General features: G+C 56.5%; 3 protein-coding genes across 4 annotated transcripts; all 3 read right to left on the bottom strand.

Annotated features, from left to right (window-relative positions):
* Nucleotides 1–44,075: 44,075 nt before the first annotated feature.
* Nucleotides 44,076–45,431, bottom strand: ADRA2B (adrenoceptor alpha 2B; the record flags this gene model as incomplete). Its single annotated transcript, XM_079792608.1, has 1 exon — nucleotides 44,076–45,431. The coding sequence occupies one exon, from the start codon at nucleotides 45,429–45,431 to the stop codon at nucleotides 44,076–44,078; it is 1,356 nt and encodes a 451-aa protein (XP_079648734.1).
* Nucleotides 45,432–45,802: 371 nt separating this feature from the next.
* ASTL (astacin like metalloendopeptidase) lies at nucleotides 45,803–61,807 on the bottom strand (the record flags this gene model as incomplete). The annotated part of the gene is made up of 10 exons (XM_079792232.1): nucleotides 45,803–45,869; nucleotides 52,372–52,555; nucleotides 52,935–53,089; nucleotides 53,176–53,257; nucleotides 55,323–55,504; nucleotides 56,221–56,338; nucleotides 57,065–57,155; nucleotides 58,431–58,492; nucleotides 61,002–61,127; nucleotides 61,762–61,807. 10 exons carry the CDS (start codon nucleotides 61,805–61,807, stop codon nucleotides 45,803–45,805), a joined length of 1,113 nt encoding a protein of 370 aa, XP_079648358.1.
* Nucleotides 61,808–66,730: 4,923 nt separating this feature from the next.
* On the bottom strand, nucleotides 66,731–68,114 carry DUSP2 (dual specificity phosphatase 2; the record flags this gene model as incomplete). 2 transcript variants are annotated; one of them, XM_079792575.1, is made up of 4 exons in its annotated part: nucleotides 66,731–66,945; nucleotides 67,054–67,273; nucleotides 67,515–67,636; nucleotides 67,727–68,114. In XM_079792575.1, the coding sequence occupies 4 exons, from the start codon at nucleotides 68,112–68,114 to the stop codon at nucleotides 66,731–66,733; spliced, it is 945 nt and encodes a 314-aa protein (XP_079648701.1). The 2 variants fall into 2 exon arrangements, with proteins under 2 accessions (XP_079648701.1, XP_079648700.1); XM_079792574.1 differs by having other exon boundaries at nucleotides 67,515–68,114.
* Nucleotides 68,115–69,728: the final 1,614 nt, after the last annotated feature.

The raw sequence follows: 69,728 nt of genomic DNA, 5'->3' as shown, positions 1-69,728 counted from the left end.
AAAGAGGGATCTCTTACCCTTTGGGATAGCATGGATAGACCTAGAAAATATTATGCTAAGTGAAATAAATCAAACTGGGAGAGACAAATATCACATGCTATCACTTATTTGTGGAATTTAATGAACAAAATGAATTGACCAACAAAATAGGACCCAAGGCAGGGACACATGGAACAGACTGACATACCTCGATGCGGGGTGGGGGTACAAGAAGAGATAAACCAAAGAACTTATATGCATAGCCCAGGGGTCCTCAAACTATGGCCCGCGGGCCACATGCGGCCCGCCGAGGACATTTATCCGGCCCGCCGGGTGTTTTTGCAGCCGCTGCCTGTCCTGCTTAGCAGCCAACTTAGCAGTGTGCATAGGAATTTGTTCATAGTTGTTTTTTTTTAAAACTATAGTCCGGCCCTCCAATGGTCTGAGGGACAGTGAACTGGCCCCCTGTTTAAAAAGTTTGAGGACCCCTGGCATAGCCCATGGACATGGGCAATAGGGTAGTGAAGACCTGGGGGGATGGGTAGAGGCTGGGAGGAGGGGGGAAAGGGAGAGGAAATGTAATACTATCAATAATAAAAATATATTTAAAAATGAAAAAATATGCAAGACATTTAAAAAAAAAGAGACAAAGTGCAGCAAAGCAAGAAAAAACTCATTGGCCCTAGCTGGTGTTGCTCAGTGGTTAGAGTGCTGCCCCATGCATCATAGGGCTGCATTTTCAATCCCTGGCCCTGTTCCAGGAGGCAGCCAACAGATGTCTCTCTCACATTGATGTTTATCTATCTGTCTACCTATCTATCTATCTACCTATCTATCTAGCTATCTAGCTCCCCTTCTCCCCCTCCCTTCAACTCTCTCTAAAAATCAATGGAATAAATAAATTCCGGTGAGGATTAAAAAAAAATAATTTATTGGTCACAGCAAAAACACACTTAGGATAATGAAACAGGAAGGGCGTAGAAGAAGCAACAGGGGAGCCCCGGCCGGCTGCTTTGGCTCACTGGGAAGTCAGAGAAAAGAGGGCCTTGGAGACAGGGCCAGGGGGTGAGCCCTGGATGAGCGGCCACTGCTCCCCTGGGTGTAACTCTCCTGGGGTCCCTTAGGGATGCATGCCTGTGGGGGAAGGAGGAGGAGGGAATGGCACAGGCTTGCTCCCCTGCAGGTGGGAATCTTCGGGGAGATCTCAGGGTGAGGGTCTCAGCAGAATATTCATTAGCTTTCCAGGTGTGCTCTTTTGGGTCATGGTCTGTACTGATTGGGCCCCAGCAGGACAGGGGGTCACTAGTCAATACTGCAGGTCCTGAAGCAGGCCTGATGTCACTTGTCTGATTTTGCTGCTTTTCTGGGCCTGGAGCTGAAATACAACTGAAGCCTAGATGCTGTTTTTAGGAGGAAAAGCCAGGGGGTCTAAACTGCATGACCAGCGATATGAAAAGTCAGGGGTCCAAACCACATGACCAGCGAGATGCTAGGGGAGGAAAGGTTACCCTGGGGGCAAGGTGCTTGTTTTCCCAGGGCTGCCCCTCGCCAGGCACCCAAGGCTTTCCACCCTGCTGACCTTCTGCACCTGGCTCCTCGTCCTTGCTCTGCTCATCTAAGTGCCTATAACAGTCAGAATACACTTAAGATGTGTCCCATGGTGGCCTGGGAGGTAAGGGGGTCGGAGGAAGGGGTGGAAATGTAATCTGAAGGTGGGCTGGTCCCAGTCCTGCAGGCTCCGTGAGGCTCACTCCGGGCAGAAGTAGAGCCCTGGAGCTGGGAGCGGGGGCACTCAGATCCCCAGGAACTGAGGCCTTCCACTTTCCCAGAGCCCAGAGGGGGCTCCCTGGTGCAGGGGGAGCCAAGGCAGAAATTACAGGGGGTTCCTCCCAGGTCCAGGGTCCGGGTGGAGCCACTGGCTCTGGCCAGGGCTGAGAGCAGGGATGCTCGCTCTGCTGCAGCTGCCCCGCCCAAGCAGGAGCTGACAGACAGCCCTGCGCCTGTGGGAGGCACCAGGCAAACAGAGGAGTCGCAAGCTAAACATGCTATTAGCAGCGACGGAGAAGCCGATTATCTGCACAGCTGTCAGCAGCTCTCAGCCCCTCACACCCACGCCAGGGAGGGGCCGCTCATCTGCCTTCCGTCTCTGCCTTCCTAGAGACCTCCAACGGGAGAGAAAGGCGGGCAGGACCGACATTTCGGGCCACCCCTACCTTTCGCTGCCAATCTGGCCTTATGTCTGGTGACAGGGGACCCAGACACCAGGTCCCGCCCCCCCCCCCCCCCCCCCGCGCCTGGTCCCCGACAACTGGGCCCTTGTTTCTCAAACTGTAAGCTGGGGGTGAAAGTGACTCCAACCTCACAGGATCACTGGGAGGGTCAGGTGAGACATTTTGTGTGAAAGCACCTTGCAAATGGTGAAGGGCCATGACATCATTACTGTGACGATTCTTCATCGAAATCCTCATCTCCAAGGACTCACTATTGGTTCCCTTCTCACTGAATGAAATTAAGGCTTAGGGAGGTCAAGCAATTTGACCAAAGTCACCCTGTAAACAGAGGTAGGTGTCAGTTTCTGATGTTGGAGCCAGGACACCCCACACACATGTTGTACATGGGGACCCGAGGTCCAGAAAGGTGGCCACAGAGAGGATGGAGGGCAGACAGACTCCCCAGCCACTGCCCAGAGTCCTTGTTCTCAGCTGGGGACAGCTGACCAGAGGGAGCAGCTGAGGAATGACCTCAGGCAGAGAATTGAAGATGAACCCCAGCAGCCTTCCTGGGTTTCCTCAGCTCAGGGGGGTCTCTAGGACCAGATCCTAGAGCAGGCCTCCTCATCGGGGGGTAGGAGGTTACTGTGGATGCTTAACAAGGGGACAGATCTCAAGCCTGACAAGTCTCACCTGACAGGAGAGCCTGGGCCTGGGGAGGAGAGGCAGAGTGAGGGCACTGCCAGCCTGGCCGTCCCTGCCTCGTGCCAGCAGTTTGAAAGCATGGTGCTCGGTGCTCACAGGCAAAGGGGCTGGGGAGGCAGGAGGATGATCCATCGCACCGTGTGGGAGGGGCGCTGAGGGTGGGAGGTGACTCACAGGACAGGGGGGACAGGAAGCTTCTCAGGAACCAAGTGGAAGGGAAGGGTGCTGGTGAGTCAGGGACAATGGGGAGAGGGTGCGTGGGGAGAGCTGGTCCTGTGAGCGCTGCGGTTTGCACCCAGCACTGTGCACAGGGGATCTGACTTTTCATGGTCCCTGCTGCTGCCTGGCTCTGGTGCAGAGACCTCGGCTCATCACCGGCTGCCCATCCTGCAGCACAGTGCCCAGCAGGCCCTCACTCAGACCTGCTGGGAGGACTAAAGGGCTGCTGCAGGCCCAATCCACTGACACCCCCTCTGAGGCCATCATCCCCCACAAACAGCAAATGCCTCACCCTAGGCCTTCTTGCTCCCTGGTCCTCGTCACCCATATCCTGGCTGGGCTCCATCACTGTGGTTGCCTGATTCATGGCACTTGGCCCTGGCGGAACACAGGGGAATAGCACAGCTCAGACTGTGGTATCTCATGCCCCAGGGAGAGGCTCCCATCTGGGCAAAGGCAGGAGAGAAACAGTCTGATGCAGTCAAACTTCGGCCTCAGTCTGTGCCCTTCCTACCCCTTTCCCCAGCCCTGTCCTCCACACCCTCCTCTCAAGCCACCTTCCCGAAGTCCAGCCCATTACCAGATCTCCCCAGCCTACTACCGATCCCCACCCTGCCCTGCCTTGGTCCAGGCCACTGTCCCCTTCACACTTCATCTGGGAGCCAGCCAGGCAGCTCCACTGAAATGGAAATCCATTCACAGGGAGTAGAGCAAGGATTCATGCTTCTTTCTCTCTCACACCATCCATCCATCCATCCATCTATCCATCCATCCATCCATCCATCCATCCTCCCATCCATCCATCTCTCCTTCCAATTCTACAACCATCCATCCATCCATCCATCCATCCATCCATCCATCCATCCATCCATCCCATCCATACATCCATCCATCCTCCCATCCATCCATCTCTCCTTCCAATTCTACAACCATCCATCCATCTCTCCTTCCAATTCTACAACCATCCATCCATCTCTCCTTCCAATTCTACAACCATCCATCCATCCATCCATCCATCCATCCATCCATCCATCCGTCCATCCATCTATCCTCTCATTCATCCATCTCTCCTTCCAATTCTACAACCATCCATCCATCCATCCATCCATCCATCCATCCATCCATCCACCCACCCATCCATCCTCCCATGCATCCTTACTTCCTTCCTCCCATCCAGTAGAATTTCAGAATGCTTGGTGATGCCACCAGTGCATGTGGGTCTCCGGGAACATCACCTCCCCAAGGGGCAGGGATTGCTGTCTGGTTTGTTCTCTGTGGTGTCCCCAGTGCCTAGGAGTTGGCACAAAGTCAGTGTATAATACATATTTGCTGAGTGTCACACGAGTAAAAGAGTGAATGGATAGATTCTTTTCCTGGAGAATGGGATTAGGGCCCACCAGCCTCACCTGACTCTGGATGATCCAGGTCAACTCCCTGACCATGCAGAGGTGGTGCTCAGGCCCAGGGAAGGGTGTCACTGATCTGCCTGAGGCTGTCTGTTGAGGTCAGGACAGTTCCGGGTTGTCCAGACCTGTGCCCAACCCTGTGTTCAAGATCTGCACAGCCAGAGCAGTGCTCTGGGAGTGAGCCAGAGATCAGAGTCAGGGCAGAAGCTTGGGGGCCTGGCTGGGTGCCCACAGAAAAGAGATACAGCCAGCACGCACTAGGCGGATGCTGCAGGAGCCTGCTCTGTGGCTGGGCCTGCCTGGGCTGGGTTTGGATACCCCCGGCAATGGGGAACACGTGCATTGGGTGGCAAAGCTGTCCCAGCTTCTCGTGGGGGTGTCAAATCCCCAGCTGGCATTACAACCTGGCCACAAAGAGGATGGGCAGGCTCGGGCTTCTCTTTCCCTCTCTGATCTCTGGGCTTGATCTGCTCTTCAGAATCACCAGGAAATGCTGAAATGCATGTTTAGGTTTGTCAGGACAGATTCTGGCCCAATACATCTGTGGATGGCTCAGGACCATTTACAAACTCTGCTGCTCACTTAATTGGGGAATGACCACAAAGGGCCCTTGGCTGGTGCCACCTGGGAGGTCTGCCTCTGGGCCACCTCACCACCCTGGGCCTCAGGCTTCTCACCCGCCGAATGATAGGGCTTCGAGCATCCCACAGGGCTTGGCAGGTCTCATGGGAGGTGACGTAGTGACAGCACTTAGCCACTTAGCAGGACTCATTGGAATTTACTTCTGCTGCAACAGCACCTGACAAGATGAGAGTTTGTTTCTCTCTCACATCTGTCTGTGGGGAGCCTGGAGCCAACTCAGTGGCTCTGCTCTGGAGAAGGTGTCTCAGAGGTCCAGGGCGCCCCACTCCCACCACAGCCCCATCATAGCCCAGGCAGCTCAGGGTGAGAGGAGGCCCCTGCAGAGCTCCTGCCTCCCTCCCCTCTGCTGGCACTTCAGTGCACGCCCAGCTTCTCTGGGCCCCCATGCCTTGTCTGTAAAGGGGACAGATGACAGTGCTCATGCAATCAGGGTCTAGGGCCCTCCTCGGGGGGCTCAGGAAGGCTGGTGACCATGTGCCTCTCCCTCTGGCCCCACGGCTGCCCTGACTGACTCGTCCTCAGCCTGGGCCTCTGAGGCTGCAACCATGAGAGTGGCTTGCTGCTTCTTCCTCAGTGCGAGGGGAAGACTCTCAGGGCAGGGGTAGGGGTGCTGAGACATCCAGGGACATCAGCAGAGGTCAGCTTGGGAGCTCCCTTGCTCATCTCAGAGCCTCCTCCCACCCAGATGCCCAGGGCCTTGGCCCTTTCTGGCTGGTGATGGTTCTGTCAGCTGACTTCCCCTGTGGCCTGGGCATCTTCGCCCTGCTGTCGGTGTTTGTGTTGTAAAACAGAGGGCAGTGCTGAACCCAAGGGAACAAAGCTTTAGTGGTGGGTTGTAGGCACTGGTGAGGCGGTTCGGCATAGTGCCCCTGCCCACCATGTGTTCTGAGCCTGTCTTGGGCTCTGAGCCCCTTCCTTCACATTGCCGTCTGCAGATGCCCACATGGACCCCTGCCTTCAGGAGACCTCTGAGCAAGCTGGGTCACTGCTCTTCCAGAACAGGGTGACCCCTGCCAAGTACCCTTCCTTCCTCCCTCTACAGGATAATGTGAGAACTGCTGTGTGTGTGTGTGTGTGTGTGTGTGTGTGTGTGTGTGTGTGTGTCCGCGGCCTAGCACTCAGGCTGTACCACCACTACCCTGGCCGCGGGCTTCTGACAGCTGCCCCATTGCTTCATGATGGTCTTTACTCGTAAGCTTGGCACTCAAGACCCTGGCAGACACAGCTGGTTGTCTAACAGTGGCCACTCCCAGGACCTCTACTTCCACCCTTCTTCCTAGGGCACACGTAGCCTTCCATTAGAACGATAAAATGCCAGGTGCTTGCTTTTCCAGCCTCCCTTTATAGGGAAAGCCCTGTCGTGTGATCCAGCCCTAGACAAGAGGGCCTGGCGGTAAGGAGGCGTCTGCTGAGGCTTCTGAGGAAATGGCCCCTTTGCTGTCTTTGGATGTGAGGGCTGCGGCAGCTGCCTAGTCACCATGAGGAGACAAGCCCAACGTGGAAAAATGGTTCTTAACCATAACATTGAGCTGCTAAATTAGCCAGCCTGGCAATGCCCTGATTCCACTCGTTATGTGACAAAATAAAACATTGTGTGTTTATACACCTTAGCTGGTCAATTCTTTTACTTGTAGCCAAAAGCGCCCTAACTGATATGAAGACTCAACACTGTCCAGTGCCCACCTACCTGTCTCTCCAGCCTCATCTTCACCATCTGATGCATCTGTAGGTGGCGCCTGTTTTGCTTTCTCTTTGTATTGCCAGTTGCCTACCAGGCCTCTCTGGTCTCTTCTAATAGGTGAACTCCTATCCATCCCTCCAAGCCCAGATCAAATGCCCCCTCTTTTACAAAGCTCCTGAGCTCCCCCAGGCATAACTTGAGGCCCTGCTTGTTACTTCGAATGCCATCACTGTGGGATTTCCACACAAGTCTCCGTCTGCTTGTTGGCTGGCCACGGCCCTGCACTGTGAGCTCCTTGCTGGTAAAGACGCTTTCTCCTTTATCTGGGTGTGCCCTAGTGCTGCACCCGTGTGCTGCAGGTGCTGAGCAAATGCTGAACGCCGGATGGGCATAAACACTGCCTCCTCCACCCCTCAGCTCTCCTGTTCTTGCCCAGCTGGGCAGGAGATGGCATCTCTGACTCCCAGAGAAAAGCATGCCTATGGTCACCAGACTGGTTGGAGCAGACCGAGGACTTCAGGCTGGGTTTCCTGGCTTCTGCCCAGGGCTCTTTCCAGAACCGGGTAGGAAAACTGGGTGTGTTTCAGGGCTGACTTGACAGCTGTCCAAATTGACATGACAATGGAGAAGGCAGGAGCTGAGGGAGCAGAGGGAACTGACAGGTGCTGCACAATGCTTCCTGCCAGCCACTGTGGAGCAGGGCAGGGCGGTGGAGGGGAGGGAGGAGGATGGGAGCTTGGTGCTGGACAGGGGCCTGGGATCTCTCCTCAAGCACACACCCCTCCTTCAGCCCATGTTCCGTAGCCTCGGTAACAGGAGAAGCTATGAGTGAGGGGAAAGGAGCCAGTGAAGTGGGTCAAACATTACACTGGGCAAAGGTGTGGACCCTTGGCTGGTGGGCTCAGGGTGCATGAGGATCCCTTTGGGCATGCAACCAGAGGGCCTTGGAGGACTTTGAACTTGGAATGGTGCCTTGCCTATTGGGAATTGGGCAGGGATTAGAGCACCCTCCCTCTCTGGGGAGCTGAGCTGGGCTCCTGGGCTGCAGCCCTGCCCCTCTGAGCTGACAGGAGGACTGGGTAAACATGGCAGCCTCCTGTGGAGCTGGGGGCCTGAGTGCTGAGCTGCCTTGGCTGCAGCGCTCAGCCTCTCTGGGCCTGGACTCTGCAGGCCTTCCTCTGGCTGCAGACAGGTTTGCTTCCTCAGAGCTGAGCCTCCCAGGCACGGTGGAGGTGGAGAAGGGATGAGGGGAAAGTGGGAGGGCTCAGAAGCTGCAGCCAGGAGTTTTATTTTTTATTTATTCACTAGGTTTTTTAAATGCTTTAAAAATTGCTCAAGAGTGTCTCTTTAAAAAGAAACAAACCACTTAACTGTTCCAGACAATGCTGAAGTGTCTCTTAACTACCTCCTCCTCCCCCAAACAAGTTTCTGTCCCCAGAGGTAATGACGTCAGCTCCTGTTACTTTTTAAATAAAAATAATATATGCAGCCCTGGCCGGTGTGGCTCAGTTGGTTGGAGCATTATCCTGTGTTCCAGACGGTCTCGGGTTTGATTTCTGGTCAGGGTACATATCCAGGTTGTGGGTTCGATCCCAGCTCAGGATGTGCACTGGAGACAACCATTTGAACTCTCTCTCCCTCCCTCTCCCTCTCCTTCTCTCCCTTTCCCTCTCCCTCTCCCTCTCTCCCTCCCTCCCTTCTTTCCTCCATCTCTAAACTCAATTTAAAAATTAGAAAAAAATAATGCATGCAAAAATGTATACATGTTCATAACAACTCAAGCAAAACCAAATATCTAAGATAAACTCTCTCCCCCAAATCATCCTTAGTAACAATTTTGGGGCGACTCCTGTGGGTCTTTTTAAATTAGTGTACAGACATAAGATATTAGCTGTTTCCTTATAAAATACTCATTCTTCTTCTACACAAATGGGGTCCTACTGTGCATGTGTCCTACCTCTTGGTGTTGTTCCCAGTGCTCTCAGAAGTTTCTCCTTGCACACCCGAGCCACCCGCACCCCTGCGTCTGTTTATCTCTCCCAGAGTGCACTGGGTGTCCTTACCCCTGAACTTGTGTACCAGCTCCCTGAGGTGGGGCACTGGGTGATTCCCTTTTCCTGGATGCCCAGGAGGAGCTCGGGGCCCCTAGTTCCGCACTGTGGGCAGGTGCAGTCAGCCCTCCTGGTTCCAGTCTGCGACGGGCACTCCCAGGCGCCTGGGTGGCTAAGCAGCCAGGTGGCGTTCCTGGGAACCTGGGGCAGCCCTGGGTTCCAACTGCCACCTCCTTGCTGTTGGTGACCTCAGGCTGGTCCCTGGTGGAGGCTGAGTGTAGGATGGAGTCCATCCAGTCCCTTCCAGCCTCTGAAGATGGGCAGGGGCTGGCATTCGCTTCACTGCCTTTCCTAGCAGATGGTAACCCTTCACCTCTACCCACCCCATGTGGTCCAGAAAACTCCCGGGCAGAATCCAGGCAGGGCACCACTTCCCCCTGTGCACGCCCCCTCACTTCACTTCTCCATCCATTCTCATACCACAGGCCCCCAAGCAATGTGATGTACACGAGTCTGTGTGGCCAGCAAGGCCCAGCGAAGGGGGCCAAGACCTAAGAACCTTTTGAGCCACCTTTGGGGATGCCCTATTTCTCCCTCCAGTGCTGCTACTGGTTCAAAAATATAACACCCATTCCACCAAAAAATATGAATAGCTCTAGCTGTTTGCTCAGTCTGCGGACTGAAAGGTCTCAGGTTTGATTCCGGTCAAGGGCACGTACCTAGGTTTCAGGTTGTGCAGGAGGTAACCAATCAATGTGTCTCTCTCACATCGATGCTTCTCTCTCTGTCTCTCCCCCTCCCTTTCACACTCTAAAAATCAATGGGGAAAATCCTCCTGTGAGGATTAACAAAAATCCTACCTTATAATAGAGAAACATGCAAATTGACCGCACCTCCGCTACGCCCACAATTGGGCCGGTGGGAGGCTGGGGGGCGGGACTCCGTGTGGCCTATCCGGCCGTTGAGAAGATCAAGATGGCGGCGCCCAGTCCTCTTAGTTCCGGGGGTCGCTGGGAAGATCGCCGCCCCGGGGAGGCGAGGCCGGGCTGCCCAGCCACTCCCGGGGGTCCCTGGGGAGATGTCAACCTGGGGGGGCATGGCCAGGCCCGCCAGCCGCTCCCCAGGGTCCCTGGGGAGATCATCAACCTGGGGGGCGTGGCTGGGCTCATCCAGCCTCTCCTGGGGGTCCCTGGGGAGATCGTCAACCTGGGGGTGAGGCCGGGCCCATCCAGCTGCTCCCAGGGGTCCCTGGGAAGATCGCCGCCCAGGGAGGCGAGGCCGGACCCGCCTAGCCGCTCCCATGGGTTCCTGGGAAGATCGCCGCCCTGGGGAGGTGAAGCCAGACCCGCCTAGCTGCTCCCCGGGGGTCCCTGGGAAGATCGCCACCCTGGGGAGGTGAAGCCGGACCCGCCTAGCCACTCCCCGGGGGTCCCTGGGAAGATCGCCACCCTGGGGAGGTGAAGCCGGACCCGCCTAGCCGCTCCCCGGGGGTCCCTGGGAAGATCGCCGCCCAGGGGAGGTGAAGCCAGACCCGCCTAGCCGCTCCCCGGGGGTCCCTGGGAAGATCGCCACCCTGGGGAGGTGAGGCCGGACCCGCCTAGCCACTCCCCGGGGGTCCCTGGGAAGATCGCCACCCTGGGGAGGTGAAGCCGGACCCGCCTAGCCGCTCCCCGGGGTCCCTGGGAAGATCGCCGCCCAGGGGAGGTGAAGCCGGACCCGCCTAGCCACTCCCCGGGGGTCCCTGGGAAGATCGCCGCCCAGGGGAGGTGAAGCCAGACCCGCCTAGCCACTCCCCGGGGGTCCCTGGGCACATTGCAGGCATGGGGTTGCTGAGATTCATAGCTTCATGGAGACCGAGGGCAGGGATCTGCCTCATCTGCAGAGAGACAGAGGTTCTGCAGTGGCCCCAAGACGTGGGTGGGCCCAGCCAGGGATCAAGGGGCATGGAAAGACTCCAGAGCAGAGGGGCAAGGACCCTCACCCCTGAGGCGGGGGTTGAGGGGTGGTGCCACCTCAGTGGAGGGGTGCTGCACTGCAGGGTACTGGACTGACTGATGTGATTCAGAGAAGCTCCCAGTGCTAACGGGCCACGCTCAGGTGGCCTTCACACTTCAGAGGCAGTGACTCCTGCTCCTGCCTTGACCCAAAAGCAAGCCCGCGGTGCCCTGCCCCATGACAGAGCATGCCTAGGCAGTGAGTGTGAAGCCTTCCACCTGCTCCGGAGAAGCGGGGACAGTAAAGAATGGGGGACAGGGGACGGGGGGAGAGGAAAGAATGTGGAGCATCCGCAATGAAGAGGTGCTTGAGAAAGAGGCTCGGAAGCCTGACTGGAAGGTTTGTTCTGTTTGCCGGGCGACTGCCCCTTAGGAAGTGCAAAGAGCATGGCTCTGAGGGCTTCCTGTGTGCTGAGTCAAGTTCCACAGCCAACTGGAATTGGCCTCAGTTTCCTGGTCTGTAAAATGGATGAAGCGTGTCCCAGTGCCTTCACTGAGCTTTGATGGCCAATTGAGATACTATATAAAGAAAATGAGGGAGGAAAAACCAAGATGGCGGCATAGGTTAAACACCTAACCTACAGCCGGGCACAACAATATCAAAAACACAACTAAAAGTCAAAACGGACATCATCCAGAACCACAGGAAAGCTGGCTGACTGAAATGCCCACAATTAGAAGGAAAAAGAAAACCACAAGGAAAATCAGAGGAGCCGTAAAAGCTTGAGGTATGGAGACACGGGCGGAGACACGAGCCCGCGCGCGTGCGGGGAAGCCGGAGCCGGAGAGGAAGGGGCGGCTGGCCGCCTGGCTGGCGTTCTCTGGCGGGAAGGAGATAAAAGCGCCAGATTGTGCTGAACCCCAGCTCCGACTGCAATGAACCCCAGTGCCCGGCGAAACCCTGGGAAGCCGGGCTCATGCTGGGGGAGTCTGAGCTGTGGGACAGAGACACAGAGGAGCTGCGCCGGAGCCGCGCACGGGAATGTGCGCAGAGGAGGGTCTGTTGCCTGTGCCGCTGGATTGCCCTAGCGGGAAGGAGACAAAAGCTCCGGACTGTGCTGAACCCCCAGTTCCAACTGCACTGAACCCCAGTTCCGGGAAAGACCCGGGGAAGCCATGCTCATACTGGGGAAAGCTGGGCTGTAAGGCAGAGATGCAGAGAGGCGGCGAAGAGCAGAGCACCGGAGGCGCACACAGGATTGTGCGCGGAGGATGGGCTGTTGACTGTGCCGCTGAGTCGCCCTGGAGGGAAGGAGACAAAAGCGCCAGACTGAGGTGAGCCCCAATTCTGACTACACGGAAACCCAGTTCCGGGAGAGAATCTGGGAATCCAGATTCATTGGGGGAGAAACTAGACTGTTTGGCAGCGCGCGAAACTCCAGGGCGCTTTTCTCTCAGAGGCGTTTGCTGGGAGTACAGAGGGACACTGAGACACAGGAACCTCATAGGGCGGGGCTGACGGGAAGCCAAGGCGGTAGGCTCCGCCCTGTAACTCCGCCCCATCCAAGCTGAACACAGAGGCTTTTACAATTTTGCAAGTCTAGTTGAATGGGGCTGTCTCCCGGCATAGACACAGCTGATCCTCACAGCCAATTGGACTGGAGGTCACATCCTCCCAGTGTACCAACAGCAATCAAGGCTTAACAACACCAAGACTTTGCACTCAGCCCACAAAGGGGGGTATCAAGAGCGACCACCTAGGGAGATTGGGGAAGCTGAGCGATAGGGAGGCAGCCAAAAGGGGAAGACACCGAAACAGGTCACGAATATAAGGGATGCTGTAATTCCTGCTGAGGGGCCACAGGCAGTAGCTGACCTACACTCCATTGGAGACCCAGAAACGAAGGCATCTAGTGGTCGGTGTGAGATGACATCAGATTTCGACCACTCCCATAAGGGACACATTCAAGAGGCAGACGCAGTGAGCGCCGAAGCCTTGCTGCACCAAGACCCGGCACATAGGCGTGTCTCCCGCACAGCAACTCTTCCTTTATAGACACAGAGGGTCCGCACGGCCAATAGGCCTGGAGGACAATTCCTCCCAGTGACACCAACAACAATCAAGACTTAACTATACAAACAAGGACCAAGATGGAGGCATAGGGCAGAAGCCTGATTGCTGCCTACCACAACGGTTTTGAGACTACAACGGGAGAGCGGAGCGGACACCATCCAGAACCACCGGAGGGCTAACTGAGCGGATGCTATACAACTAGAATAAAAGAGAGGGGTACGCGGGATGAAGCTGATGCCGGTGACCCAAAGACCACACTTTAAAAACTACGGCTCAGGCGACACAATGGCGGCCTGGAACGTGCTCGGCGCAGTTCCCCCAGCGGTCTCCGGCTGAGGGGAAGGCTTCACTCGCTGCCGAGCACGGACAGACAAGCCCCTGGGAGACATGGGGCGGGAGACTACGCGCTTGCTGACCTCCGAGTCCTTCAAGAATCTCAATGCCCCGGAAGCGGCCAGGTGCGCATGCTCGGCGACCGGCCACCGCTGCAGACCCAAGGGCCGACGCAGCCACCCCGGACCAGCCCGCCGCCGCGCACCGGGCACACCGGAGCTTTGCCGAGCCCGCCGCCCAACGAGTTCTGCGGTGGCTGCCCTGGAACTCTGAGAAAATGGCCGAAGGAATTGCTGAGAGGGAATTGACCAACAGGAATTGGGATCAAGAAGACGAAACTCCGCTGGGTCCCGGACCCGGGTGAAGCCGCGTGCCCCTGGGTCCGGGTGAGGCTGGGAACTGGGTCAGGGTGAGGCTGGGCCCCGGGTCCGGGTGAGGCCACGTGCCCCTGGGTCCGGGCGAGGCCATGCGCCCCTGGATCCGGGTGAGCCTGGGCCCCGGGTCCGGGCGAGGCCGCGGGCCCCTGGATCCGGGTGAGCCTGGGCCCCGGGTCCGGGCGAGGCCGCGGGCCCCTGGATCCGGGTGAGCCTGGGCCCCGGGTCCGGGTGAGCCCGCGGGCCCCTGGATCCGGGTGAGCCTGGGCCCCGGGTCCGGGTGAGGCCGCGGGCCCCTGGATCCGGGTGAGCCTGGCCCCGGGTCCAGGTGAGGCCGTGGGCCCCTGGCTCCGGGTGAGCTTGGGTCCCGGGTCCGAGTGAACCTGGCCCCGGGTCCGGGTGAGGCCGTGGGCCCCTGGATCCGGGTGAGCCTGGCCCCGGGTCCGGGTGAGGCCATGGGCCCCTGGATCCGGGTGAGCCTGGGTCCCGGGTCCGGGTGAGGCCGCGGGCCCCTGGATCCGGGTGAGCCTGGCCCCGGGTCCGGGTGAGGCCGTGGGCCCCTGGATCCGGGTGAGCCTGGGTCCCGGGTCCGGGTGAGGCCGTGGGCCCCTGGCTCCGGGTGAGCTTGGGTCCCGGGTCCGAGTGAACCTGGCCCCGGGTCCGGGTGAGGCCGTGGGCCCCTGGATCCGGGTGAGCCTGGCCCCGGGTCCGGGTGAGGCCGTGGGCCCCTGGCTCCGGGTGAGCTTGGGTCCCGGGTCCGAGTGAACCTGGCCCCGGGTCCGGGTGAGGCCGTGGGCCCCTGGATCCGGGTGAGCCTGGCCCCGGGTCCGGGTGAGGCCGTGGGCCCCTGGCTCCGGGTGAGCTTGGGTCCCGGGTCCGAGTGAACCTGGCCCCGGGTCCGGGTGAGGCCGTGGGCCCCTGGATCCGGGTGAGCCTGGCCCCGGATCCGGGTGAGGCCGTGGGCCCCTGGCTCCGGGTGAGCTTGGGTCCCGGGTCCGAGTGAACCTGGCCCCGGGTCCGGGTGAGGCCGTGGGCCCCTGGATCCGGGTGAGCCTGGCCCCGGGTCCGGGTGAGGCCGTGGGCCCCTGGATCCGGGTGAGCCTGGGTCCCGGGTCCGGGTGAGGCCGTGGGCCCCTGGATCCGGGTGAGCCTGCGTCCCGGGTCCCGGTGAGGCCGCGGGCCCCTGGATCTGGGTGGGCCTGGCCCCGGGTCCGGGTGGGGCCGCGGGCCCCTGGATCCGGGTGGGCCTGGCCCCAAGTCCGGGTGAGGCCGTGGGCCCCTGGATCCGGGTGGGCCTGGCCCCGGGTCCGGGTGAGGCCGTGGGCCCCTGGATCCGGGTGAGCCTGGCCCCAGGTCCGGGTGGGGCCGCGGGCCCCTGGATCCGGGTGGGCCTGGCCCCGGGTCCGGGGGGGGCCGCGGGCCCCTGGATCCGGGTGGGCCTGGCCCCGGGTCCGGGGGGGGCCGTGGGCCCCTGGATCCGGGTGAGCCTGGCCCCGGGTCCGGGTGAGGCCGTGGGCCCCTGGATCCGGGTGAGCCTGGCCCCGGGTCCGGGTGAGGCCGTGGGCCCCTGGATCCGGGTGAGCCTGGACCCGGGTCCGGGTGAGGCCGTGGGCCCCTGGATCCGGGTGAGCCTGGCCCCGGGTCCGGGTGAGGCCGTGGGCCCCTGGATCCGGGTGAATCAGTGCCCCTGGGTCCGGCCGAGACCAAACCAGAGGGAGTCGGACCTGCATTACCACCATTTGTCCACCATCCAGAGCTGAGGGGTCAGTGCCGACATGTACTCATAGGGAACTGGTGGACATTGATATTGGGTCTCAAAAGAACTGTTGGTCCAGAAAGAAACTCACTACAGACTGATTCATTTGCCTGTCAGCATAATTATTATTGCTCGTCGCACATTCAATTCTTATAAGTATATCTCTAGTGACACATGATTTCGCTCATCTAGGGGAAATGATGAACAACATAGACTGATGAACAAGAACAGAACCAGAAACAAGGAGGCATCGATCGGACTATCGGGCCTCAGAGGGAGGATAGGGGAGGGTGGGGGGAGGGGGGAGAGATCAACCAAAGGTCTTGTGTGCATGCATATGAGCCTAACCAATGCTTAAGTTCAACAGAGGGTTGGGGCATCCAAGGGGAGGGGTGTGGGATGGGAATGGGGGGATGAGGACAAATATGTGACACCTTAATCAATAAAGAAATTAAAAAAAAAAAAAAAAAAAAGAAAATGAGGGAAGAAGTGAGAAAGAAAAGGAAGGACGAGCAACACAAAAGAAAGACTGAAAGGAACCTGTAAACCCATTGTCACTTAAATAGGGAATATAGTCAATAGTGTTGTAATGATGGTATGATGCCAGGTGGGTACTAGAAATATCGGGGAACACTTTGTAAAGTATATGATTGTCTAACCACTATTCTGTAACTAATATAAAACCTGAAACCAATACAAAATAATGTTGAATGTAAAGAAAGGAAAATTGGAGTGAAATTTTTATAAATTTCAAAGTTTAAATAAAAGCTGTAAAGGAAGGAAGGGGAGAATAAAAATAGTGTTTTTCATTTTACCACTTCATTAAAAAGACAGTTGTCTTTATATGGTGCTTTTATACTTTTATACTTTTCTAAGTCATTATCACATTTTAATTTCCAGGCAACTTAAAGACAAGATAAGTATTCCCTCCACTATTCAAAGAAAGGAAATCTTGGTGTCTGGTCCTAATGATTCAATCATCAAGCCCTTATTGTAAAGCAGGGTTAGTAAAATTTTCTGTGCAGGGTCATATCTATACTAATAAAAGCCTTGGGGGTGATCAGGCCAGCAGGGGAGGGTATTTGGGGGCAATCAGGCCCACAGAGGAGCAGTTAGGGGGCAATCAGGCCAGCAAGGGAGCAGTTAGGGGGCAATCAGGCAGGTAGGTGAGCGGTTAGGAGCCAGAGGTCCCGGATTGTGAGAGGGATGTCCAACTGCAGGTTTAGGCCCGATTCCACAGGGATCGGGCCTAAACCTGCAGTTGGACATCCCCCGAGGGGTCCCATATTAGAGAGGGTGCAAGCTGGGCTGAGGGACACCCTCCCCAGTGCACGAATTTCATGCACCGGGCCTCTAGTATTATATAACAATTTTAAAAATGAGAAATTTAATACTTCCGGGATGTGGATCTTCTTTAACAGGAGGAAGCTGCTGCTAGAGCTGTTTGGCAGAGTCTGGAGTGTGCTGTTTTCTTAGTATTTTCAGTTTTTCCATGAGGTGCCTCTAGTAAAAACACATTTCTGGAATGTGACCTCCATGTGCTTCGCTGGTCATTAAAGCTGCCATTTGTTAGTGTTTCCTTTCTCTATTGGCCTGTTTGTTTGTTTGTAGTCATTGCTGGGGGTCTCTTAGTGACAGGATGTGACAGTGGAGGTCGGGAGAGGGACATGTCCACAAGGTCAGGAGGAGCTGCCCCAGCAGCTGGGAGCCAATTATCAAGGTCAAGCAGCTCAAAGGTCAGACGGTTCCCGGACTAGTAGCTGCTGGGGAACCTGGAGGCGCGCAGCCCCAGTGATCCGTGAAAGCACATGAAGGTGGCCACGTCTGCATCTTTCCTCAGGAAACTTTTGGAAGAGACATTCCATCAAAACAAGAGACCATAACAAGGAAGATTCATCCTAATGGGCAATGCCCAGCCCTGGCACTGGCCAGCTTCCTGAAAGTTGCCCTCCTCCTCCACAGGGAGTGCCCAGGCGGGGCTGGGGCCACCAGGGAGAACCAAGGCAGCAGAAGGGGGACGAACCCAGACAGTTCAGCCTGAGGGGTCCCTGGGGGGGGGGGAGAGCAGAGGGATGAAATCAGGATTCAGGTTCCCAAGGTCCCTTGGTTGTGCCCTGTTTGGGCACCAGGCAAGGGTCCAATTATGCAGGTTGGTCTCTGCTCAACCCAAATACCAGCTGCTGGTAAAAGCAGCTGCAGAAGCTGGCCTCAGACCCAGGGCCTCCCCACACCCCTGCCTGTCCCCCTTTCCTCGGCCTGCGTTGGGGTGGTCCAAAGCCCTTCCCTGGGGGCAGCTTGGAGCTGCTTCCTCCTGGCCAACCCTGCTTCCCTGGGCTCAGGGGACATGTGACTGAAGATCCAGGAAGCCTCAGAGAAGGCCTCCTGCTGAGGTGCATGCAGTCCCTCCCACCTCCCTTCCTCTTTCCGTCCCTCTGCTCCTCCCTTCCCCTTGGGCCTCTCTCTGTTACACTGAGCAATTGAGCTCTAGACCCACAACCCTAAATGCAAACCCAGCCATCCCCTGTTCAGCCAAGTCCTCCAGCTCACAGGTCCCCTCCCACACGCACACACATACAGGTGTCACCCATGTTATACCTGTGGCGGGTTTTGAACTCCTGCCCTGTTCAGCACTATACAGAGAGGCCAGCTTCTATTTGTGGAACCCAAATGAGACAAACCGCACCCTCTGGAGGCCTCAGATCCATTAGGAAAGACACAACTGAGCTCCAGTGGACACTGACCTGAGCTCACGTGAGCTCTAGAGATGTGAGGGCTCAGTGCAGACCCCTCACTTTGGCAAGCAGAAACAGGGCGCAGGATGCAGATGGTGAGTGGCTTCCAGGTCCTCAGCCAGGCCTCAGTCACCACTTTCTCCCGTGGACAGCTGAGCTGGGGACATGGACTCAATGCACAGGGGACAAGGGCACACAGGTTACTGGGCTTTCCCTGTCTCCACCCAGGCCAGTGGGGTGGCAATCTGAGGTCACTGAGGAAGAGGCTGCCTCTAGGTTCAGTGGGGACAGATGCATGATGGGCACAGAAGTGGTGACGTGTGACCGATGATTTGCCAAACCTGGTCCAGATGGCCTCTAAGATCCTGTCCTTCATGGCTTCACTGGTCAGACAGCAACTGCTACCCATGTGGCCACAGGCCCCCGGAGACTCTGTGAGAGGCCAGACAAGGATCCCATGGCCTCAAGGCTCTCTGCCCCAGCGCCTTTTTTCCTGGGACCACATTCTCTGGAGGAGAACCTGCAGCCCAGCCATCTCCTCGTCTCCTACCTGCCTCCTGGTACCTTAGGGAGTGGTGATGCTTTGACAATTGGCACTGGTAGTTGTCAGAGCTGCTGTGTCTCCTTCCCTGAGCACCCATTAAACCTCCTTTTATTACCCCATAATCATTGCCGGTAAAGGAGCTTTGTTCTCTTTATTTTGGAAATAGAACAGTTGTACATCCCCAAAGCAAGAGAGGAGCAGACCCACTGGGCAGTCACTGGGGGTGGGCAGAGGCTCTGGGATTGAGACTCTAGAGACCCCAGGTTCCTGGTGACCTTGTCAGTGAGCAAGCACCGCCTGGCGCCTGGTGGAGTGGCAGGGCAGCCCCGTACCTCTCAGGCAGCACTGTGAGTATTAACAGCCGGAATAAGAGTTGTCCTAGTTGAGCAGGTTCCTTCATATACAGGAAGCCTCCTCTTTTTATGAACGCGTTATGCCACTTCACTTTACGGAAGACCTAAATCAGTACCTATCTTACTAACCAAAAGAAACCCAAAGAAACTTGGTGCATTTACAAAAAAGGTGAAAAGCAAAAAGTAGTGGGAAGCCACTTCAAGGAGAGTGTGCCAGGCAGAGAAGAAAAGGGCAGCCAAGGGTGGGGGGTGCTGGGCGGAAGCTCACAGGTGCAGAGGGTGAGAGGCACTGGGGAGTCGGTGCAGACCCTCGAGGCGGCTCTGATGCCTGGTCTGGGAGGAGCTGATAGGGAAGAGGCCCTCTGTCAGGGTCCCTACTGACCTCTGGGGCCTCCAGGGGGGCTGGCTCGCCCCCACCCCTGTCCAGAGAAGCAGCCAGAGCTCTGGTGTGCAGAGAAGGCCCCTCCAGCCCTTTCATGAGGTAGTGGGGGGGGGAGGGGGGCAGGGGGGGCACACACAGTATCCATCCCACAGAGGGGCCTTCCTTCTCTGCCGCATTTCCTTCCCTATAAAGTGGAGACTTCCCACCCCTATCCCCTGTGGCTCTAGTCTCCTTCTAAGGTCATGAAAGCCAAGATGACAACACCACCACGCTTGTAAAGTGAAGGCACTAGTAAGTGGAAAGGGCCTCTGAGCTATTCTAGTTAAGCCTTCATTTTACACAGAAAAAAACAGGCCCGGGGAGGTAATATAATGTACCCAAGAGGAGCCAGTGACTGAGGGCAGAGACAGAGCCCTGTACCCGGCTGCCTCCACTGGAAACACTTTTCTCACCTTCTTTGCCTGCCCCAGCCTCACAATAGTTCTCCTCAGCCTGCCATGCCGGATGGGATCACACCAAAGGGCAGTTTCTTGGAGATGGCTAATACGCATGTCCTTTTAGACAGGCTTTAAATGGCTATAAATCACTCACACCTTAGTATGAATTAACTTGGCAGCTGTTTTCCACAAAACTCAAAAAACAAAGGCAGTGGTGGGCTGAAGATTTTTAAGAAAGGGGCAGAGAAAGGTATCATTGTGGGTCCTCTAGCTATGTTCAGGGGCCAAGGGAGCTGCTATATTACAAAGAGGAGGCCTGGTTTCAATTCCAGTTTCTCAAATTTATTCGCTCTGAGCCCCAAGTCCCATCTCTGTAAAATGGCAGCAGTGCACTGATTGAATCCAAGTCCCTTCCCGGCTGATATTCTAGCTTTTCCCGTTGTAAGGAGAGGGTCCCAGGAAGGGGGTGGTCAGTTTTCCAGCTCCTCACCCCCATCCCAAGGCCCAGGACAGGAAGGACAGGCCTCAAGGCCCTTCATCACATGGGCCAAGTCCTATTGCAGGTCTCCAGGAAGGCAGGAGGACATGCTCCAGCAGGAGTCAGTCACAGAGGAAATTTCTGCCTCATCCTCGGAGTGGGAAGGGGCCTGAACCTCAGCCCACTCCAACTTCAACTTGTAACAGCCTCTCCCAGGGAGCAGGACCTGACTTCCTGTGACAAACACGAACATCTGCTCCACTGGTGAGTCCTGCTGGCTTACACAGCTCTCTCGTGGCCATTATTTCTCTCTTCTTATGTTAACAGTGCTTTGTTGAAGAACAGCATAATTAACATGCAATGAAGTGCACAAGTCTTAGGGGTACCGCTCAGTGAACTCTACAAATGTATACACCCTGCAGTCACCACTCACATGGAGATAACAGATAAGCCTTGCGATAGCATCATTTATTTACTGCTTTCCACCCTTCCAGCTAGGGTTGCCATATATTTTACCTCTATATTTTTACTTTTGCTTTAAACAGTAAAAAAAAATTTAAGTGGAAAAAACAACAATCTTTTATATTTGTCCCCATTTACAAGTTCCAGCACTCTTCGTTTCTTCCCGGGATTCTAGCCCTTGGCCTGCATAACTTCCTTTAGTATTTCTTCTAATGTAGGTCTCCTAGCAATGACATTTCCAAGCTTTTATTTGTGTTAATTTGGCTTCTATTTTTGAAGGAGATTATTATTAGATATAGACTTTTAAGTTCACAGACTTCTTTGTCTAAGCCCTTTAAAGTTGTTCTTCAATTGCCTTCTGTCTTCCCTAGCTTCTAATAAAAAATTAGCTATAACTCTTGTTTTTTTCTCTGACTATAGACTATTTTCTGGATGACTTTAAGATTTTCTCTTTACCTCCCTTTTCTAGCTTGATTAAAATGTACCTAAGTACAGACGCCTTCCTTGTGTTTATCCTGCTTGAGTTTCCTAGGATTCTAAAACCTGTGTGTTGATGTCTTTCATCAATTCTGGAAAGTGTTCAGTCATTCTCTCTTCAAATATTTTTTAAATATATTTCATTGAATTTTTACAGAGAGGAAGGGAAAGGGATAGAGAGTTAGAAACATTGATGAGAGAGAAACATCAATCAGCTGCCTCCTGCACACCCCCTACTGGGGATGTGCCCACAACCAGGGTACATGCCCTTGACCTGAATCGAACCTGCGACCCTTCGTCTGCAGGCCAACACTCTATCCACTGAGCCAAACTGGTTAGGGCTCTCTTCAAATATTTATTCTGCCCCATTCTTTTTATCTTCTCCTTCTGGGACTCCAATTTTACATACGTAATACTATTCAATATTATTCCATACACTTTTACTGCTTTCTTCAATAGGTTGTCAAGCTTTTTCTCTAAAGAGCCAGAGTGTAAATATTTTAGGTTTTGCAGACCATATGCTGTCTTCCACAACTACTCCTCTCTGCCACTGTGGCACTAAAGCAGCCAGAGATAATACTTAAATAAGTAGGAATGGTTGTGTTCCAATAAAGCTTTACTTACAGTAACAGCAGCAGGCCAGATTTGACCTCATGTGAAAAGCAGCATGATAATGACACCTGAAACGAAATAGTATATGTATACTGCATACCCAGTGCACAGTGTTCAGGGGTGTCCATTGTTTGCCTCCCTCCTTCCTCTCCCTTTCCTCAGGCCGGGGAATGACAGACGCCTGCAGATGTGATCAACACCCACCATCAGTGACCTTTGAAAAAATCAGGGAAACATGAAAGATGCCAGGTAATAGGGAAACTTTGTACCCACTTCCAAGAAGGGATTCAGAATCCTGCACACAGCTATGCTTGAATATTATCTCTAGAAAGGTTCTTAAATTATTTAACAGCTTAATTTACAAGAACTGGGAGGCAGCATCTGCAGACTCTTCTAGAGGGAGGCAGTAGTCACCGACGTGCAGGGCTCCTAATCTGGTCATGTTAACTGAACCCCTTCCCTCTTTGATATTTGAGTGGCATTAGGAGGAGGCTATTAGAAGGACAGCCTTTCTTTTTCTTTTTGTTCATCAAAATTTTATGGAATTTCATTGTAAGAAAAGTCTCCATTGCATGACTTAATAGCACATCTACCTGTAATTGAAATCTTTAATATTTTGCTGACATCAGTTAGGAAAAATGAACCAAAATGTATCATATTTCCAAAGCAATACAGTTGTCCAAATTAATTCAGTCTTTAAGAATAATTTTCTCTTTTCTTATTCCAATCATTATGTTCTTCCACTTATACGAATAAACCAGAATTTCTTGATTTGACAAACGATCTCATGATACCCTGGAGATGATGTACACAGGTTATAGTTCTGTGGTGCGTTTCCAGATGACTGAATAACTAACTATTGGTTAGTGGACCTTTGATACTCTGCCATCGGTTCCATCCTGCTCAAAGTCTCGGCAGTGAGTTAGATGGGTCACAGTGCATTTTAACAAATCTCAAGGTCTGCGGTGGCTGGAGAGGATAGTGATCTCACTGAAGGATGAGATCCAGATTAAAAAGTAACCCAAGAGTTCAGAGCAGTGGGTACATTCCAGACATTGCTGGCGGCAATGAGAGAGCGCAGCCACTTTGGAAAAAGATCCGTCAGTTTCTTATAAAATTAAAGATACCTCTACCTATGAGCCAGCAATTCCGATATTAAATATTTACCCAAGAAAATGAAGACATGTAGCCACACAAAGGCTCATTTAACAGTGTTCTAGGCAGGTTTATTCATAATAGCCAACCGGAAATGGCCCAGTGTTCATCTATATTGTGGTATAATCATACAACAGAACACTAGTCAGTGACAAAAAGGAACAAACCACAAATACAGGCAACAAACTGGGTAAGTCTCAAAAATATCATGCTGATTAAAAGAAGCCCGACACTGTAAAATTCCATGTCAATGAGTTTCCAGAATAAGCAAAACCCATCAAAACAGTGCTTGCCTCTGGAAGGGTGAGATAGACATTGGCTGGGAAAAGGCTTGAAGGAGCTTTCTGGAGTGCTGGTAACAATCTGTATCTTGATAGCAATTTGGATTACACAGGAGTGCATTTGTTGAAACATGACTTGTGCATTTCATTGTATATACCTAAAAAAATGAACAAATATTGCTCTCCGGTCAATTGCATATTGAAGTGCTTGGGACAGGGAAGTGCTTTGTGTGCATACTTTGCAACTTACTTAGAAAGTCATCAGAAGATAAGATGAATCAGAAGATAAGATGGATCAGTAGATGGGTGGAATGCTGCAGAGATAGGCAGATAGCGACATAGTCAAACGTAAATTGTGGCATCTGCAATTGCAGCTGAAGGGCATGGGGTCTTGCAGGTAGGTGCAGGCCTCCTTTGCTGAAGCAGGAAGTGAGAGCATCCTGGTTCACCGACTGTGCACCAGGAAGGGGCTGTGTCCAAGTTTATTATGAGCACCTGTGCTGCTGCTGTTAGAGAGGAAAGTAACATGTGCCCACAGCCCCTGCTCATGGAGGGCCCCCGCCTCCCCCACGTTGCTCACATCCTTTCAAGAGTGGAGACACCCGCTTTCAAAGAGACATTAGCAAATACACAAGTGTATCCGTCGGGATAGGCTGCTTTTCACAGCAGTGACAAGAGCTCCCCAAATGTCAATGGCTTCTCTCTCATGCTCCGTGTCCACTATGGTTGGCTGTGGCTCTGCACCATGTCGTCTGGGACCCAAGCTGACAAAGGAACTTTTACCTGGACCATTCTCTCTACCTGGTGGCAGTGGTAAGGACATGGCGAACCGCAGCTGCTCTTACAGCTTCTGCTGACAGGGACATATGACACTATCATTGGCAAAAACCCGTGACGTGGCTATGCCTTGGTTCAGCTGGCCGTGAATGCCCATCGTCCCTCAGGGAGGGGTACTGCTCACTGTGACAACAGCAATGTGCTCTGTCCTGAGGACTCTGTAAGGTTGGTGCAACAGATGACATGATGGTTTTCTCCAGACACTTTAAAAGATGAGACTTGCTCCCCAGGGCAGCCTGAGGACATCTCCAGTGGCTGGGAGTGACCGGATTCACTGGTAAAGGAACTGGCTACAAGAAGCACTTTCTAATGAAAAGAACTTCCCGGCAATGGAGAGCAAGGTGGGCACATACTAACTGGGCACCTCCATGGGCCCACATGGTGGCCGGTGCAGAGGTATTATGGCACTCTATCCTGCCTACCCACCTGGGAATACTGGGCCCAGCTGCCCACAGAATAGTGAGTTCCCTGTCCCTGGAAGGAAAGAAGCAAAACTTGGATGGCCAGGGGCCAGTGCTGTGGATGGAACCTCTGCCTGGGAGGTGAGGTCAGACCCGAGTGAGGTTCCCCAGAGTACCCTTGGGAGGGGCACATGGGCAGGATGCTGTGCACCCTCTCACTGTCACCTGCCCCTCACAGCTGCCCACTGAGCTGCTGCAAAGCCAAGTTCTAAAGAAGCACACTGTCTGGGTGGGGCCTTAAGGCAGAAACCCCTCAGGCTTGGGCAGCTGCCCAGGACTCAGAGACCTTGAATGCTGGTCAGGACAATTACTGACCATCCCTGTGACCTTGGGCAAAGGGCCTGGCTGCAGGGGACGGGGCCCTGAACTAGTGCACTTGCGTGCAACTCAAGCACCTGGCCTGGCCTGTGTCCCTAGGTCTCTGCAGCGTGTGCCATAGCCACGCTGTGAGAGTGCCGGCCAGCTGTGCAGTGCAGCTCCCGTGACCCTCCCAGGGCTTCACGGCTGAGCAGGTGCTTCTAGTGAGATCACACCCTACTACGGGTAAGAAACTGCTGCTCTCTCATTCACCATGTGCTTCCCAACGGTCTCAGACCCATCTTGCCATTGTAATAACCCTCCTCGTGAGGACGGTGCTTTCTGGTTTGCAAAATGCAAAGTGACATGACAGAGACTCTGCAGACTCCAAACTTGTGTGTGGCCAGGTGGGGTTGGGGAGGGGAGTGCCTGAGGGATCAGTGATCCAGCCCCAGGGCTAGTCTAGAAGTGGAGGCAAAAGAGAAAGGCCCAGCCTGCAGCCCAGACACCTGCCTGCCCCAGGGACCACTCTGCCCAGCGGAGGTCTTCGGGTCACTGGAAGGCCAGCTCTCTACTCTACCTCCAGGAGTGAATCCGACCTCACAACTTCCTTAGAGAAGGAAGCTTGCCCAAAGCCACACCACTGGTAAGGGACAGGCAGAGACAGGGTCCACATCACCTGTCTCTCACAGCCCAGTTCACCACAAGGCCCTCCCTCCCACCCACTCGTGGGATGGCTGCTGTAGGGGTAGGAAGCCCACCTGCTCCTTCCCCTAGCCCTGGCATGACCACCACATCCTGGAGTCAATTCCCAATGAACTCAGCCTGCACTGGGAAGTGTCACTTTAATTAGGCAGCAGATGAGGTCAAGCTTCTAGGCATTCACAGTGGCCTCCCCTCCCTTCTGCCCTAGGGGTCCCTCCCGCTAAGCCATTGGCTTCCAGGGTGGTGGATGTCAGGGAAAGGGGAGGAAGAGTCCAGGCTGGGCTCCAGGCTGGCCAGGCAGAGGCCAGGGCTGCCAAGAGTTGCTCATATCTGTGTATTTCTCAGCATCCACATCCCTTGGCTGGATTCCAGAGGCCAAAGCCCCTGCCCCTCACTAGGGACAGCAGCCTTCTACACTCAGCCAGAGGGGGGCCAAGAATTCTGGCTAGCTCAGCCTCCTGTCAGACCTCAGCAGAGAGGCATGCAGAAGGCCATGTCTTCAGAGCCCTCCGGAGCCTGGCCTGCCTGGGCCTGTACACTCAGAGGCCGGACCTCGGGCTGCTGCCTTGTATGGGCTCCCCCATCCCTGCTCCTAACAGGGCCACGGGCAACTGTCTCACAGGCCCTGCAGCTGCAGTACCTTCCCATTTCCCCCTCTTCCTTTTCCAGGACCTGAGTTAGGCACAAGCTTCTATTTGTGTTCACAGGAGCTGGTGTGCTCCGTGCCCACTGTGAACCCCTCACACCCCTCCCTGTGAGGTGCCACCTGTGGGATTTATTTCTACTCCCTCACCCCTCTTCCTCCTCCTGTTCTCCCTTTCTCTTCCTGTCCCCACTCCTATCCTTAAACACCACGAATCCTTAGAACTATCCAGTGTGATCAGTGTGCTTGTGTTTTCAGTTTGCAGGACTGGTTTCGTGGTATAGTCTCCATCCATTGCAAGGCTTTTTACTCAGCATCACACTTGTGGGATCTTCCCATTGACATGTGTACTTTAAATGGGTGAATATGGTATGCAAATTACATTTCAACTAGAGGCCCGATGCAAGAAGATTCATGCAAGAACGGGCCTTCCTTCCCCTGGCTGCCGGCACCACCTTTGCTTTGGCCGGAGCTGCCTTTCTGCCTTCCCACACTGCCCAGAGACCTGGAGCAGCTGGGGCAGTGCAGAACACCTTCATATGCAAATTAACCCACCATCTTTGTTGGGTTAATTTGCATACTCACTCCTGATTGGCTGGTGGGCGTCACAAAGGTATGGTCAATTTGCATTTTACTCTTTTATTAGTGTAGATAAAGATGTTTTAAATATCCTCTTTCCCAGGCCACAAAGCTGAAGGAGAGGACGAAGCAGCAGATTCTGGATCCAGATGCCAGCAGCACCAAAAACCTGCTGGTCACCTTAACCAGACCATCCCCCCTCTCTGGACCTCATCTCATCTCAAGGACAGAGGGACCAGGTCATTTCTGAGGGCCCTACCACCCTCGATGTGATGACTGGAGCACTGGAGCCCCTGAGCTAGCAGCCCCTGTTCTGGAAATCTCTCCTGGATGACTGTTGTCATGCAGGAGCAAGTGCTGTTCTCAAAACTGTTCCACTTGCCACTTTCTGTTGCGCTGAAACACCAGATGCCATCCAAGTCTCCAACAAATAGGGGGCAGCTACATAAACTGCAGTCATGCTATTTAAAACAGGGCCTGAAAACCCTGACCAGCGTGAGGTGACGCTGTTGCTGTGACGTTTGGTGGAAAGGCAGGACATGGGGCTGAGCGAGGGCCCTGGGCTCCCTGAGTTAGGCACATACTTCTAAGAAGCAGAGAACAATTGGGGCTGGCATGTTGGTGCGAAACAATGAGATTGAGCATGTCACCCTCTTCTACTGAAGAAGCCCACCAATGTCCCCACAGCGCTGTTGGAGTGGCCTGCAGGTTGTAAATCAGATCCTCAGTGTGAGCTGTGTGTACAGGTGGCCCGCAGGCCACAGCTGCCTCCTGGGGACAGGTGGACTTGGGGTAAGGAAGGCAGGAGGCTCATGCTCGCTCCCCAGGCTACCTCGAAGACAGGGTCCCGAGTAGGCAGAGCTCCACGGGGACAACTTCCACAGACCATAGCATGCTCCAGTGAGATAACCCTGCCTACACACCCTGCCTGCACACCCCGGAGAGCCACAAGATCCCCCAAATCTCCATGACTTAGCACAGACTGATCATTGCTCACTTTGTAGTCCCATGTGAGTCAGGCAGCTCTCCTCCAAGCGGTGACGAGGGACTAGGCTCCAATCAGCCTCTGGTGCCACCACCTCTAGCCCGAGGCTGTTGAGGAAGCTGCACAGGGAAACTGAGTGGCGGAGTGCACAGGGGAGATTTTATGGACCAAATAGAAGTGGCCTGGGTCTCTTCTGTCTCCTTCCCACTGGCCCAACTCACGCCTAGGTCAAGGTAGCTGGGAGCGCGGTCTAACGGTGCTCAGGAATAAGGGGAGCCCCAGGCTGGCAGGAGCCTGGACAGTTCCTCTTTGAGCATCCACGTGGGCACTTCCTCCCCCACACCGTGGAGGAGCTGGGCATCTTGAGGGCGTGGCCAGCAACTGCTGGCTCAAATGCAGCAGCGGAGCAGAACTAGCCCCTGGAGGCTGCAGGCCAGAGGCGAAGCTCCCCACCGCCAGTCAAGGCGTCTGGACTTGGTCCCGTGGGCAGTGGGGAGCCACTTCTGGTTTGAAGCAGGGAAGTGCTGTGGGCAGGTTTGGGTTCCAAAGAGATAAAGCTGCCGCGGAAAGGGAGGTGGGGAAGGCAGGGGCAAGGAAACCAGGCCAGGAGGTCATGTGAGCAGGTCCCTGTGACCCAGAGGGAAGTGTCTGGACCCCTGCTCTGGTGCTCAGCCTCCTTTGTCCCTGCCCTCCATGGTGCCTGCAGGACCCCAGGCCGGACATCGGTCCCACCCAAAGGGCCGCCGAGGAGAGGCTGCCTGGGCTCTGGGAGGGCGGACATGAGGCCGTAATTCTATTGTGAGCGTCTGGGAGCTGGCAGAGACGGAGGGGCCGATAACCATGTTTTGTTCATTGCAGGCGCCGGGGACATCACTCAGGCCAACGAGGAGCCATTAACCCGGACTGACTGTGCCCTGCGGGGAAACGATCGTCCAGCAGCCTCTTCAGGCCGGGGCCTTGCAGCAGGAGATGGGCTGGGTGTGGTGGGGTCACTGGGAGGTTGGGAGTGCCCCACGGGGGAGCCCTGGTGGGGCAGGTAGGCAGTCTGCCCTGGAACATTGACTGGGAAGAAGGACAGGTGTTCCCTGATGTGTGCAGGCTGCCTGGTGCCCAGCACACCAGGGCCTAAGAACCCCTCACACCCCTTCCTGCCTCCCTGCTGCTCCTCTAGGCCCTCTCTTCCTCTCAGCCCCTCCACGGGGAGGCAGGAGGCCCCTGTGGATTGCCCCAGCCCCTGACCCTGACCATGGCTGCTGTTCTTCTCCCCCCTTGTCCTCACTTCCTATCACAGGCCTCATGCTAACCACAGTGGCTGCCCTACTACCTGCTCCCAGTGCTGGCCACAGGCATCCTGTTTTCATATCTGACTTGCATGATCTCACCTCCTTTTATGATTGACCTTGTGATCACTGTGCTTTCCCAATCCACAGAGAAAGGGCTACTGCCCAGAGCGGGGGAGCCTGCCAGAGGTCACACAGCAGCAGGGGGAGAGCCAGAATGGTTAACTCTTCGCCTCCTGCTCCCTCCTCAGCCCTCTCCTTCCCGCCCACTCTGCCCACTCTGCCGAGTTCGGGCTCCTGGGTGTCTGTGAATAGACCTACCCCCCAGGTCTGGGGTGAGTGGCCTCAGGGCTCCATCCCAGTGAACAGGAGAAGGGAGAAAACAGGACTAAAGTCTGGATAAGGGAGCTGCACACTGTGGGCTGGTCCCTGTGACACCGAGGAAGTTATAAACAACACACACACACACACACACACACACACACACACACACACTCACACACTCACACACACACACACACACACACACACACTCACACTCACACACACACACACACACACACACACACACACACACACACACACGCATCTCTCTGACGGCCTAGGAACACTGGGAAACCAGATGTCTGCCTTCTAGCGGGAGAAGCAGCCAGAGGATCCCCAAAGGGAAGTGGGAAAGACTGGCGAGAGAGCCTTACCTGCAGGGGGCTCCAGTGGGAGGGAGAGAAGGAGCCCAGGAAGGGACCAGTGCGCACTCCCAGCAGCAGATTGCTCCCATCTGATGCTACATGACAAGTGCAAAGGGCCGGCCCAAGTAGGGACACAGAAGGCGGGAGAGGGTCATTGCCAGAACTGAAAAATTCAGCATCCAGATGGGGGTGGGTAAGGCATTTCCACCATCCCCAGAGGGAGGAAGGGAGACAGACCGGGTCCTCGCACACTTACTGGAGGACCCAGAGGACTGGGTGTTAGGACCTGTGGGAGCTGGGAGGCTGGGGTCCCACGGGGCCCACACTCAGTCACACAGCAGTTCCCGCTCAAGCTGAGAAGGGCCTAGGGAGCTTGGAGAATGAGCTGCTTTCCTCAGAGGCACAGAAAGAGAAGGGTCCAGGGCTGGCACCAGCTGGACCAAGCAGGCCAAGCCAGGCCTGAGCTCCCTGCGGTCCTCATGCAGCACATGAGCCGCAACAGTGCCCAGACCTGCAACTTCTGGGGCGGGCGGAGGGGAGTGATACTGTCAGGCCCTTCTATGGGGAGTGATACTGTCAGGCCCTTCTCAAGGTTGACAGCCAAGAGGCAGCCACCCTGTCAACCCAGGGCCTCCACAAAGCCTGTGGCTTTCCGGCCTAGGCATAGGGACGATGGGAGGACCTGGGGTTTTGGTCCCCACCCTCCCTCGATGTCACTTCCCCTGGCCTGGAAGAGGCTCTGTCAATGCGTCTCAGCTGTTAAAAATAACCCGCCTTTCCATCATGCCGTCAGCCACACTCCAGGACAGTGTGTTCCAAGGCCCAGCTGCTCTCCAGGGACCAGAGCAACAGGGCAAGAAGGGCTATGGATGTTCCTGGCTGCCCCCGGCCAGGAGACCATGCCCCGAGGCCAGGGCCCCACAGGCCTGTGACTCAGCTCAGGCTCCCCAGCCACACGTCAGCTGTCCTGTCAGCCGAGGGGTTAGGTCCAGTGACGAGAGCCCGGGGTGCTTGTGGGGTCCTCAGAGGCTCGCAGGCACTATAAGATGTGTGGGCCTCTCCTAATGACCTGGAGCTCCCAGCCAAGAAGAGGATGCCGTGCCCACCTATTGCCATGTGGCTTCCTCCTCTGGTTCCCAAAAACATTTCTGCTGGGCGCGGAGGGGACTTTACAGGGAGTCAGGGAGAAGGAGGGTCTTGGACGCATGTGAAGCCCATGTCTCTGTCCCTCTCTGCTGTGGCCCCCTCCCCAGAGGAGAGGAAGAAAGAAGCAGCTGCACTGAGGGCTAAGAGACCAGGCTCTGGAGACCAAAGACCTAGTTCGAATCCCAAGAACACCCCTGAGAACAGTGTGACCTTGAGAAAGTTACCTAACCTCTCTGTGCCCTGATTCCCTCACTGGTAAAACAGATGCTCATGGTCCCAACTTGCAGGGTTTCTGTGAGGGCTCAATGGGTTCCAGATGTTGCTAAATGCACAGTGAGTGCTCAGGAGATAATGTCATTCTTAGAGAACCACGGTTGAGAGCGCTGGCTGTGGAATGGAATTTCAAATCCTGCCTCATCCACCGACCTGGAGCAGGTTGCTTGACCCCTCTTATCTTTCATTTCCCGGCCTGTAACATGGAATGATTCCACTCACCTCCTCGCGCTGTCGCAAGTCTTCTTGTGTAGGTGCCCTGAGGCTGGTGCTGAGTGTGCAGGGATCACTCAATAAGTGTGCAAGGCCCCCGTCAGGACAGCCTTGGAGCTGGAGCCCCAGAGAAGGACAGCAGAAGGCAGAGGACCGGGTCGAGGCAGAAAGGCATTTCCTTAGGAGCAGTTGAAGGCCTTCCTGGCCACACACCACACAGGCCTGAGGCTCACGGGATGTGCCTGCCCTGGGCTCCCCTCAGAGCCCCACAGGCTTCTTGAGGCCCGTCCCCCTGCACAGCAGACCTGTGGCAGCCAGCAGCCCTGCCTGTCCCCATCCACCTTCATGCTATCCCGCTGCACTCAAGATGGGGGAAGAAGGAGGGAGGGAGATATAGAGGCAGGCAGTGAGAAGGAGACAGAGGGAAGAAGCTTAGGATCTAGGGAAGAGGAAAGAAAAGGGGAGAAGGAGGGGAGATGGAAGAAGGTGAGGGAAGGGAGGAGGAGGAGTGAAAGGGAGACCCACAGACACAAAGTGAAACAGAGAGAACACAGAAGTCACAGAAATACTCTGGAAATTTAGAAAATAGAAGTGACCGCGCTGAAAGGCCAAATGGGAGGGAGGGAGGAAGAGGCACCAGCTGGGAACCGCAAGGTGGGGACCAGTGATGGAGCTGGAGACAGCCTGACAGCCACCCTGCAAAGAGGGCTTTACCTAAGGATTGGTAATATGTTGTCATGACAACAGATACAGCATTTAAGGCAATTACTGTGAAGAATGGAGAAGAGGTGGCAGCTCTGGCTGGTGCTGCACCACAGAGAGGGAGGTCTGGGAGGCAGCCCCAGTTCTCCATCTGCCCCTGTCCCACCCAAGCCCCTTCCCTGGGCCTCAGTCTAAGCAGGGCCTTTCCAGTCCAAGAGTGTCAAAGGTCAGCACCAGGGGGTCCCCAGAGATTCTGAGAAAATTGCACGTGGATGCACAGTTGTCAGCAGAGGGGGGTCTGAGGGCCAGCTGGGGGCGAGGCCAGGCAGTATGGCGGGGCTGGGTGAGTGTGGTGCTTCTTGGGACAGCACCTTGACCGGGACCAGAGATGAGCTGGAAGAGTAGGAAGAGCTGCAGGGCACTGGGGTGAGTGGCCTCAGTCTTATGTCCTCAGGAGTATGTAAAGCCAGGTGAGGATGGTTCAAGTTCACCTGCCCACACTGCCTTCCTTTTCCTCTATAACTTGTTTCCTAAGCCATTTTTTTACAAATTACTTTTAGCTCTGTGATTTTCCAAATAAATGTTCTCTTATAGTTTGAGTCTTGGCTCTGAATTCTTTCTAGCTAACCTGAAGTACCAACGTTGCTGAACCCTGGTCCAGTTTGACCCCACTGGTCTAACACCTGGTGATGTTCTGGCCACCCACAACAGAGCTGCAGTTGGTGAGGCAGGGCTGAGAATTTTGAATCCTCTAGAGAATTTAGCAATAGACTTGAAAAAAGCAAAGGAACCTGGCTGGTTTGGCTCAGTTGGTTGGAGCATCATCTAGTACACCAAAAGTTGGTGGGTTTGATTCCCAGTCAGGGCACATACCTAGGTTGTGAGTTTGAATCCCTGGGGGTATATGCAGTGGGAGCTGGAGGCTGGGCGTGATTGATGTTTCTCTCTCATGTCTCTCTCTCTCTCTCTCTCTCTCTCTCTCTCTCTCTCTCTCTCTGTCTCTCTCTCTCTTTCTCTCTCAACTCAATAAAACATATCCTTGGGTGAGGATTAAATCATAATAATAAATTATAAAAACAAAGGAAGAGAAGAGGAGGAGGAATCAAGAAGAGAGAATGAAGGGGCAGAAGACCGTGCAAGCTGCTGATCAGCCCTGGACTCGCTCCTGTGTCCCTGGACGCAGGCCTGGCCAGGGCTGGCCCCATCCTGAGGAGCTCACTGCAATTTCATGCTACCCAAGCCAACTGTGACCAGAAGGGTGCAGATGAACAGGGACATGGATTCAGGGAGCAAGAGTGGCCCTGCACTAAGGCTCAAGGGAAGCCAAGTAGACATGACCTCTGGGTGGTTAGGGTTCATCCCAGTGGAGGCTCTTCTGAGTGAGGACTGGGAGAGGAGCATAGGAGGGAGGGTGGAGAAGGGGGGTGCACTCATCACAGACTGGATCTGGTTGAGTCAAGGGGAGCTGGTGTGCTGAGTGCAGAGGGCAAGGCGGCCTGGGCAGAGGGAGAGAGGCCTGTGTCTTCTGAGGCCCCACCCAGGCCAGTGGTCAGGACCCCCAGGGTCAGGAGAAGAAGAGCTATGCTCCTGTCACCCTGATGAGCTCTGCAGCCAGGATGGGAGGTGGCTCCTCACTGGCCAGAGGGCACAGAGCCACCACATCTACCCCTCAGCCTCTACAAAGCCACTCTCAACCTCTGGGTGGCGGTAGTGGTGCCATGTCTGAGCTGAGGCCCCGCAGAGTGCCCTGAGTGTCTAGGTGTGGCTCTGGACATTGCCAGCTATGTGACCTGGGAGAACTCCCTAGACCATCTGGACCCATTTCTGCATCTGCAGAATATTGGGGTAGTAATGGAATTTGAAACACCAGGTCTCAGTAAGCTGGTCCTTTTTGCCTTCATCCACAGAGTTCCCATCCCCTGCACACCCCCTCAAGGGAGTGCTCGGGGAGCGGGACGCTGGGCATGTAGTGAGGGGTCTGGAGACACCCATAGGTCCCTGCATACCAGAGCCACTCCTGCAGACCCAGGGAGCAGCGCCTCAGAGACTCAGGCTGGAGAGAAGAAAACAAACAAGTTTTCTGGCCTCCCTCTCCTCCCCTTTGCCTCCTCCTCCTCCTGACACTCAACCCTCTTCTCTACTTCCTGGAGCCAGGAGACCCTGACATCCCAACTTATTTTTAGTCAGCTGCCTCTGGAGCAGAGCTGCTGGCCCCAGCCTCACCCTGTCCCTGCCTCTGGAGGTTAGCCTGGGGCCAGAGGGCACCTCAGAACGTGAGGAAGCACACACCCCTGCAACTCTCCCCCCCTCCTGCCTGAGACACCAGCCATGTCTGCTGCAGAGCACACACTCCTGCAACTCTCCACCCCTCCTGCCTGAGGCACCAGCCACCTCTGCTGCAGAGCGCCCTCCAGCAGGCCTCCTTCCCAGCCTCCTGCCCCACAGCCCACCACCGGTCTGTCTTCCCAAGTGTCAAGTGTCATGTCACTGCTTCATCCCTCTGTGCTCTGCAGGCAAGGTGCCAGAGGCCTCTCCCTGGCCCCTCCTCGCTCCAGAGTGCAGGTGGTACTGGCTCTCAGAAGCCCTTCCAGCTGGCACAGAGTTCCATGCACTGGAGAGTCAGGGCAGAAAGGGCCTGGGTGCCCAGGCAGGTTCCAAACTGCTCATCCTGGACCAGCTGTCCATCCAGTGACTGCAGCCCAGATAGGCAGGGCAGAGAGCCTCCCTGGGGCAGCATCTGCCTACCTCCACTGTCCCCAGCAATTCCTTTCAGGCCCCAAACTTGCACACTCCACTCACCAGCCAAGGCTGTGCTGTGGGGAACTCACAGCCATCGGCCAGCTCCCCCAAGCCAACAGTCAATAGTTGTTGTCCAAGCTGCTTCTTGAGGCTCTAACTGCCCACCCCATCCCCCTCCACTCTTCCTCCCTCCCCGGGTGGAGTTCAAATAAATCTGGCTCTCTCCCCTCACCATGTTTCCAGGGTATGTTAGCAACCCTGGAGAGCAGTGTCAGGGCTGCAGGCACCCTCAGGCCCAGGCTACACAGTGAACAAGACAGCCCTCCTGCTGCTTACAGTTTATTAGGGATGAGGAGCAGACAGGTAAGTAAGATATCTAGCCTGCTAATTGGTGATAAGTGCCAAGGAGAAAACTCACAGTAGAGAAGGGGGATAGGTGGTTGGTTGGGGAGGGTCTGCATAAGGTGTGGGTGTCCTGATAACATTGATGGATGGGGCTTCAGAGGAGGCACTGCTGTGGGCGCTGTGCAGGTGGATGGACTCGGGGCTCAGCCTCTACTCCTGGAACAGGAGTCCTACATCTGTTCACGCCAGGTGATGGGACTCCCAAGGGGCAGAACAGGCAGCGTAAGCAGACGAACTTGAACCACCCTCACCTGGCTTTACATACTCCTGAGGACATAAGACCTCCAGTGCCCTGCAGCCCTTCCTACTCTTCCAGCCCATCTCTGGCCCTGGTCAAGTGCTCTCCCAAGAAGCACCACACCTCCAGCCCTGCCATGCTGCCTGGCCTCGCCCCCAGCTGGCCCTCAGACGCCCCTCTGCTGACAACTGTGCATCCACATGCAATTTTCTCAGAATCTCTGGGGTCCCCCTAGGAGCTGACATTTGACAGCCTTCTGCCCTCTATGCAGTAGCACTACAGGGACCCTGGGGTCTCTGGACTCAGCCCTGTTTACACCCCAAGGGCCCCCTCGCATGAGGCTAGGCAGCCCTCTCCCCACATACCCACTGGGATTCAAGGCCAGGATTCTCCCTGGACCGGGGGCACATGAGCTTCATCTTGCACATGAGCTGCAGTTGTTTGAGAATGCTTGCCCAGGGCTTTCTGCAGCTTAGTTGTAGCTCCCAGAGAGAGTTCTGCGGTCCATTGCTGATGTCTGTCATGATCCAGTGGTAAGGTTGCTAGCACTAGTGTGCTGAATTTGACTTGTTTGCCTGAGCACATTTGCTTCCCAGCCTGGTAGAAAGCCTGGCAGAAGCTCTGAGTGGGAGAGGCTTTGGATCCCATGGAAGCCTAGGTGAGGGCAAGGGGTAGAGCAGATTCTATACACAGGATGGGGCCATCTTCCAGGACCCAGAGTCCACCTCCTTCCAACAGAGAGTCAGGGGACACCTTGGAGAGGACTTGGACATCCAGAGAGTAATCAGAATGTCTCTGCCCTCTGTGGTGCCAACTGCACTTCCACACTCCATCAGGATATCTCTCATATCATCTCTATCTCTCAATATACCTCTCCAATATTTTTTAAAATATATTTTTATTGATTTCAGAGAAGAAGGGAGAGGGAGAGAGAGAGAGAGAAACATCAATGATGAGAGAGAATCATTGGCTGTCTCCTGCATGCCCCCCACTGGGGATCAAGCCCACAACCCGGGCATTTGCCCTGACCAGGAATCGAACCATGACCTCCTCGTTCTTAGGTCAACGCTCAACCCCTGAACCATGCCGGTGGGGTGACCTCTTCAATCTTAAAGGATTCCATGTTATTCCATTTTAAATATGAGGAAATTGAGGCTGGGAGCAGGTTCATGGTTTGCCTGAGGCCACACAGCCTGTAAACTATGGAGCCAAGTTTGACAGCAAAGCTAGTAGTACTTCTTTCATGCTGCCACTGGGATGACCCAATCATGCACTCTCTCTGCCTGTCCCCTCTCTGTCCAGCCCCATCTACTCTCCCACTCTCCAGGACGGGTCCCTGACACCCCTTACCCTGGAATGCCCTGGTGTCCCCCAGCTCTGAGGGACAATTCCCCTGACTCTAGCCCAGCCAAGGCCCGGATGGAATCTTCCAACAGAATTTTTCTAAGAAACTATGGGAAAAACAAAACAAAACAGAAAATTTAAACACCAAACCAGAGATGCATCCCTGGGGTGCAAGGGTCCCCAGCCATAGGTGACCAAGGCCAAGGTTGCCCCCGATTGCTGGGAAACCTCACTCGTTCCTCAAATGTTTTCCACGCGCCTGCTCTGGGCCAGGCTGTGCTTCAGGCGAGGGGCACAGGCACCAACCAGGCAGAGCCCCAGCCCTCACCAGGAGGCCCACCACGACTGGGATTAATGTTGGTTTGTTTTCAGGAGCCAAGTCTCCTCCCCATGCCATTCTGGGCCCTGACCCCATGGGAGCAGGATCCCTAGGAACCCTCCCCCTGTCCCCTGCCCCTACCCCCCCCCCGCCCCCACCATACACTGCTTGCCTTCCAGGAGGACCTCACACACTTCCTCCACTGGTGCCCCCAGCCCAAATTCCCCTTCCAGCCTTATGTTAGATACAATGTCAAGCACAGGCTGACTCCTGCTAGACACCCTAGCTTCCCCCCTCCCCCCCACCTCCCGCACAGGTCCCCTTCCTTGTTCCACCAGCTCCCAGCCTGCCTTGGGGGAATGAACGAATGTCTTTCAAGGTGACCCTTCTAACGTTTCCACTACCTAGATTTCCCTGGGACACAGATGTCATGAGGAGGACAGGGATGTGGCTAACGGTGTTACTTAAGCCTGGGGTGGGCAGAGGAGGAATCCTGGTGGGCAGTGGGGGGTGCTGCTTCCTGAAAAGCAGATACCCTGGAAAAGGCAGGGGTGACTCGGTTTTCTCTCCTCTCTCTGTCCTTGCCCAGTGGTTCCTGGGGCAGCACCCAGGACATTTTAACCATGCCCCAGCCCAACTCCTTCATCTGATGAGGAATTTGAAGCCCAGGGAGGGGAGGGGATTTGCCCAAGGTCATCAAGAAATTTGGTGGCCCTGCTGGGACCATGACCCCAGTCTCTGGACCCCGTCCAGTGCTTCTGAAACAACTAGGGAAATCCTTCCAACAGTCACCAGCCTTGTGCCCATTCTAATCCCAGCTGCTAGGCCAGCAGTGGGTGGAGAGGATTTGCAGCTGGAATAGCTGTGTCAAATGGCACCTGTCAACGAACGCCCAGGGGCCTGGTGGAGCCTGTGGCCTACGACACCCCCACCCAACCCTCTCCTGAGCTAGGAGGGGAGGGCTGGGTCTAGCCCTTGCTGACCCCCAGTGTCCAGGGACTCCCAGCAGCAGGCACAGGCAGCTCTCACGCTCCCTGCCTCACAGCTGCGGCTGGGCTGGGCTGGGGTGGGAACTGGACGTCACGGGGACACGGGCTCCACACTGCCCCAGCCCAACCCTTTCTCCTCTTGAAGCAGCCCAGGTCCCGCTGGGTGGGAGGTAGGGGCAGTCCAAGTGAGTTCTGGGTCCTCTGAGAGTGGAGTGGCCCAGCCCCTAGCCCCAGAGGGACCTGCCCCTCCCCAGGGAAATCAAGGGCAGGACCCTAGGACTCTCAGCCAGGCTCAGCACCTCCCCAACCTGGTCTGCCGAAGAGCCGGGGCCCCAAAGGGTGATATTGGATCACAAATAGCCCCCACTTGCCAGGGACAAAGGCTCATTTGCAGTCTCCAGTCTTCCTGCCCCCTTGTTGCCACAGTGGTCCACAAAGCCTTCAGGGCCAGGGCCATCCCAGGGGGAAGCTCGACAGAGGGCCAGCAGGAGGCAGAGGGCAGTCTCAGAGAAGGGGGAGCGAGTCACTGAGGACCTGGAAGTGGAAAGGCCGGGAGAGAGAAAGGGAGGAAGGAAAGAGAGGAACAAAGGGGGGGGGGGGTGGAATCCCAGGGGGAGAGGGTGGGTATTAAAAGGGGGTTGCCTCTCCCTTTGAAATCACTGCTAATCAATAGGTGACCACAGGGCCAAGCCAAGGGCAGGAGCCTTGGCCAAGGACTGGGGAGGGTGTGAGGAGATCAGAGCCAGTGAGCCCTGGGGAGGGTGCAAGCTGACATCCCAGCTCCTTCCAGCCCTGGCCTTCTGACAACAGCCTTCCCCACACCGCCGGACGGATGCGGGAGCATGCAGGATCCCAGAGTCTAATTTTAGCGCGTGCTCCCTGCCTCCCCTGCTAACAGTGAGCAGAGCCTGGGAGGGTGGGAACGTCCTACCCCTGCCTGGGCTCTGCTCTAATGGAGGTGCCGACAGGCAGGGAGGTCACCCCCAAGCCCGAGTCTCTGCTGGTCAGAGGCTTTGCTGGGCTGGGCGGGCTCAGAGCCTGCTCCTCATGCTGACCGGGCAGATCCCGAGGCCAGTTAGTGACACAGTTGGGGTTAGATTGGGTGGGTGTGTAATCCTGGCTCTGGATGACCTCCGACAAGGCCCTCAACTTCCCTCAGCCTCAGTTTCCTCGTCTGTGAAACTGGATAACAATGGCTCTGATCTCGAATGATGCATGGCAGGCACTGGCCCTAAAGACCCGGAGCTACCATATCCCTCTCTCCTCGCCCATCTCAGAGGGCCCCAGACTGACTGGTCCCTCCAGAGCAGGCCTGCCTCTGCACTGAGGGTCAGTGGTGAAGAAAACAGCCCGGTCCTGTCCAGGAGCCTGACTCAAGAACGACTAATTACCTCCCGGGATTTCAGCGGCTGGACCTTCCAGGAGGGGGTTTGGGGTGGGGCAGAGATGGAGCATCAGGCTGGAGATTCTCATGGGCAGAAGGGGACACTGAGGCCCCAGGAGGGACCCAGCCTGCCAGGGGCAGCCAGACAGGTAGTGGCAGAAGCAGGCATGACCCTGGCCTCCCCACCTCCTCCCCACCACGATTTTCAGCGGCACAGAAGTCCCACCCCAGCGCTCCCGCACACAGGCACCAGGCCCTGCAGCAGAGGCCCCAGCCAGCACCTGGGCAGCGAAAGGTTGCCCACTACCACTCCAGAGTCGGATGCCACTTCCCAGCCAGGAGCAACCCCATTTGCAGGTGCCAGATGGGCAACCCCCTTTCCAGCACTCACCCAAACACACAAGATGGAAGTCATGCAAAGGATTGAGGGAACAAGGGCCTGATAAACCCACAAGCCCCCCTCCACCTTGCGTCTCATTAGCAGGTCAGCTGGCCCTCCGGCCACAGTACCTTCTGAGCAGGTGGGTCAGGGTGCCTCCTTCAAGAAAGCTCCAAAGAGGAATTTCCAGCACCCCAAATTTCTCAGCAGCTGGCCTGAGGCAGGGGCAGGGCCTCAACCCCTTTTGAAGGGTGTCCCCATTGACCTAAAAACCCTGATTCTTACAGAGTGAGGCCAGTAGTGGGGAGAGGTCTTCCTAAACCTCCCCCTCTGTCTTCTCCATCAGCACCTCCTGTGCTCCTGTGGTCAGGGACCTCCCCAGGAGAAATGCTCACAGACCCTCAGAAGACTGCCACCCCTCCCTGCTTGCCTCCTGTCCCCACCCTTACCTCCAGACACTTGCTGGGATAATTCCTGGAAGAAGCAGGCCTCCCCCCATTCCCCCCCCCCCATCTATTGCTCTGAACCCATTTCACCAACCCACTAACCCTAAAACAGGCTTAGGGTACAATCAAAAGTAGGTGCTGCTCACACAGAACAGCGGGAAGCGGTGTCTGAGAAGGAGGTCTCATCTGGAGCCAGCTGTCCTGGGTTCCAGCTCAGGTGTGCACATAGCACTGGGCAAGTGCCCGGGACTGCTCCTCAGGTACTGAGAACTGAGTTAGGTAACGGGACAAGCCGAGCACAGGACCTGGTCCTCAGCGGACTCTCAGCAGGTGTTTCCTCAATGTGGGCCTGTCACGCTGAGTCTGGCTGCAACCCCTCAGTACGGAGGTGTGGTGTGGGGGACAGATCAGGCAACCTGGGTTCCAGACCTGGCGCCACCACCACGTGGCTGGAGGTCCAAGGCAAGTCCTCTGTCTCTAGGCCTCAGTCCCTCCTTCAATAAAATGCAGTGATCAGACTGAGCTGTCAGGAGTGGAAACCCTGTAAAACTCAGACATCTTGTGCCAGTGACAGACATAAGCAGTCAATCACAGCACTGCACCGGCTGAATCCAGCCCAGATGCAGCTCAGAATCCCCACATAGCCAGGCCACTGAATGAAAGTTGGTGCCAGAGATGGGACCACAATTTCTCAGCATCTGAATTTCCTAGCTGTGATTTGGGCACCCAGCCTCAGTTTCCTCTTCTGTAAAGTTGCCACACCAGCAAGGGGAGCTAATGTATTCAGGATGAGATGCCAAAGGTCCAGCTCCAGCAGGGACATTTTCTGCCACCATCTGGAGACTGGGAGGGAGCTCCTCCCCCAGACCCATGGGCCCACCCCTTATAGACCCTCAGGCAACAGGGCTTGGGCCTAATCAGACAGAGTCCCAGAAAAGCAATGACTCAGGGAACAGATGAACTACTCTGATCTGCCCTAATCAGGCCTCAGGGCCCTGGCAGTGGGTGCAGGCTGGTGGGAAGGGCTGGGAGCTCCTCAGGGCAGAGCCTTGGCTTTCTTGCTAAGTCCCAGCAGAGCTCCAGGTCCCCAAGTCCACCAGTGTTGGTGGACACATAGAGTCTCCCCTGGCAAAAGCTGTGCCCTTGGAAGTGTGAATCCTGGATCACAGTACACTTCCAGATGCTGGGGCCTCCCCACTCCTCCCTCCCTCCCCTCCCTGGCACCACCCTAACCAACCCCATCTCCTGCTGGCCCTGCAGCCAACCTGCTGTGTCGGCCTGAGCTGCTCTCACTGAGGTCGATCAGGAGGCCTGGAGGACTGGACTCCTGTGCACTGGGTGCTTTTTTGGGGCCTCAGGTGCTTTTTCTGGAAATGAGGAGACTCCAGCTCAGACGTAGTGACTGAATCTCAGCAAATCAGCTCCACTCACCTCCTGCCCTCACTGGAGACAGCAGCTTACATTCCACAGAGTGCCCTGTTCTTCCTGCTCATGCCATGTGGGTGGTGTCCGATCACCTCTGCTGGCCCCACTCCTGCACCTGACTGCCCAGCAAGGCCAGTTTCCGACTAACTCTCAAACTGTCAAATCCAGCACACAGCACCCTTTGCATGTGCTGTTTCCCTGCCCGAAACTCCTCCCTAGCTTGCCTCTGGGTATTCCTGCTCTTTCCCTGAGTCCCAGCCCAAAGGGCACCTCCTCCGCAAGGCTCCCTTTCCCCCTTCCCCACGCAGCCAGTCTCAGGCTCCATGGCCACTTCTGCCCCCACTGTCTTAGAATGAGGAAGAAGGGATGATTTGTAGACAAAGCAGCAGGCAGATGAGTGGGTACCAGCTGGCCACACTCGGAGGAGGGCAGGGCATCTGGCCCATGCCAAGTCTGCTACAAGTAGCTGAGGAATAACTACGGCCGGCAGCCCTTGGGCAACAACGACACAGCATGCTTATTACAAAATATCTTTTATTGATAAAATAGCTCAGACCTTTAAAAAACATCTACATATCACAATAAGGAGGCCACAGGCAGCAAAATCAGGGGTGCCCTGGAGCACAGAGACCAGTCAGTAGATGTCACAAGTCAGCCCCTCCCTCAGGGCCACCTACCTACCCAGCCCTGCCCCAGGGCCATGCCCTGGCCTCACACTGAAACTGAGGAACAAACTGAGGGACTCCCTTTGGTCCCCTCCATTCTCTCTAACCCAGAAAACACCCTTAGCACCCCTCGCAATCTCGCCATAGGAATGCCAACAGTCCCTGCTGCTTAGCCCACCCCCAGTGAAGATCCCACTGGCTTACTGTTGACGTCCGGCTCTCCTATGGGGGGCACTGGGAAACATCCTTCACATGTTGCAAATTGTTCTGGGTTCAAGTGTCTGGGGTGGGGGTTGAGAACCAGGAAGAAGAGGCCCCTGGAGCCCCATCAGTGGGGAGAGCCACAGGGCTGGGCCGGAGGTGGCCAGCCAACACCCATCCGCACCCATCCGAGGTGGGGTCAGTTGTGCATCATCAGACCCATTTGGGCCTTAGAGCCCTGCCTGGCACTCGGCCGGGAGGCTCCCCCAGGGGTCCAGAGGGCCCGTGCTCACCTGCTCCAGCCCAGAACCCGCCTGGGAGCTCCGTCACCTGGCACAGGCTCTCATGTCAGACCATTCCCAGGATGTGGGTATTTTTAGCTGTCTTGAGGAAACAATTTGCCTTCTTGATGACAAAAGACTTAACCCCCACAGAAAATGCTCTTGGTGTTGCAGGTGAAATGTCAAGTTGTCATGCAGCATAATAACTCAAACATTTGCAGGCACAAGAACACATTCTCAAAGAAATCCTTTAACTGAAATAGTGGTTCTGTCTGCCACTCCCCACTTCCAGTTTGGGGTAGGAATTCACACACCCCAGGCACAGAACTAAAGTCTAAAGGAAGACAGGTGGTGGTAAACACAAAGACGGGGTTTTCATATCACCAAATAATCACATTTGCTGGGTCTCTAGGTTCCCCCATGGAGCTCAAAGCTTTGTGCAACGCCTTTCATCTCCCTGCAGCAGGTAGGCAGCAAGCTATTGTTGCCCTGGATTTTGCAGGGGGTGGATGCTAGTGATCGGGAATGTCCTGTTGAGGCAGAGGCCAGGCCTCCAGAGGGGCGCCGCGTGGGACTCAGATCACAGTTTTGGCCTTCAAAGGAGCTACAAATCCAAAAGCAGGGGAAGGGGAAGAAGGACCCAGGGATAGAGTCAGCCTACAAACCCTCACCCAGTGCCTAATGGAAACCACGGGTCCTCAATGTGAATGCATGGCCATCATTGTTTCTGCCTCCTCCTCAGCCTCCTGGGGAGAATGGAAGGCTGGCTTCCTGCTCTTTACTGAGGAAGATGAAAAAGAAACAAAACACCACAAGCAAGTGGCCTGCCAGGGACCACAAGGTCCTCGAGGAAGTTTACAGGGTTCTGGGGTTGCGGAAGGAAGGCCAGGCTCTATCCAAGCCTGACCTCAGCCACACTCAGGAAGGCCCAGGCCTCCTCCATCTGCCTGCACTCAGGTGTCCCCCCACAGCCAAGCCAGCAAAAGGCTTAGCATAGACCCCGTGAACAGCACCCCTGCCCATGTCCCTCCCAGGGTGCTCCCAAGATGAGGCCTGCACTACCTGAGCAGAAACCAAACAGCCCCAGGGGGGTGTCCACATAAAACAGGGTAGGAGGCAGTGTGGCCCTGGTGCTACCTGGCACCAACCCCACGAGGGCAGCAGGCAGGCGGCTCACCAGGCCGTCTGGGTCCACTGGCGGCAAAGGATCCTTCGGAAGGCACGGCGGAAGTCCTGGTTGAAGATGGTGTAGATGACAGGGTTTAGCAAGCTGTTGCAGTAGCCAATCCAGAAGAAGAAATGGAAAAGGCCTTGTGGCACCTTGCAGTGCTTCGGGCAGATGGCACCCAGACTGTAGCTGAAGAAGAAGGGGAACCAGCAGAGCATGAAGGCGCCTATGACCACGGACAGCACAAAGGTGAACCGCTTCTCCCGGGTCAGCTGAGCCCGCCGCCGCCGAAGCCACCACTTCCTGCCTGCAGCGTCCATACCCCTGCCCAAGAGCACCTGGCCACGCAGGGTGGCCAACACCCGGGAGCCCTGTGGCTGCTGCCTGGGTGGGCTGCAAGCTGAGGCAGGGGATACTGGCATGGCCTGAGGTCCACACTCCTCCTCTTCTTCCTCCTCCTCCTCCTCCTCTTCAAATTCCTCCTCCGGAGACGCCCCACAAACACCTTCCTTTGGACCCTGGTCTGCATGGGGAAGGGCAGGCCAGCTGGATGGCAAGGCTGGGTTCCCAGGATCTTCAGGGGTCCCTACCTGCTCCTTCTCCCCAATGGGCTTAGAGTGTCCATTGGCCTCTTCAGAAGCAATCAAATGGGAGGCCAGGGTCGGCAGTTTGGCCGACGTTCCCCCAGGGACCCGGCAGGGCTGCTTAGATTCACCCTCCCCAGAACCCCTCTTGGCCCTGGGACCTCTGTGGTGGCTCCGTCTAGCGATCAGGTAGATACGCAGGTAGACGAGGATCATGATGAGGCAGGGTGCGAAGAAGGACCCAAAGCTGGAGGCCAGGATGTACCAGGTCTCTTGGTTGAGATGGCATTGTGGGCGCCCGCGGGGCTGGGGGCCCGGGTCACCCTTGTAGAGCAGCGGCGGCAGCGAGATGACAGCCGCAATGAGCCACACGGTGAGGATGATGCACTTGATGCGGCGCGGGGTGCGCTTGGTGTTGTACTCCAGAGCGCGGCTGACCGCCCAGTAGCGGTCCAGGCTGATGGCACACAGGTGCACGATGGACGAAGTGCAGAAGAGCACGTCGAGAGCCAGGTACACCTCGCACCACGCTTGCCCGAAGTACCAGTAGCCCAGCAGCTCGTTGGCCAGCGAGAACGGGATGATGAGCGTGGCCACCAGGATGTCAGCGGCAGCCAAGGACACCAGGAACAGGTTCTGCGGGGCGCGCAGCGAGCGGCTCGTCAACACCGCCAGGATGACCAGTGCGTTGCCGAAGATGGTGAAGAGGATGAGGAAGGAGGTGACCGCCGCGATGGCCGCGGTGGCCTGCACCGAGTAGGGCTTCTGGTAGTCCATGGCAGAGCTGGCCAGAGGGGGCGTTGCTTGCCCAGCGCAAGCACAGCGGGCAACAGCGTTGGCCCACCCAGCGCGGCTAGAGGAGCGAGGGATTCACCAGGGCCAGGCCAGTGAGGCCAGGAGGTTGGGGGAATACTGGGGCTAGGCACTGCTCCCCTACGTCCTCTTCCACCAGCGCCCGCGTCCCTGCAGTCCGCCTGGAGAAGTTTTCCAAGTTGTCCCGCTGCCGTCCCCGCCCCACCAAGGGCCGGGGGAAAGTTGCGCCCTCCCACCCGGAGGCTGCTGGACGTGCTCGGGGGCGCAGGGTTCCCACGGGCTGCGGGGTTGTGCGCTGCCCGTCCTCAGAGGAGGCGCGGTGGCCGCTCGCTGGCTCAGGCCGGGAGCCGCGCCTGCAGGCAGCCAGCGTCGGCAGGCGAGTGGGGAGCCGAGTAGCGGCTGCTGGAGGGAGGAGACGGGAGGCGGGGGCAGGAGGCGGGGCAGGTGCGGGGCGGGCCGTGGGCCCTGGCTGGGTGGAGGGGCGCCACAGCCTCCCGGGGTCTGGACTCCGCGTCGGCGCCCGCGCCCCTGCCCCTTTCCCCAGCTTCGAGCGCGGGGGTCCGAAGGGGCCCGCATCTGGGTCTTCGGAAAGCTGGGAGGGATGCTCGCGGGAGTGGAAAGTCAGTGTGCACGGGAGCAGGGATGCTGCGCGGGTGCGGCCGCGGGCACCAAGGGGGCCTCTCTCCTACGGACTGCAGGGCTGGGGGTGAGCCCGGGAGGCTAGGTTGGTGGGCGCCAGCTGATTACTGCTCCCATCGCCCAGAACCCCAAGGCGAGGGCGGGTGGGTGTTGGGCGCCAGATAACAATAAGCCCAATGAGCCTCAACAACGCCGGCGCCCGAGAAAGAAGAAGCCAAGCGGAGGGGTTGGGGACCCCGAAGACTACCCCGAACCCCGCCTCCTAAAGCGTTCTCACCCAGACTGGGCTCCGTCAGGCCTGCGAAGCCCAGGGAGGTGCCCGTGGCCGGGTGGCGAGCGCCCCCTGCCGCTGTCTACGGCCCACCGTGCCACCAGGCTCTGCCGCGTCGGGGTCGCTGAAAACGCTCCAAGCTGGGGAGCAAGCAAGTGCTCAGAGATTTATGGCTTCAGCTGTCCTCCTTCTCCTGCAGCTGCCTCGGTTTCCTCCACTAAGGGCAAAGAGGTAAGAGGAAAACTGCCTTGGACTCCAATCTCAGCAGCAACGGAGACGCAGACATAGGTTTTTGGGGGGCGTGGGGGCTCTGGGCAAACTCAACCCCTTGACCTAGAGGAAGAGGGTGTCCTCTGGCAGAACAAGGACACTTAGTGGGGGTCTCGGGGGCAGCGGTGGAGAGGAGCTTCCCTTGCTCCTTGTCCACTCTGGGCGCCCCTCTTGGGTGGCCCTGGGAAGAGGAGTTGGGGTAAAAAGAAATTTCTGACCAAGCACACACCCCACCCACCCCATCCTGGCTTCCAAGAGCTGTGGAGCCAGGGCTCTCCCTCCAGCACCCTGCTCCTGCCCACCCTCCCTGCGGCCACTGCCCCCAGGGCCAGCCTGGGCAGCCGCTTCAGGAGCCCCTCATGCTATCACTCCAGCCCGGCCTGGAATCTCTAGCGCACGGGGCTGCATGCCACCCTCTGTGTCTATTTTCCTAGGGGAGTAGGGCTGTGCCTCGGGACCCACCTGAGCCAGCATGCCCCCTGGACATTCCTCTCAGCTCCATCCTCGTGGGAGCAGGGAGTACGCTCTCTCGATGCCCACAGACAATGGCTCATCCCTACCCAGGCTCAGATGGGCGGCACCCCAGGTCCCCCAGCCATGTGGTAGGGATGGGGACGTGTGTTCCTCCTTGATCCTGGGCTATCAGCCTACCCAGCCCCTCTGTGAGGTGCAAGTGCCCACAATCAAGTGGGTCCAGTGTTGTCTAGACTGGGTTCCAAGAGGGCAGCCAGCCTCTCTTGCCCTATCCAGAGGCAGGTTTCATGGATGCATCCTCCCCACGTGCTGGCCTGGGCAGGGCCTGGGCCTACAGCTGGCAGGGATGGAGAGGTCTCAGTCACCCCTTCCACGAGGAAGGGCAGAGGGTGGCTATTGGAGTCGGAGGTGCAGCCACTGAAGCAAGTTCCCGCCTGTCCCCCATGGCTCCTGTCTGTGGCTGTGCAGTCTGAGTGCCCTGACGGCCCAAAGGGGCTTGGGAAGGACCAAATTTCACCCTCTCCAATCATACTCAAGCCAGGAGTGCAGACACTCCAGCCAGCATCAGCCTTTGTCTCCGGCCCACTTTCTTTAAAAGGCCAGGGACACTGCAGGAACTGAGGCCAGAGCTGCTCTCCTCCCTCTCCTGACCCACGCAAGCCCCCACTCGGGGTTCTCACCTGGGCTTTCCTGAAGGGGCTGTAGCTCTACCCAACACCAGACCCTGCTGGGTACCAGCCTAGGTGGAGACAGCCAGGGACAGTCCACAAGCACCCATGAGGCTCAGCCACCACCCCATGCCCCGTGTCACCTGCTGCTGCCTTTCAGCCCCTGTTCCCAGACATAACTCTGGCTTTGGGGGCAGTGGGGCATTATATAACTGGATTCCTGCTCCTCTTGCAGCTCTCCATCTCCCCCCCCACACACACCTTCCCGTGCCTGTTCCACCCAGCCTTGCTTGAATCAGAGCCTCGGGCCACAGCAGGGCCTCCTTCAAGTAGATCTGACTTTCCATTGTCATCCTGTTCCACCAGGCAGAATTCAGTCCCAGACCTACAGCCAGCCAGCAGCAGGAGCTGCCTAGAACAGGGACTGGCCAGGCTTCCTGGGACCCTTCTCCCCAGACCACCCTGTCTGACCCAACCTCACCTCTTCCCACCCCACCAGGCTACGTACGTGTTGGTCCCTGGACATGCCCTGAGCTCCTACATCTCCAGTCCTTTCCAGGCTGTTTGCTCTGCCAGAAACTAGCCTCACCCTTCCTTCTGTGCTTGGAGGGCCCCACTCTCTCTTCCAGGTACACTCACCTGTCACCACTGTCTCAGGCAGAAAGAGGTACCCTATTGTCCAAGTTCCTTAATTCCATGCACACAGCACCTCTGTCATGCTCAGAGCACTGTACTGAGATGGTGGCCAAAGGATATATTGCATCACTCCCTCCATCAGAACAGACATCTCTTCTGTCCCCAATACATGGCCAAGCTTGTTGAATGGTGACGGGCAATGGCACAGGTATCAATGGAAGACATACACATGAGCCTTTCTCAGACAGGTAGAGTGCCCACATGAAGGTGCCCTCGAGGGATGTCCTTGGAAAGGGGGGCCATGGCGGAAAGGTGACCTGGTACCATGTTTCCCAAGGGAGGAAGACATTGTTCCATTCCCAGCTGTGAGAGTGCAGCAAGAGTTGTGCTGTCTTAGCTGGAGGCTCTGGAGCCACTTCTGCAGGCCTGAGTGGCAAGACTGGCCCCAGGTGCTCCCAGGCCAGGGCTCTGGCAACTCAGGGCCCACCAGGATGATCTCCTGAAGCCCCAGCCATTCAAGTCCCTGGACTCTTCTCCCCAGACCACCCTGTCTGACCCAACCTCACCCCTTCCCAGACCCTTGAGCAGTGCCCTCTAATGTCAGTCAGTAATCCTCTCTTCCTCCTTTACACTCGCCTAACAAAACCCCAACCCTGGTCAGAAGTAAATCATCCACCACTTTCTGCCTTTGACCAAGTGGCTGCCTTTTCCGGAGCAGAACACTCACTGTATCGACTGGCCTTGCTTTCAACTTGCAACCACACATCTCCAGACTTTCCTAGAGCTGGGTCCCCCTCTTCAGAATTGGCTTTGCTTTCACTTTCCTCAGTCTTACCCCCCCACCTCGCCAAGCTGTGACTTTGCCTCCCACTCAGGAGAAAGTGGAAGCCATTAGGCTGTCAGCCCACATGCTCCCTGCCCACTCATTCCAGGTCTAATAGCCTCAGACTTAACACCCATTTCCCTGAGCCTTGCCTCCCCCCTTGGTCCTCAGTGCTGTAAGGGGTGCCCTCCCCCCTGCACCCATCGCAGGTGTGGTTTCCTCCACCTCCAAAACACACTCCAAAAGCACCCACCTCTGCCCATTCCACGGCCCACTGGCTCTTGCTTGTGCAACAGCAGTGCTTCCAGCTGTTCTCCATGTACCCATCCATTTCCCACAGAGCATCCAGAGTGGCTATTTAAATATTAAATCAGATCTTATCACTCCCCTTCTTAGAACCCTTCAGCAGCTGCTCCTGCTGCTCTTGGATAAAACCCTCCTCCTCACTGGCCTGGCCCTGCCTGCTCCCTGCTCTTCATCCCCCCACCCCCCCTTCACTCTGGCCTGACAGACCCTCCTCTTCCTGGCTCAGGTCTTTGCACCGGCTTCTCTTTCCCCAGATTATCACAGGGTAGCCTCATCCTGTCATTCAGGTCTCAGAGATGCCAACACCCTAAAGGAGTGCTCCCCTCCTCCATCACTTACAATCCCAGGTGCTTTCTTACCTGCCTGTGTACCTTCCATCTCTCTCCCCACCCCTGAATAAACTCCATGAGAACAGAAACCCTGCCTTGCTTACCATGCTATTCCCAGTGCCTATAACTGAACCTGCCTGACACCTAATTCATAATAGATGTGTGGACTGAGTGAATAAAGTGGTGAGTGAGCCCACATAGCTATGTGGTTGGGGATTGGGGAACAGGCCACAGACCCTGGGATGGAGTGGCTAGCCACCTGGCTCTGATTAACACCCCAGAGCCCCACACATACCACACCCCCATGCTGGAGCTCCAGGGGCTGAGCCAGGGCCGGACCACCACAAACAGGATGGGGCTTGTGAAACAGGCCTGGGCCCAGAGCTGGCCTGGGCAGTGGGCTCTGTGGTGATAAGTGGCCTCCTGGGGAAGGACATGACAAGGACAGCTTTATCCCTGATCACTGCCAAAGAGGAGGGCACTCTTCGCCTTCCACCACCATGTCCCACCAGCCCCACTTCACTCACTGGAGTGTGCAGATTCCGAGACCAAAGCCACATGCTAATGGAGGCATGTGATGGGAAGCCTCAGAGCTGGGAGGACCTCACGGCACAAAGCATGTCACCTCCTCCATGTGACCATCGGGGAAACCCAGAGCCAGAGGCCTGGATCCGCGACTCAGAGACCACCAGGCTGTGAGGCAGTCACACTCATTTCTCTGACAAACAAGGGACTCCAGGTGCAGTGTCTACCTTAGGGTTGGCCCAAAGACTTAGCTTAGGGTGCTCCCAGGGGAGCTGTCCCTCTGCTAGGGCCATGGCCAGAGCCCCCACTCTAAACTCACTCAGATACCCGTCCATGTCTGGAGTAAGCGGACAGCATTTCCCCACATGAGCCTTCTCCGAAGCTAATGCTGGAGTTCAGAGTCCTGTTCGGTCTCAGAAAATCCTTGATCCAAGAGAAACTGAGGGCAGGGGCTCCAGTGCCCTGTGAGCCCACATGTCCCCTGAGGTGGGCAAAGTCTGAGCCTCAGCCTCAGTCCCCCTCTGGAAAATGGGTATGACCACCTGAGGGCCCTCCCAAGGCATTGAGGCACATCAAAGGCACGTATGTGTGTGTGTGTGTGTGGGGGGGGGGGAGCGGTAGAGGGATTGTTTGGGGAGGGATTGTTTGGGAGGATGGGAGCTTGGGGGGGACTGTTTGGGGGGAGGGGAGCTTGGGGGGACTGTTTGGGGAGAGCTTGTGGGGGAGAGGAGCTTGGAGGGGAGGTATTCAACACAGCTCAGTGCCCAACCCCTGGAGCAAATACCCAGCTTTATTTCTGCCTCCCCCAAACATCTGAGTGCCTGGCCCTCCTGGGACAGGGCATGGGCTTTTATTCCCTCCCACCCTGAGCCACAGAACAGTGCCACCAGGGGGCTCCTGGCCTGCTCCCAGGCATCCCTGGAGGTGTTCTTCACTCCAAGACAGCCCTCACCAGGGAGGCCAGGAGCTGAGGAGGAGTGGGCTTGGCTGACGGAGGACCAGTAGGATGACTTGCCCCCCCCCCTCCACCTTTCAGGGCCTCTGGGGAGACAAGGCTCCAGGAACAGCAACGCAGGCTGGAAAGGAGCTTCGAGTCCTGTGTTCAGGGTCCTCATGTTCTTGCTGACTTCCCACTGTGCAGTCCTGTAGGGCCCCCACCTCTTCCTCATCTCCCTCTGGGCGACACCTCTGACTCTGGAGCCTGCCTGCGCTGCGGGGGAAGGGTGGGCTCTGAAACCCTCCCACGAGCAGGCTGGAGGCTGAGGTGCAGGCCAGCATTCCCAGCACCCAGACAGCAGACAGGAAGCTGCTCCCACGGTCCCAGCCACGTGGCTCCCCTCCAGGCCTGGCCCATGGGGGAGGGGGCAGTACCAGTGGTCCATGCTGGGGGCTGGGCCTCAGCTCCACAAGGACTTCCACACCCTTGAAGGCTAGAATCTTCTTGCTCGCCCCTTCAGCCCCCCTGGCCCTAGAGCCCTAGAGAATGTCACCTCCAGGCCCAGCATCCTCCAGGGCTGAGGGAGACCTGAGAGCAGGCAGAGCCAGGCGTCCCCAACAGGCCTGCCTCCCCTGACAGACCTTTGTCCCCAGGAGTCTCGGGAGAACATGGTGTGGAAGGAAGGGGCAGAAGGAGAGGCTTGGGTCTCAGACAGGGACGTCAGTCCGGGGCTGGAAGACAGGAGTGTCACCTAGAGAGGCCAAGGGTTTCTTGGCCCATCTGCTCTGGACAGAGGATGCCCTCCCCACTTGGGGACAGAAGCCACAGGCTTGACCTCTGGGTGTCCCCAGGAAGTTCCCCAGAGCTGGTTTCCCCCAAACAGCCCGGATAGGTGCTGGCTGGTCTTCTCGAGATGGCGCTAGGGGCATAGTGGACACGTGGGCCTGCCGGGGCCACTCCCGGGCCCCCTCAGGAGCAGCTGCACCAGACCTGGAGCTTGTGGAGGAAGCTGAGGTCTGAGGCCACCTTGCAGAGGCCTCCACACCAGACTTTCCCAGGACAGGGGGCTCCCACTCCAGCGGGCTCTCTCCAGCCCGGGGGTCACTGGGGCTGGAGTTCCTGGACTCTGCCAGCAATGCCTCCAGCAGCCGCTGCAGCTGTGGTCCCGAGGCGGCAGTGGGGCTCCCATCTATGCCATGGGCCTGGAACTCTGGAGCAGGAGAGACAGAAGGTCATGTCCCAGAATCAGAGGGAGAAAGTATGGGCCCGGCCTCGGAGAGCCAGAGCTGTCTTCAGCTCTATCCACAGGGATGCAAGGCTCCCCTCAAGGACATAACCCACCATGCCCCTGCTGAAGTGTTCAAGTTTTTCTATTTACTTGTAAGTCTCAGGTACATCTGGAGTTTCTTTGTACGCGATATGAGTTAGGACTTCACTTTTTTGAATGGACAACTAGTTATCTTAGCTCCTGGTTGCCTCGCCCTGCTTACCTCTGCACCCTCATCTCCCACCGCACCCCCCTCATTGACGCCTCCTCAGTACAGGGACCTTCTCCGGGCTCCTTGACTCCCTCTGCCCCTGTCACTCACCTCTCCCCTGGGGGCCGGGGCCACTTGGGCTGCAGTCATAAAGCCGGAGGACCCGTGTGATGTCCGAGGCACTCAGGTTCCATCGCTGGCCGATGTGGACACTGGGGGCCCAGAGTGGCATGATGGTGGGCAGCCCGCTCCGGCTGAAGGCAAGCCTGGAACCCAGCAGGCAGGATCTGAGTCTGGATCCCAACAGGGCTGCCAGGCAGTGCAAACGGAGAAGAGGAGGAAAGGGACTCACCTCCCATAGTGCAGCACAGATGCGTAGTCATAGGGCACCAGCATGTTGCTGCTCCGAGATTTAATGAAGTTGATTTCAAAGCCTGAAAAAGCATTTATCAATGGGGAAAGAGAAGAGATGGGGGTGGGGTGGAGGATAGGGGACTTCTGGGACTTTATAAGCTACTTAATTAAACTGAGGGATTCAAAACTACTGCTGAATGCGCTTCTTTCTGGCCCCCCGCTCCTACCCCCCATCCTGGGAGGGGTCCAGGCCTGCACCAGGCCTCCTAAGCATTTTCCACCTGTCCTCATCTCAAGCTCCCCTGTATAAAAGTAGTCTGTCTAATCTACAGCTTTCATGAAGCCACTGGCTCTCACAGAGCCTTGGACGCCCCCTACCCATCAGGTGGAGTGCCCCTAGAGAGTGCTTATGTCTTCCTTTTAAAAAACCCTTCCGTTATTAAACAATTTGGAATAGGCAATATAGTCATCTGGTTCACAAATAAAAAACTTTAGATAATACACTGTCTCCCCCTCCAACCGCTTCTGAGTTCCCCATGTCTCCACTCCCACAGCTAATTACTGTTAGCAGTTTGCATATCCTAGCAGCATGTGTTCTGTTACATATTAACTAAATACAAATAGTCTCATTTTTCAAAATTCTTAAGCAATTTTCCCACTAGGGTAGCAGGTGTTTTCACCTGTTTTATTGTTAGGAAACAACACTAATAAACTCAAGAGCTGTTTTTATCTCATTAATTTCTGCTTTTACCTTCATTAATTCCTCCTGCTTCCCTTTATTTTTCTTAACTTCACTGGAATGCTTCCTTTGTTCTATTCCATTGATAGAGGTATGCCTTGCCTGAGCTGTGAACCGTTGGTTCTGATGCATCTTCATGACTTTTTCTCTTAGAATTCCACTATTTCTTTAACCCCAGAGATAAGAGAAAGGCTTGCTGTTTGTTTTTTTAACTTTAATTTCCAAGTGGGTTTGATTTGTTATTAGTTTCTACTTTCTACTTTTATATCATGACAAAGTGTTTAACTTTACTTTTTCAAATTGAAGTTTTATTGCTGTCATATGGTATGTTTTCACAAGTATCCCATGGACACTTGGAAGGTTTATAGTCTCTGTTTCCAGGGTAGAGTCCCCATCACCCCCCACTTCCCTAGACTAATTCTGCTCTCCAATCTCCTAGCCCCAGCGCACCCTTCTCTGGGACTCCATGGTGCTGGTCTAGGCACCCACATGCCTAACCCACAGTAGCAGTGGTGGCGCTCATTTCAGAAGCCCTCTGCTTGCAGGAAGCCTTCGGACTCCTCCCCTCTGCTCCCACCCCCAAACCAAACCCCTGACCATGCATCCCCTCTGCTCCCACCCCCCAAACCAAACCCCTGACATGCATCCCCTCTGCTCCCACCCCCCAAACCAAACCCCTGACATGCATCCCCTCTACTCCCACCCCCCAAACCAAACCCCTGACCATGCATCCCCTCGGCTCCCCTTCCCCATGAAGCAGTAGTCTCTATTCCTCTCATCTCCTGAATTAGGCCATCCTCCCATGAGGTTAGGTGCCCCCCACCCCATGCCTGGGATCAAACCCCCGGTAGCCAGCATGGTTTCCAGCACACAGGCCATCTGGTGCAGTGGCCCACTCCCCAGACCAGCCTCCCCATGCTTCCTTGGCCCTACATGCCCACCAGTAGCCCCTCACAGCCCTGCCCTCAGCCACCCGCATCTGTCACTGGACATACACAGCCACTACCTCCGGGTCTCTGCTTGGCTCAGCCCCGCCCCCCACCCACATAGTTGTGTGCATGAGCAACTGCTAGTTGAGTATACAATGAACAAGGTCCATAGGATACCAGCAACCCATCCTCAGGTAACTGACAGTGTCCATGAGGAGAAATGGTGATGCCCCAACTCAAGCAAGACTACAGGTGGGCAGGTGAATGCTTAGAACCCAGAAGAGCAGCATCTGGGCCACGTCCCAGGTCTCAGGGAGAAGGGGCACCCCACCTTCCCCATGGAAGACAGGCAGATGGTGGGGGAGATGGATAACCTCTTCCAAATAGCCAGGGAACTCCTCAGACACTGGCCCACACCGGTGGCCCGCTCTCCATGGACTCCTAGACCCCACCTGGCTTGTGCACCACCCGGCTTACCTGGGAGGATCTCATTCCAGTTGACACGAATATAACGGTCCCGGTCAGCCCGTGAATGCTCATGCCAGAAGCCCAGCACATGCATGAGCTCATGCAGGACAATGCCTGGGCCCTTCTGGAGGCAGGTGGGTGCCAAGGATACCACCTGCATCCCTCCGCTGCGCCCCACGCCAGAGAAGCACCTGCAGGGCCATGAGAGTGAGCTGGGCTGGGTAGGCACGAGCACAGAGAGAGCTAGACAGAACCAGCCCCTCCCCTCCTCCTTAGTTCAGGGATGAATGAGACCAACATGGGCCAGGCTGTTGCCAAGTCCCTTCACTGCCTGGCCTTCTGTGAAACGAATGCACTGAGCTCCCTTACCAGCCTGGGTTGCAAAGAGGAGGTAGGAACCGACAGAAGCAGCTCACTGAGTGAATGGGTCCACACAGGGTGCCCCAATCAAAGCTACCACACATTAGCTTAGGCCCCCGACAAGCTAGGAAACAGCATGCCCCTCTTTCAGGGAGAAGGCAGAAGAGGCTCCGAAGTCAGGGGACTTGCCTGGAGTCAGGCAGCTCTTGCATTGCGGAACCTGGCCCGGGGCGAGGCCTGTCCCACCAGACCTGCACTCACCCACCCACCAGACCATGAGGTGTCCTGGGGATGAAGGCTACGTAAAGGAGGGTCAAGCACCTAACTCCCTCCCTCCCCACTTTCTGCCCTGCGCACTATAGGTCCAGCTCACAGTGGGCAAGTCACTCAGTGAGCCGGGGTATTTGGACCTGGGCGGACGGGTCCAGAAATAGATTTTAGAGAATGACTTAGTTCATTCCAGGCTGAACACAGAATAAAGCTGAGGAACTCACCCTGCATGTGCTCACTCTCATGCACATGCATGCACACACCCAGGAGCACTTACCCAGACACGGGGATGATGGAGATGAAGTCTCTCTGGCCATGGTAGGCCACAAACCTGATGCATGTGAAGCGTTCAAACTCAGCAAACGCCTGCAGGATGACCTTGCGGCTGGGCTCATCTGGGGAGGGGACACCTGGCTGAACACCCAGACACGCCCCCAGAACCCTCATGACCCCTGCAAGTCTGCCTGCAGGGCAGGAAACTGAGCTTCGAATCACTCCAAACATAGAGTGTCAAGAAAAGGCAGCGTATGAGGGGAAGAAAGCTGGGCTCCACGCAGAACGTGGCTGTGTGATCTTGGGTAGGTCACTGTCCTCTGGGCCACTTGGTCTCAAAATGGATCAAAGAATCCCTAGATACACCTTCCCATCAGCTCTTCCAGGATCTTAACTCACCCCCAAACCCCAGCTCAGGAGACCCTAGGAATAAAAGGACTTCTGAGAATATGAGGTTTTTCTGTTTGTTTTATTACTTTGTTACTTTTTGTTTTATATCCCACATATGAGTGACCAAATCATTTTGGTCTGACTTATTTACTTAGCATGATACTCTCAAGATCCATCCATGTTGTTGCAAATGCAAGCTTTCATCTTTTTCATGGCTGGGTAATATTCCATTGTATATGCTAGTATGTACCACATCTCCTTTCCTCAAAAGGAGGGGCCTTTGGGGGAAGGGCTCTTTGGGTGGTGCTGAGAGAGGGGCTTGGGCCTGTAGAGGAAGCGGAGAAAACCCAGGGAGGAGCACAGGCTGCACTGGGGAAAGGGGGGGATGGGGAGGGCCCGGGAGGGGTGGGAGGGGAGGGCCCGAGAGGGGTGGCACTGGGCTCCCAGTGCTCACTCACCATACTTCCTGGAGAGCAGAAAGGGGACCTCCACCACACCCCCATTTTTGGGCCACTTGTTGCTTGTAGCCGACAACAGGCGGAAAGGACTCTGAGGAGAGAGGACATTAACTCAGGGACCTCTGGGGACACAGGCCAGCCAAGCTTCCTGCCACCAAGAGTGACACACCTCAGGCCACAAGAGCCCTAAAGATATGAGCGGCAGGACACGGGCATGTGAGGGCGGGAGGCCATTAGAGATGGGGCAGAAGCTGGGAGTCAGCTATGTGAACTCGGTGCACAGCATATGCCTTTGTTCTGTATAACACAGAACTTGCAACCGATTCTATCAAGCCAATAGAGCACTCGTCCCTGGAGAGGTTGGCTAGGAGTCCCAGCACCCTCCCCCACTCTGCCCCTATACCCTCCCTCTCCCGGTGCTGGTGCTCCCGGGAGCACAGCAGCCCCCAAGCACCCTGAATGTGTGGTGGGAAGATGGGGCAGCCCTGCCTGATTCTAAGGCACTACCCTTGGCCTCGGCAGCTCTCCGCTTTTCGTCCACCAACCTAAACCCTTTGAAGCACAGGTTTCACAGCATCTGGCATGTCCTGCCCCACAGGCCAGAGGTTGTACTGGATTCTGTTCTTATGCCAGGCACTCACTGGGGAATGGGGGACAGGGGCCTCGCCTTGGGCTATCCGCCTGGCCCTGGCCTTGCCCCTGCCCCTGCCCCTGGGGTTCCTACCCAGCCAGCCCAGCCCAGTCTCATGCCGCACCACTTGCAGGCAGCCTCCAAGCCATAGAACAGCCTTACTCTCACCAGGTTACTGCCCCATTCTGGAGCCTCTGTCATCACCATCTCCTAAAAGATGGCAGTGCTCTCATAAACACAGAGTGCTTCCTTCCCCACTGGCTAGTCCCCTCTCTCATTCCCATCCAGCCTGCTCCCTTTCTGACACTGCTGCCACCCCCTGCCATGACGGTATCTGCATTACTGCTTGTTCTGTCTTCCCTGGACCACCAACACCTCCCCACAGCCCCACCAGCCACTTTGCCAACCTGTGCTGAGCTCTCCCTTCATCCCAATACTTCCTGAGCATCTCCCCTGGGCAAGGTACCAAGCTGGGTCTTGAGGGCTCAAACCCCCTCCTTCAGGAAGCCCTCCCAGCCTACCACCATTCCAGATGTTACCCTTTCTTCCCATTCAGGCTGGCTCTTCCTAATAGAACCTTCACTCTGACTTTGGCAAGAAAGGGTGTCTACCAAGCTATGAGCAACAAAGAGATCCCTTCCATGTCACACCCCCAAGACACCTGGGGGTGAGAGGATGTTCAAAAGCCTCTGTCACTATCTGTGAGGTTACTTATACTAGCACCTACTCACTCACCGGCCGGAGGATGTCTCCCTCAAGGAGGAAACTGCTCTCTGGTGTTTCCTCAGGGATGAGCTCTGGGAAGGAAGGGAGAGAGGTGTGTGGGCCCAGGCCCCCCAGAGCACATGCTTTAGGACAGCATCTCAGAGGCCTTGACTCCCAGAACAAGCAACCCCGGGTTTGCCCTTCCTCCAGCTCTGGAGCCAGAGCGCCCCTGGGCACTGAGGCTCTTCTTCCCTGGGCCCCAGGCAAGTTGGGTCGCTCCTCTGAGCCACCTTCTACAAAAGTGTGATGCTTCTCAGCCTGATGAAGGCTTCTCAGCCTTGCCCAAAGGCAGTCCACGGCTCCCAGGATGGCCACAAGCCAGTACCAACTCCTGCCTCCTGGGTCAGAGGCCCTCTGCTCTCAGGAGGCAGCCTTTCTTCCAGCTGTCTCCATCCACCCCAGCCCAGCTACATTCCTCAGACCATGCCCTGGGCTCTCGGTCCCACCTCCTCCCCATCTAATTCCTGCCCCTCTAATTCCTGCTCCTCTGTGTGGTATTCAGGACCCTTGCTGTGACAAGTGACAGAAATTCCAGCCCAAACCTCATAGGAGGAGGGCGAACACTGGCTCTAGGGAGCCTGGCTCTCCCCTGCTCCCCGATCCAGCTTGTCTCTCCTCTCCTCTCCTCCAATAGGTCCATTTCTGCCGCAGCTGCAGCCCTTCTCCACAGTCTCTTTCCCACATCGAAGCCCCATGAGGACTCCTGGAAGAGGGCCCGACACCCTGGAGGTACCTGAGGTTGGGTTCCCTAGAAGAGCCAAAGCCAGGAGCCAGCTGGCAACGATTTCCAATTCTGAGGAACTGTGGAATGCTGGAGAGCTCTGGGAAAGAACTGGGCTCAGCTGGAGGGTAGCCTCAGCCTGATCCTGAGACAGGCCAGTAAGCCAGGACAGGTGGGCTAGGGAAACTGAGACAGCTGAACAAACAGGGCAATTCACAACAGATCCAGAAGGACACCTCCCTAGAAATAACATGTAGGCCTCCGTTGTATTTCAGCTCCAGACCCAGAAAAGCAGCAAAACCAGGTGGGTGACACCAGGACCAGCTGCAATGACTATCCACCCCCTGCCCTGGCACTGACCAATCAGCGAAGACCACAGCCCTGGGGGAGCAGACCTAGGAAACTGATGAATAGTCTGCTAAAACCCTCCCCTAAAATTCCAGCCTGTGAGAAAGAGATAAAGCCTAAGACAAAGGTCCCAGCTGTGCTCTCCCTCTGGGGAGCAGCCCCACCATTCCCTTTTCCCTCTTCTTCAACCACTTCTCCCACAAGGGCACGCATCTCCTAAACGCTAAGGGACCCCATGAGACTTGCAACCTGGGGAGCGATGGGCAGCGGCAGCTCGTCCCAGGCTAACCCCTGAACCTGTCCCCAAGGCCCCCTTTTCTCTGACTTCCCAGAGAGCTAGGGCAGCCCAGTCTAGGCTCTCCTGTTGCTTCTTCCATACTAAGCCCTCTCTCGTTTTACTGTCCCCAGCTTTAATAAACGTTCCCTCATAGCCACCTGGACTCGTGCTGGGAAATGTTTGCTGCACGAAGTCAAAAACCCAAACACTATGGACAGGCCCAAGGCAGACCCGCCAAGGGCCAGGTCCACCTTTCTGGTAACCATCCCAGCAGAGCTCTGGGCCCCAGTGGCACCGTGGACTTGTCCCGCCTTGAGGCAGGGGCCACGTGCATGCACCCATGAGTCACTGTGGGCCCACCCGGGCAGTGGAGGGCAGCTTCCCAACATCCCTGGCCGAAGGCCTTCAGCTGCAAGGCCTCAGTAGCCAACATCCCCAGCAGCTGGGACCGTGTGCTTCCCGGCTGCTATAGGAGGCTCATTGAAATGCTGCCCAGGCAGCCAGCAATAGTAGCTAAAAGCTTTCTCTATGGCATCTCAAAACTGATGCCAGGGAAGCCTCCGTTTGGGTCTCGCTACCCCCAGACAGGTCAGAGTCACCAAAGGCAGTGTCCTGCCCTGCTCCAGCTCAGCAGTGCTGGCGCTCCAGATCAGCTCACTGAAAGAAGGGGGCAGCCCACACGCGACTTCCTCATCCGCAGAGTCCCATCACCCAGGGCAAGGTCACCATTCCCCCAAAGAAAACTTCCAACATCTGGACCCTCGTCTGTGTTTCTTCCAGCGTGGTCCCAGGACATCATGTCCTCATTCTCCACCTGAGACCCCAGGCAGGGAGGCCCTGGGCCTCGTGCTTCTTTGCTCTGTATCCCCAGCCCATCCCCTCACACCTGCAGGCCATGCTGCACCAGGTGGCCGACATGTTTGCCAACATCCACTAATGACCGAGCTGGACACCAGACAGAGAGCACACACTTCTGTTCGGCCATTCATAAATCCTGTGTGTCCCCCCTTCTGTAAAAGTAACACCAGCCGAGAAGTTACAGAAAGCTGATTGGGAAGTTGCGGGGAGAACCACTACTCCCCTAGAGCCCACGAGTAGGCGCGCTTCCTCTCAGCGTCAGCAGAGTTCTCCCCACACCGCGTGGACAACGTCACACCCCGCTGCACCCCTGCCCCCCAAGACACGGTGCCCTCACCTTGATTAATCGCAGGGATGTCCTTGTCCCAAGACGTCTGGGTCCCCTCAGGGGTGAGGCCTTCTGAGAAGCTGCTCCCACAGGCTCCTGGACAGCTAGAGGCTGGGGGCGCTCCTAGGATCAAACCTGGCCCAGACATACATGGGCCCAAGCGCCCCCATGTGGGAGAGGATGTCAGGACGTGGGTGGGGGTGGGTGACCGTCCCTTCACTAAGGGAGGCCTCCAGCAAGCAGTCCTGGGAGCCTGCCTGGCCACCCCTCTCAGCCCCCGCCAGTGCTGAGGCCCAGACAGCTCTGAGGAAGGGGCTCCCTGAGCGGGACCAACACCGGCTACAAAAGGCAGCCCTTGCTCAAGAGTCTGTGGGTGTCTGAGGTGGGGGACAGCAGGAAGGAGGGACAGGGACAAAGCTCAGGCTGCAACACTGGTGGCAGGGTGTGTGGGGGCCAGCCTCAGACTCTGCCCTACAACTCCCTTCTCAGCCCAGGCCTCTGGAAATCGCCTCAGCCTGGGCACGCCTCGCCAGGCCAGCAGAACTCGGCTTCTGGAGTGCCACACCTGCCAGGCAGGCCTCTGCTCCAGGCTCTTCAGGAGGCCTCCCCGTGGGGAGCCCTGGAGTTGACTCTAGGAATATCCCTGGAGAGCCCATTCTTGAGCCATTCAAACCAACTCAGAGCCTGGCAGGCTCCTGCCACACCCTCCGGCCTCTGCCCAGCACTCTGCAAACTGAAGCCCAAGCAGGAGGGTGAGGCAGCCGCTTACCTGGCAGAGAGAGCAGCCCCAGCATCCAAGGCCAGAGGCCCCCCATGCTTGTGCTGTCTGTGGTGGGCCCACTGACCCCTCAGCAAGCTGGAGCTGGAACCCAGGCCGGAAGAGGCAACCTAATTACCGCCTAGTCACCCACCCTTAAATAGCAGCTTCTCCGCCCCACCTTCAGCTTCTCCCCAATCAATTCCACCTGTAGCCCCTCCCCAACCAACTTCACCTGCAGCCCCTCCCACTCCTGCCTGAGCTCCCCACCTCCAGCCTCTGGACCCTGGTCAGATCCTTCCCGCCCTGGCTAAAGTGGACCAGAGACCAGGCACAAGGCACCCTGGGGGAGGCGTCCCATTGGGGGTGTGCCTCTGCTGAGGTCCCCTCCCACCACCAGGGGGCAGAGAATCATCAAAAAAAGATGCTGAGGCCCGTCAGAGGAGGGACCTCATCCTCCAGCCCAAGGAAACCCTTTTCCTAGCCCTGCCTGTGCTCGGATGTGGGAAAGCTGCCCGAGACCCAGAGGCTCCCCCAGTCTATCGGTGGAAGGAGGGAAAGTTCACTACATTTCATCAGCTTTTATTTTCCCACGCATACAGAAAGGGGACAAGTACAGGAATCAGGGAAAGTTCACAGGCTGAATGCCTGCTGTGGCCTGCCCTGGGGGAGGGGGAGCCTCTTGGATACCTAGATCCTCACATAGACGATGCCCTGTCATCCCCACAACAGCCGTGCATCACCGCCATTCATCCCCACTTCACAGGTTCAAAAGCCAAGCTGCTTGTCCCTATTCCTGCACCTCTGAACCCCCTTAGCCTTTCAAGAGGCCCATCCTGTGTGGTCATCACTGGACTGAAATCCTGCCGGCAGAGGATTTGGGGACTCCAGTGAAGGGAAGCCACAGAACCAAAGACGCCAGGTATGGTCCTCAAGCACCTCTCAGCATCCTGCTGTGCCTGGAATCCAGGTCTCTCATAAGGATGGGATTGGATCATCGGGAGAAGTGATGAGGACAGAGGTCCCCGCTGCCGGGCGAGATATCAGCACATGGAGCTGACCCTTCAGATGAGAGTGCTCGCTAGGTAAAGTCATCCCAACGTTCAGTACTCACCCTGCTTGGGCAGAGAAACAGATTCTTAGTTAAGAAATGCAGTTCGTCTCGGGGACGTTATGTTGAGTGAAATAAGTCAGTCACAACAGGACAAAACTGTATGATCCCACTGGGAGGATGTGTACAGATCCCTGGACCGGTGTAGAACAGTGGTTGCCAGGGGCTGGGAGGGCAATGGGAGTTATTGTTTAAATGGGAACAGAGTTTCAGTTTTGTAAGAAGGAAAAGTTCTGGAGATCCACTGTACAACAATGCAAATAAATATGCTTACTACTACTGAACAGCACACTTAGAAATAGCCCAGGTGGCCCTGGCTGGTGTGGCTCAGTGGCTAGAGGGTAGACCCAAACACCAAAGGGTCGCAGGTTCAATTACCCGTCAAGGGCACGTACCTGAGTTGCAGATTCGATCTCCAACCCAGATTGGTATGCGTGCAGGAGGCAACCAATTGATCTGTCTCTCTCACATTGGTGTTCTCTCTCTCCCTCTCTCTTTCTCTCTCTCTCCCCCTCTCCCTCCCTCCCTCCCTTCCACTCTCTCTAAAAATCAATGGAAAAAATATTCTTGAGTGAGGATTAACAACAACAAAATATAGTAAAGATGGTGCCCTGTCTAGTGTGTCTCCCGTGCACCAAAAAGTTGCTGGTTTGATTCCTGGTCAGGGCACATGACTGGGTTTTGGGCTGGATCCCCAGTAGGGAACATGCAGGAGGCAGCCGATGCTTCTCTCTCTCTCTCTCTCTCTCTCTCTCCCTCCCTCTTCCTTTCTCTCTCTTTAAAATCAATTTTAAAATATTTTTAAAAATACTAAAGATGGCTGGGCTGGCGTGGCTCAGTGATTGAGCGTCAATCCATGAACCAGGAGGTCGAGGTTCAATTCCTGGTCAGGGCACATGCCCAGGTTGCGGGCTAGATCCCCAGTAGGGAGTGTGCTGGAGGCAGCCAATCAGTGATTCTCTCTCTTCATTGATGTTTCTATCTCTCTCTCCCTCTCCCTTCCTCTTTGAAGTCAATAAAAATATATTTTTTAAAATAGTAAAGATGATAAATTTTGTTATATATTTGTTACCACAGTTAAAATTGTTCAAATAAATAAAAAGGAAGGAAGGAGAGAGGAAGGAAGGAAGGAAGGAAGGAAGGAAGGAAGGAAGGAAGGAAGGAAGGAAGGAAGGAAGGGAAGAAAGGGAAGAAGGAAGGGAAGGAGGGAGGGAGGAAGGAGGGAGGGAGGGAGGGAGGAAGGAAGGAAGGAAGGAAGGAAGGAAGGAAGGAAGGAAGGAAGGAAGGAAGGAAGGAAGGAAAAAGCAGTTTGTTTGGAAGACAAACTTAAAACCCTGGGAAGAGGAAGGTGAAATTGAGGGGTTGTGTGGTGGGTTGGGGTAGAGGTGAGAGGATGGGGTGAGCAGGGGCCTCAGCCACCAGTCCTGCTGTGTGTGAGGTGGGGCTGTGTGATGGGAAGGCCGGGTGACTCAGGGCCCCAGCTCCCCCCTCCCCCATCCCAAATGGGCATGGCATCCTGGGCAGGTCCAAACGGAAGCCCACTCAGGGCCTGAGGAAGCCCTGGTAGCCATCCCAGCTCTGCTGTGCTCACCAGGGAACAGAGCAAACAGGGCACCAGGGCAGGCTGTTCACCCCATGCTGCCTTGTGGAGTGAGTGCCCATCTGTGCCAGAATCTGGGCACGAGGCTGAGCAAACCGCAGGCCCCACCCTCGTAAGCATCCAGCTTGGTTGAGAGGCACAACTGCACACCTGAAAACCTCTGCCTCCTGGGCCACCGGGACCTCAATTTCCTGATCACCTACTATGTGCAGGTGCAGGAGCTTTACACAATTCACTTGTGTAATTCTCAACACCACCCTAACAGGTGGGGACTAACAATAAACTCCACTTAACAGACAAGAAACCGAAATACAGTGAGGTGAAGCAAAACTGGCCCCTAACCATCAAACTACACTGCCAATTTAATATATAAATAAAAACAACGAAATAGCCAAAATCTCCAAAAATAAACCTCCACTGCCCCACGGCGGTGTGCCTTGCCAAGCATTCCGAATGCCCCAAGTGATAGGCATTCTGCTGGGCAACTGTTTTTCTTGTTGTTATCCTCACCCAAGGACATTTTCTCCCCCTGATTTTTAGAGAGAGTAGAAGGGAGGGAGGGAGAGAGGCATATGGCTTCTTCCTGCCTGCACCCAGACCGGGGCTGGGGATAGAACCGGCAAAGCTTGGGTGCGCAGGCTGATGTGTAACCACTGTGCACACCAGCCAAGGCTGCAGAGCTACCCTTGAGAGTGTTTGGGAGGATAAAATAAAGTCAGTCAGATGACACCCTGCGTGTCTGAGTGGCCAGGAGAGTCGGAGTGGAGGCTGAAACAGGATGAGCGCTCACAGAGCTGTCCTGGGGGGGCCTCCACACCCATCTGCAGCCTCAGCAGGCACCTTCCACTCGGGCGGGGCTGGGCCCGGTCTCACGTCTCCCCAGATACCTCCTTCTCCCTAGACACCCTGGGCTGGTAAGCAACGTTCGGTGAAGACACACTCGTGGGAGCGGTGTGAAGAGCAATGAAGTCCATCCCTGATGACATGTACTTAGTACCAGACACCATGCCACATGCCTCCTGGGGACAAGGAGCTCTGGCACCGGGCTATCATGAGCCCCAGCATGGACAGGCTTTCTGAGGCCCCAGGGCCCAGTCCAGGAATGTGGAAGCGAGAGGCTGTGCTGCTGGCCTGGGAGCAAGTGGAGAGGCCGGGCAAACACACAGCCACAGGGAGAGCCACACACGCAGACACACGCAGACACATGCAGGGATGTAGGAACACCCATGCACGTGATATGTAGGTGTGTGTAGACCAAGAACAAGACACCCATATCCACAGGACAGCCAGGTCTGACCAGGGCAGTGCTGGACCTAGTTCTGAGTCATGGACACAGCCTTGCCCCACAGGACCAATCCCCTAACAGGAACAAGGCTGGAGCGGTCACCCAGAAACCACCTCCTGCAGCCGAGGCAGAGTGATGCCTGGGAAAGGCCACCAGCACAGGAGTGCTGGGCCCAGAGGGCACCTCCTGCCAGCGAGGGCACCTCCTGCCAGCGAGGGCACACATGCACCTTCCTCCTTCTGTTTCCCAGGCCCCAAGGCGCCAGGAGAGGTGAGCCCTGGGTAAGAAACAGCTTTTGAGCCTTTCCCCAGACATTGACTTAAGACCAGATGCTTGTGACGTTGTTTTTTTAAACAAAACAATATTTTATTGACACATTTTCCAGGTTCTGTATAAATATAAAGTGCTAAGTTTCCAACCCCCGCCCACAGGGCTGGGAGGAAGTAGGGGAGGGGGTGTTAAATATCAGTTGAACACAAATAACGTTCCAGCGCCAACACGGCGTGAAATGCTCCGATACACACACGCAAGCAAGAGGTCCACACCAGGGACACGTCAGTGCTTGGAGCCCTGCTCCCTAGGAGCTCAGGGCTCAGGCTCCAGCCCCTGGGGTGCGCCACCCCCAGATGGGGCTCCTGGTTGTCACAGCTTGTTCCTTGGGCTCTCAGGCTGCCAAGGGCTTCAACACAGTGGTGGGACCGCTGGATCCATGGGTGTAAAGTCCAGTTAGTTTCTGCCAGAGGATGGGGAGGGAGGGAAGTAGACAAACCCTCACTCTTGTCCCCAGATGAGGGCCAGCCCTCAGACCCCTAGCGGAAGAGCACCAGGTGAAGAGTCCAGCATTCCTGTACTTCCAGCGCCCCCACCGGGAGCTTCCCAAACGCCAAGGGAGGGGCGGTTCTCCCTGCGGTGAGGGGCGCTGTGAGGCCCCCAAGGCGGCCTAGCTGTCCCAGGCCAGCTTCCCCGGAACCACAGCTGTGGCCCTTCAGTGGCATAGCACCTGAGTCTCAAACTGTAGCAGCTGCCCCATGAAACTGAAATTGGGGGAGATGACCCCCCGGCGTTGCTTAACAAAGTCAAAGGCCTCATCCAGCCGCACGCGGTGGCTCTGGATCAGGTATGCCAGGCAGATGGTGGCAGAGCGGGAGATACCCGCCTGGCAGTGCACCAGCACCCGGCCCCCACTGTTCTTCACAGAATCTGCAAGGGAAATGGGCGGGGGGTCAGATGGGAGGTTGAGCAGGGAGGAAACCATGCCCCAAGTCCTTCCCTGAACCCCTCCATGCTGGAGCCAAGTACCCCTCGTACCAATGAAGCCTATGGCCTCCTGAAACCAGGCACTGATCTCCACCATCTGGTTGTCCTCCACCGGGATGCTCTTGTAGCGCAGAAGGCCCTCGAAGTGGTTGGGGCAGCTGGCGGAGACGTTGAGGACAGCGGTGATGCCGCAGGCCTGCAGCCCCTGCAGATCGGAGGAGTGGCTGCAGCTGCCCAGGAAGAGGTAGGGCAAGATCTCCACAGGGCCACCCTGGGAGAAGAGGGGAGAGAACGGGTGAGGCCTTCTGCACTCAGGCTGGAGGAGCCCTGGGCCAGTCCCGACCAAGACCAGGCTCCTGGGGGAATGAGGACACCAAGGGACACACAGCCCTCACGGATCAACACATCTCCCTTGAGCCTCAAACAGGCTGCAAACATCCACAGTCCCACAGACCCACGCCAGGCACAGTGACACAGGGGAACAGGGACAAGGAGCCCTGATTTCAACTCACCTGGTCATAGAAGGGGACCCTGGGGTCTGAACGGTTGCTTTCTGCCCCAGCAGGAGGCGTCGCTGGGGCGGCGGACTCAGAGCACAGGTCGGGACAGCAGGCCTGGAAGGCATCGAAGCCTCCTACGGGGAGAAAGGGGCTCAAGTCAGCGGGAGGCCCGGGAGGGAGGGGCGCGGGAGGGCTGGGCAGGGGAAGCGGGGCCCGCCGCTCACCTCGAAGGAAGCACACAGTGGTGGGTCCGGCGTGGGTCTCGTGCAGCAGCGCGGCCAGCAGCACCCGGGCAGGGCAATCGGGTGGCAACGTGGCAAGCGAGGCACTGGCCTGGTCCAGCACCACGGCCCGCGCCAGCTCCCCGCGGGCCAGGCGCGCCCGCAGCGCGCGATCCGGCAGCAGACAGGCGAGGGCGGCGGCAGGAGGGCCGCGTGCGCGGCGCCGCAGCATGGTGTTCCAGGGCACGGGCCGCGCGGTGCGCACGTGGCGCCGGCAGAAGGCCAGGAAGGGGCGGCAGTCGAGCAGCAGTGTGCGCTCGGCCTCCCGCGGCTCCCGCAGCAACGCACCCAGCGCCGCGCACTCTAGCTCACGGGCCTCTTCCAGCCCCATGGCGCCGGCCTCTTCCTGCGCTCCTTCTCTGCGTCCCCACTCCTCTCCAACTACCCGTGCTCTGCGCGAGGCCCCGCCGTCCTGTGGGCGCCCGGCCTTAAGTAGCCTGGCCCGGCCCCCGGGTTACCATATAAGGGCAGAGCAGGAAGGCGCCGGTGACGCCCCCGCAGCCTCACGCGGGCTCAGCCCAGGCTGGGGGCGGGGTGCGTTGGAGTAAAACGGGGACCACCTCTGGAGGGAAGTGTGTGCCAGGAGCAGTGGGGCCCAAACATCCCCGGTTTACGCAGCAGCCTGGAATCGCGCGCCCACCTTTTGATCTGCCCCGCGGGCAGTGGCTCTCATAGGCACACACCCCTCCCAGGGACTTGGAGCCCTGGTGCCCCTACCCTGCTTCCTCTCCCTTTTCTCTGTTCCTCCCAGGATGTTCCCCTGAGGAATGTATTTCAACAAAGGCTGACCACCGTGATTTCTGCACTGGAGGGTCACTGTCTCTTCTATGAGACCTCAGCAGGAGCGGCTAGCTTTCCCCCCACCTCCCCTCCCCGCTTACATGGCTGAGGCCAGCACTCAGGGTTGCACAGCAGGTTAGTGGCCAAGCTGGGCCAGAGCATGGTCCTCTGAGGCCAACACCCTGGGCATCTGGGTGAGGAGGACCCCAGCCTGGGAGGGGTGGAAGAGGCAGGGGGCCCATGATGAGTTTCCAGTATGAGCGGGCAAGGCTTCCTCCCCAGGAGCCCAGGGAAACCCCAGGGACCCAAGGCAAGGCACTTCCCCAAATCACAGGCCAGCTCTGCAGGGGAATTCTTCTGCTGACGGTGCTGGGCTCTCCCAGGTACCTCGTGGGGATTTCAGGAGCGGCCCCAAGAGGAAGGGGGAGAAGAGCTACCAGAACCCGCTCCTCCATTGCTCCCCTCCCCCTGCTCAGCCTCCTTCCTCCTACAGCAGACCCCTGGATGGCAGGGACCCTGGTGCTCCAGCAAGGCCGTGAGCAGAAAGAAGCGGAAGCTCTCAACCATCACACCCCTTCTGCCCACCCCCACCCCAGCCGAAAGCCCTTGGGCAGGATGTGGTGAGCCCCAGGTGTGTGGGGGGATCTGAACTCCAAAGCAGAAAAGTTCAGTGGGTGGGGACAGTGCCCTGGAGCTGGAGCTGCCCCCACAGCCACCCAATTCTAACCTCCTCAGCCCCCCTTTCCTGAGTCACCACGCTGTGCCCTCATAGGACCCCTCCAGCTCCCCAGTAGGCCCCCAGGACAGACCTTCTTGGAGGACTACAGCTAGGACCCGTGTGTACTCCCCAGCCCTCTACTGGGCTTGCCGTGTCTGTGTGTTAGAGCAGATCTGTATGCAATTCCACAGTGTCTGAGACAGCTTGCTGACTCTGTGTGCTGCGGGGGAGAGGGGACACAGGTGAGAGAAGCTTTAAAGGTGCCCAAGATACCTGAGGTCACACCACCCTCTTGTGCCTCAGTGTCCCCATCAGAAAGATGGGGGCTCAGAATAGAACAGCTACTAGCCTACACTGGTTCCAAGACTCTGAGGCCACGCCACTGTCTGAGCACCTGCAGTGAGCTGTCCCTCTCTACCAGGCCAGTCTGGAGGCTGATTCAGCAAA

The sequence above is a fragment of the Cnephaeus nilssonii genome, assembly GCF_951640355.1.
Source record: "Cnephaeus nilssonii genome assembly, chromosome: 15".
Lineage (NCBI taxonomy): Eukaryota > Metazoa > Chordata > Mammalia > Chiroptera > Vespertilionidae > Cnephaeus > Cnephaeus nilssonii.
Note: the sequence above shows the minus strand (reverse complement) of the source record. Positions and strands in the feature narration are given on the sequence as shown.